A 64129-nucleotide genomic window follows, 5' to 3' on the forward strand; every position below is an offset into this window, starting at 1 on the left:
AATACCCCGGTTCCCTCGCCCCTTGGTGGGGAAAACTCCCAGGTGTGTGTTCTCCTCTCTCTCCTAGAGCTCCCCAGCAGGACTGAGCCTCTGTTGCCCACAGGCATGACCTGCTCATTAACAACCCTTCGGCCCTTCTCTGACTCCCTCCTCCTCTCCCCTTCCTGTGCTTCCTGGGGTCACCTCCAGAGCAACCACATCCTGAGTCTCCCAGTCCCCTTAGGTTTCAGGGACACCGGCTCTCAAAGAGGGTCACTTCTGTATGCGACACCCAAGGGGTGGGTTAAGGAAGCCTCTGCATCTCCCCCTGGAACAGAAGCACCAGGGGGTCTAGAATACAGCAACAGTGGGCAGCTCAGACCCATGTTTGAACTAAACTGTTGAGGCACTTCTATTTGGAGGGGAAGTAAACTGCACAGTGGTTTTGGGGAGCAGCTTTGCAGTATGTGTTAAAATGGAAAGTACACAAACACCCCACTGTCAACTCCCCTTCTGGGTGGCTGGCCGCAAAGAACCTCATGCATGGAGGTGAGAGCTAGAATGCTTTTGGCAGGACTGCTTGTGACTTCGCAAAGTAGGCAATAACCCAAATGTCCACCAGTAAACAATGGGTGGAATACTACGCAGCTGTGAAAAGGAGGCAGATGCCCAAGGGACCAATCCTAAATACGGTGTGACTCCTTCATGTGATACTAGTTAGCCTTTGTCATTCTCCCACCCCCATCCTTAGCCCCAATCTTTAGCCCGGCTACAGCTGTTTCTCTTCTCCCTTGATTTCTGCTGATATTTATTGCACAATTATAACAGGCTTGACACGCTGTAAGCATTATTTTATTTGATCTTTGCAACAGTCCCATGAAGTCCTTACTGTTGTCGCCCCATTTTACAGATGGGGAAACTGATATCCAGGTACATCAAGTCCCCGTTTCAACCTCAGGCAGCAGGTAAAGTGGCAGAGCTGGCTCCAGTGGCCATGCCTTTAACCCGCACCACGCTGCCTCTTGTGGACACAAAATTATTGTGGCCTCTGATTATTGATTTCCATTATGTCTGTACACAGCATACAGTTAACACACTCAGCTGCTAACTGAAGGGTTGGAGGTTCGAGTCCACTCAGAGTCGCCTCAGGAGAAAGTCCTAGTGATCATCTTCCAATTTCCACTGAAAATCCTGTGGCGCGCAGTTCTACTCTGACACACATGGGGTCACCGTGAGTCAAAGTTGATTCAACAGCAACTGATTTTTTTTTTAATGAGATGTGAAACACATGTTATCATTTATTTTTTCCAAACACCCTTCAAGGCAGAAATGACCCTCACGTTACAGAAGAGGAAACCAAGGCAGGAAGAGGTAAGCAACTTGCTCAAGGTCACTCAGTAGGTGCCAGCGCAAGGACATGAGCTTCATGCTGACCATGTAACCCTTTGGGGGCTTCAGCCTCCGTCTCCTGGCAGGGAGGGCCCCATAGCCTCCTTCAGCTCAAATGCTCTTCTGTAGCCACAGGAAGACACAGTGCCTGAGCTTGGGCCAGGGACAGGCCCTGGATGGTTAAGGCTGCCCAGGAGGTGCCACTATGGACACTGATCTTGGCTCATGCCCGGACCTACTAGCCCTTGCCCATCCTGGACCCAGCTGCCACACGTCAGGGACCCAAGTCAGCCTCCAGGTCCCTTAGAGCTCGGGGGATCCACCAGCACCACTCTCTGCCCACAGGGGATTATTAATTAATGCTAATTAATATCGGTGCTCACAGAGCCAGCCAGGCCCCAGGCCACACATCTAGGGAGGAAAGCGTGAGGGACTCGGCACCCTGCCAAGCATCATGGATTACTCAGATGCCGGAGGGCTAGCCTAGCCAAGGCCAGCCAGAAACAGTGCATGGTGACAAGATGTGGAACCTGAGGCAAAGATGAGGGCTAAGCCACCCTGGGCAGCCTCAAAAATGGCTGTCATTAGAAAGGAACAGGGAACAAGACGTGGAGACCCAGAGCCTCCGACTTCCACACAAGTGCTGGGTCCTCCCAGAGCCTCACCTTCCTCATCTGTATAACGGGAAAAAGAATTCCTTTCCTCATACATGTGTGTCTAGGAGATCCATCAAGCTTTTATGCACGTAAAGCGCCTCACATATATTGGTTTCCAGTCAGTATTAACTTTCTTCTCATAACTGCCGTTTGAAAGGCTTTCTTCAGACTTGTGCCTCAGCTTCCCTCTTCTGCACACAGGACGGGGAAGGCTTTGCCACTCCCTCTGAGGAATGTCAAGTCTGTGGCCCCAAAATGGCCACTCTGCACAGGTTCCAGGGCAGAGTGCCTCAGGCCTGACCTCAGGGAAGGCATGAAAAGATCCTTTACGACCTGCCTAATTAATAAAGCAGTTGCTAACGTGGCAATAAGCAAGTTCCCTGGCCCCTAATTAAAAACAGAAGTTTCCTCCACATTCGTGGAGAAGGGAAAACAAAGACGTGCTCACTCGTGCCAGATAAATACAGACGCAAACACATGCGCGGCAGATAAACACACACTGGCACACCAAATAGACACAGAGCTGGCGCCACGCCGTACCCAACATCCGGAGGGCTCTCATGGCCAGATTCAGACAGCCCAGCGACCCCCAGGAACAGCCACACTACAAGGCGGAGAAACCCCCAGGCAGATGCCTGGAACCACATGATTGCCCCGACACTCAGTGCGTACAGCAGGGAGCCAGAGGTGCAGGGATTAATGCCCCGGAACTGGAGCAGCCCTGGGTGGATCAATAACCCAGCTCCTTCTCCCAGCAGGTATGTGCTCCACACAGTCTCCCAGAGGACCCCAGCGGGATCGAGCCCCAGGTGCCCATGGAGGAAGCCTATTTGATAATAGCCCACTTCTCTGCCTCACTTCCCCAAGGCTGCCATAACAAAGCGGCACGAACCCGGCGTCCTAAAACAACAGAAATGTATTTTCTCACATTTCTGGAGGTTAGAAGTCCAAAATCAAGGCGTCAGCAGGCCACACTCCCCCACCCCAACCACCAAGGCTCTAGGGGAGGATTCTTCCTTGCCTCTTCCAGTTTCCGGTGGCTCCAGATGTTTGCGGGCCTGTGGTTCTATTAATCCTATTGTCACATTGCCATCTTCCCTCTGCATCTATCTCTGTGGTGCTTCTTATCTTTTTATAACCTCATGTTAACTACACCTGCAAAGACCCTATTTCTAAATAAGGTCACTCATGTGCACAGGTACTTAAACACAACTTTTTGGGGGACACAAATCAACCCATACTACCTCCCTTCTCCCCCCACGTAGGTTTCCTGTGATCATCCGCCAAATAATCCAAGTGTCAGAATCTGCTTCTGGGTCAGCCAAACCAAGCACTGCCACAGAAGCAGGTAGGAACAGGAGTACATGCTGACCCACAGGTGTACGCATGGGCCCACGGGTGTGCACACGGGCCCACGGGTGTGCACACGGACCCACGGGTGTGCACACGGACCCACGGGTGTACATATCAGAAGCATCTGCAGCAGCAGTTCCCAGCGAGCGAGATTGTGCCCCCAGGGAGCACTGGCAATGTCTAGAGACATTTTTAGGTGTCACACCTTGGGGTACTACTGGCATCTGGTAGGTCAAGGCCAGGGATGCTGCTTAACTTCCTACAATGCACAGATAGCCCTCAGACCACAAAGAATGATTTGGCCCCAAATGTCAATAATGCCGAGGTGAAGAAACTCTGGTCTACGGGGCCCGGGCTGCATACACCCACTGACCCCAAAGTGCTCACCACATACTTCAAACACAGACATGGCCACGAAGTGGGGTTACAGACAGCATCAGACCACAGATAGGTCCTGGGCACCAGGGCCATGTACTGGGAAATAGCAGGGAATGTGACAGCTTTCTCACTTCACCAGAGGGGTCCCATATGGACTGAGTGCTGCCTGTGATCCTGGCTCTGCTGGTGGATAATTCAGTCATTCAATCCTCACAGCCTCTCTAGAAGGTGAGTTAGTCATCATCCGGCCCATTTTAAAGATGAAGAAACTGAGGCTCAGAGAGGAGAAGTTCATGCCCAGTGACTCAGCAAGAAATCCAGAGACCCTGCAATATGTGTGTAAAGGCACAGAAATCAGGCTGGAAGGGCACCCCACCTCCATCTAGGGGCTGAGATGGGGAGGGCCAGGGGGAAGACTTTAGCTTCCCAAAAGGATTCCTGTATCATTTCAGGTAATTAAAAAATCCATTTTTAATGTTTTTAAAACCATCTGACTGAGAAATTGGATAGGCCTGAGGCCCAGTCTCAGCCTCACCAGTTTCTGGCTCTGTAAACTTGGGAGAGCCACAGTACCCCCTGAGCCTCAGTTTCCCCATCTGTAAAATGGGGATTGTCCCTTCACTATCCCACAAATGTTCACCGTGGGCCCACGAAGGGCAGGGCTCTGCGCAGCTCTGGTCTGTATAGGGTTAAGGTAGGACGTGCTCAGAGCAAGCGCTGAGGGGTGGTGGGAAAGGCATGCGTGGAGTGGAGGGGCAGAAGCCCTGAGCTCTCCCCACACCTCAGCCCACCATCCCCATCCCTTTCGGACGCCCGTTTGATCAAAAAGCCTCCCAACCAAGAGTTGGGGTCCAAGACAGGGTCCCAGGGCTTGGCGTCCAAATCCGGGGCCGGGGGCTTACCCCAGGACACACACAGGGAAGAGGGCTAAGCCGGAAGTGGCCTCCCCAACAGCACACTCGGTTTTTCTGCCTCTGCTTTCCGCTGCCGTAGCGCGAGGTGCGCGCGCCACCTGTCGGCCACCAGGGGATGTGCGTGCGACTCCCGGGAAAGTGGGTGGCATCCCCCTTTCTCCCCACCCAAAGCAGCTTTGGAAACCACCCTTCTCACCCTCCTATTAAATTCTCCTCTACGTCCCGGCCGCTTTCCCCAGACACTGTTTTCACAGTAGCCTTGTCCATTTATTCATCTAACAAACATTTATTGAATACCTACTTATTTGCTGGGCTCTGTTCTGGATTCTGAGGACACAGAAGGAACAGAACAGATGAAACTCCCTGCCCTCCTGGGGCTAACGGTCTACCTGGTCTACCTGCGGGGAGACCATTGAGGAACGGGGCAACAACCACCGGAGGCCACTGCTGGCTGTGATAAACATTCTGAAAGAGAAGTGAAAGCAAGAGTGTCAATCAGAGAGACTTGAGGGGAACATGCTCTACACACGGTGAGTGGGGCGGGCTGTGAGGTCTGACAAGGGTACGGCCTCAGCCACACCAAGACTGGGGAGAGGAGGTCCAAGTGGAGAGCAAAGCTTGTGCAAAGGCCCTGGGGCAGAAAGGAACTTGTGGCATTGGAGGACAAGAACAGAGACCTGGGTGGTTAGAGCTGAGAGATGGAGGGAGAGGTGGAATAGGATGATGACTTGGCCCCTTTTGGAGACAAATGTTAGCCCACACTCCCCAGGGGAGTCATCTCCTAAGGGGAGAAGGATGGGCCTAAAAGCCCCTCGTCCCTACCCAGCTCCGTGCAGACACCCTCCCGCCACAGCCTCCTTGCCCAGCACACAGGCCTGGTACCAGGTGTGGTGCCCCCAAGGGAGAATCTCCCATGTCCCCTCCTACCCCCTTTGCCTCTGAGGTTACTGACTCTAATAACACAGCCAAGTGGCATGTGCAGAGAAGAATGGGACATGGTAACAGGCACAGGGTTGAGGCAGGACCAGGAGGAAGCTGTAGAGGCTCCTTGGGGGATTCTGGGGGCTAGATCCATTGGGGAGGGGGCTACAGTGGGGGGGGGGTCTTCACAGATCTGCATGTCCTAGGGTGCCTTGCATGCCAGCTGCCCCACACCAGGCACCCCATGGGCACCCTGTGGTCAGGGGGTCAGCTCCGTCCACCAAAGCCCCCTCCATGCCCCTCCGCTACCTCCCTGGGAGACCCAGGAGAACCACACAGCCAGTGGGACACATGCCTGGCTCCAGCCCCTCAACACTAAGGGCCAGTAGAGGCCCTAGAGTCTCCTGGCCTGTCAGCCTGGGAGGCTGTGGTGAGAGCCCTCACCAGAGGGTGTTCCCTGCCTCTCTGAGTCTTCCGGGGATGGCTCCCATCCTCCATCTGTCCCTGGCATCCTCACCCCCATTGGGGGCTGGGCTCTGTACTTTAGCTCCCCTCAGCCTAAGAGAAAAGCCTTTAAGGGTTGTCCTCAGCCCTACACCCTAGACCCCACCCAGCCCACCCCCCCACCTTCATGCCACTGTGAGTCTGTTCTCAAGTACAAAGTCCCCACGTGTGGTCTGACAGCCCCAAAAGGGACTGTCCAGGGATAGCCTGGGAGGCTGTGGTCTTGCTCAGCCCCGGGAGGGAAGCAGGCCCCTGTCCCCAGTCCCAGTTGGTACAAAGGGGCACCCCCAGCGCCATGGCCTGGCCTCAGCTTCAGAGGCTGACTGGTTCTTGGGGCGGGGGTGGAGTCTCCTGGAGCTTCTAATTATGGTTTCAGAGGCACAGACTTAATTACTGCCTTGCGAAGGGTTAATTACCCCTAATCGGTTGGGAATCAGGCAATTCTCGTGCCTTGTGAGAACCAAAATATTTCCCCTCCCCAAAGCACCCCCCACCACTTGCTTTCACTCTTCCCAGTTTCCCTGCATGGAGGGAAGGGCGGGTGGACTGGAGGGGTGGGGAGGACCTGAGACCACCAGTCTGCCCCCCAGAGAACTCACCTTCCAAGTCTGCGAAGGCAAGAGCCAAATTCAGAGTAGAGAGTTCCCCAGCTGGAACAAGCTGAAAAGGCTTCCTGGAAGAGGTAGCTGAGGGCTGATCTCAAGGACCCCAAATCATCCCCTCAATGGGCCTAAAAAAAAATTCAAAACCAAACCTGTCTAGTCAATTCTGACTCATAGCGACCCCATAGGACAGAGTAGAACTGCCACATAGGGTTTCCAGGGATTGGCTGGTGGATTTGAACTAATGAGCTTTTGGTTAGCAGCCTAGCTCTTAAAAACTACTGTGCCACTCAACGGGCCTAAAACCCATTCCTGTTGCCATCAAGTCGATTCCAACTCATAGCGACCCTATAGGACAGAGTGGAACTGCTCCATAGAGTTTCCAGGGAGCGCCTGGTGGATTTGAACTGCTGACCTTTTGGTTAGCAGCTGTAGCTCTTAAGCACTATACCACTAGGATTTCCTCAGTGGCCCTGGGGCTCCTAAAATCCTGTCCCACCTGGGAGATGGCAGGGCCTGGGGAAGCTGGAGTTGATGGTTTGGGGCCTGGGGGCCCTCTCTGGGACCTTGGTTTTCTCATCTGTTAAATGGGGACCCTCGGGAGTGAGCCGGGAACACAGCACAACAAGCACCGCTGCACTTGTGGAGAGGAAACCCGGTGGGCTCTTAGGCTAAGGGCTCAGCTCAGCAGGAGCCTGCCCAGCTCCTCAGGCTGCCCTTGCTCCTCCAGGCACCCTCTGCCTGGGCTTTTAGCAGTTTGAGTATTGGGGCCTGCCTACCTCTCTGTCCTCATTTCCCTATTGTCCTGCTGACCCCATCACTGGGTCCTAAACACACGACGCTCATTCCCGCCTCAGGCCATTTGCCCTTGCCAATCTCCTTGCCTAGCTTGCCCTCACCCCCACTCCATGGTGCCTTGTCTGAGCCTCACCTACTTTGTCACCTCCTCAGGAGCTCTCCCTAAGCAACTGGTGTCTCCAGAAACCATCCCCTGCCTGGGGATTCTCCAGCCTATCATGCTCAGAGAAATTCCTTGTTTGTATCTGGGGTGACCCAGGCCTCAGTGTCCTTGTTTGTAAAATGGGGATGATGACAGCAGATATAGAGGCAGCCATACTGCCAGACTAGGGCAGTGCCAGGCCAGGGCGAATTGGGACCTTCTCTTGCAGGCCACAGGGTAGACTCGTGGGACTCTCAGCCAAGCCTGAGGACTATGAGCCAGAGAACTGGGGCAGGGTGGGCAAGAGGAAGGCTCAGGTGACTGGTCAGTTAACAGGTTAGAGAGGAGGCTGAGCTGGAACCATGCTTGGGGCTGTTATGGCAATGTTTTTATAGAAGAGGAAACTGATTCCCAGAGAGGTGAAGTCACTAGAGGGCACCCAGCCCCCTAGTGGGGGAGCGGGGATGAGGGAGGGGTCAGTGCACTGTGAGGAGCCCAGGAGGAGGCAGAGATAGGAAGAGGGTTGTTTAGGAGGGAAGGTGAAAGCACAGCTTTGACTTGGCTCCTTTGGAGGGGCCAGAATGTGGTGAGATTCAATTAGAGATAGAAGGATGGCAGGAAGGGAGGGAGATAGAAAGGAGGGAGGGAGGAAGTGAAGGAGGAGGAAAGGGAGAGGAAATCATATGTCTGATAAATGTTTAATATCCAGAATATATAAAGAACTCCTACAAATTAACAACAAACAGCCCAATCAAAAAACCGGCAAAGGAATTGAAAAGACATTTCACCAAAGAGGATGTACAAATGGCCAATAAGCCCATGAAAAGATGCTCAATGTCATCGTTGTTGTTAGTTGCCATAGAATTGGCTCTGACTCATAGCGACCACATCTACAACAAAACAAAATGTCGCCCAGCCCTGTGTCATCTTCATGATCATTGGTATGCTTGAGTCCATTGTGGTGGCCACGGTGTACTTTGAGTGTCTTCCAACAGAGGGGGCTCATCTTCTGTCACTATGTTGGACAACATTCTGTTATGATTCACAGGGTTTTCACTGGCTAATTTTTGGAAGTAGATGGCCAAGCCTTTCTTCCGTAGTCCATTTTACTCTGAAAACTGCACTGAAACCTGTCCACCATGGGTGACCCTGCTGGTATTTGCCATAGTTTCCAGCATCATAGCAACATGCAAGCCACCAACAGTATGACACACTGACAGATGGTGGTGGCATTAGTCATTAGGAAGATATAAATCAAAACCACAATGAGATACCACCTACCTCACCCCCACTAGAACGGCTATGATAAAAAAAAAAAAAAAAGAAGAAGAAGAAGAAGGAAAAGAACAAATGTTGGCATGGATGTGGAAAAATCAGAACCCTCATCCATTGCTGGTCGGAATGCAAAATGGTACAGCTGCTGTAGCAAACGGTTTGATGTTTCCTCAAACGGTTAAACATAGAACTACTTTTATGACCCAGCAATCCCAATCCTAGGTTTATACCCAGAAGAATTGAAAACAGGTGTTCAAACAAAAACTTATGCATGAATGCTCATATTCCCAGTAGTCAAAGCATAGAAACAACCCAAATGTCCACCACTGGATGAACGGATAAACAAAATATGGTCTATCCACGCAAAGGAGTATTACTCAGTCATAAAAAGAAATGAAGGCCTAATACATGCTACAACGTGGGTGAACATTATGCTGAACAAAATAAGTCAGTTACAAAAGGACAAATCCTGTATTATACCATTTATATAAAATAGACAAATATCTAGAGACCAAAGCTTATTAGTGGTTATCAGGGCTGGGAGCTAGCAGGGGAAGGGGGAGTCAGTGCTTAGGGAGCACTGGGTTTCTGTAAATGGTGGTAGAATGATTTGGAAAAGCGTAGTGGTGATGGTTGCACAACATGATGAATGTAATAAGTGTCACTGAAATGTACGTGTCAAAATTGTTGGGCTGGCAAATGTTTTGTCATATACATTCTCACCACAATTAAAAAAAAAAACTGGCTGAAGAAAAAAAAATTTGTTGGTTCATGTAACTGAAAAGACCAAGGTATTGGCTTCAGGTACAGCTGGATCCAGGATCTCAAACAAAGTAATCACCCCAAGACAGGCAGATTGAGCTTTGACAGAGCTTTCCTCTGGGGAGCTTTGCTCTCAGACAGCCACTCCTCATGGGAATAAAATGGCCTCAGCAATCCCTGGTTTATATTTTATCAGCCCAGAAACTCCAGAGAAAAATAAGAGATCCTCTTTGCCAAAACCTGTAGTGAAAATCCCATGCTACTTCTCATTGGACGGTTTGAGTCGTGTCATTTAGCAGTTAATCACTGTGGCCATAAAGGACAAGATGTGCTCACTTGTCAAGCCTGAGTCACATTACCTGGGTCACATGAGATGGGGTTGGGGCCAGTTCCACCAGACTTAAGTGGACAAAGTGTGGAAAAGAAAGTGACAATTCATTCAACAAATGTTTACTGAGCACCTGCTGTGTGCCTGACCCTGTTCTAGGTGCTAGGGACACTGCAGTGGACAAGATAAAGACACTGCCTTTGTGGAACTGTGTGAATTATAGCGATATTAGATGGTGATATCTGCTACAGAGAAAAATAATGCAAGGAGAGGGGAAGGGGATTGCTGGAGGAAGGGGTGAGATTTTAAATAGAAGAGAGGTCAGGGAAGGCGTCACTGAGAAGGTGACATCTGAACAAAGACTTAAGTAGATGAAGACATGAGAATATCTGGCGTTGCAGGCAGAAGGAACTGGCAGTTCAGAGGCCCTGAGGCTGAACATGCTTGGTGTGTTTGGGAAACAGAGAGGACATCAGTGTGGCTGAAGCAGAGTGAGTGAGGAAGAGAGTGGAGAAGACGAGGGCAGGGAAGTGACAGGCAGGTTGTACAGGGTCTTGTGGGAAGCAAGGAGGACTTTGGCTTTTAAACCCTGACTGAGGTGAGAGCCACAATGGGTTCTGAGCAGAGGAAGGACATGACCTGACTCAACATAGTCAAACTAGCAAAGCGGAGATCATACATAGAGAGAGAGGTTTCATGTGTAAATGACTGGATGTGGCCTCATGGTGAGCTTGTTCTCCCCAACCTGGGCACTGTCCTGTCTCTCCATCCCCCATGGCCTCCACAGGCCTGCCTGCCACTGCCCCCTCCCCAATCTCCCTGCGGTTTAATTTGTTGTCTTTTCCCACAGCAGGTGGAGCGAGGGTCAGGGAGGACCGGTTCCCCAGGGTTCCCTCCCCCCGACAAGGACCCCACTTCAGCCAGGGTACACACTGGGGCAGGGCTGCGGGGAGTGTTTGCTTTTGCCCTCTCCAGACAGGTGGGAGTGGGTGTGGCTGGGGGCTCAGGGAGGCACCACCCAGCATGGGAAGAGGGGACACACAGAACAGGGTCACCAAAAGGATGGACCAGGGAAGACTGCAGAGCCAGGGGCACAAGGAGACAGGGGTTGTCTAGCCCTTGATGTCTCCTGACTCTGTTTTGTGGCCAAGGCCCCTACAGAAGCCCAAAGCTGAAGGAAAGGGCCGGGTGGGTATTGGCAGTGTTACCAGGCTTGGCCAGAGCTGTCGATGGAAGTGCCGATAAGGACCCTCGAGGCTTGGATCTCAGCCCTGAGAGGGCTGGGCAACATCCTGTTTGGGAAGGCACTTATGGTTTTTCTCTCCTCCAGCTCTGCCCTGCCCCAGGAGGGAGAATTACAGCAGAGGGGCGTAAGCCAAACGCTCACTGCACTAGAAGCAAAAATAATCCCCCTTTATGTTCTCCTAACAATAGGATATGAACATGCGAAAAGCCAACCAACCAAACAAGACCTTAAACCCTACCTCACACCATACACAAAAATTGACTCAAAATGGATCATAGACCTAAAAGTAAAACCTAAAACTACAAAATTTCTAGGAGAAAACATGAGAGAAAATCTTTGTGGCCTTGGGTTAGACAAAGATTTCTTAGGTATATCACCAAAAACACAATCCATAAAAGAAAAAAAAAGTTATGGCGAGTAGCATCTGGGGCCTTAAAAGCTTGTGAGCAGCCATCTAAGATACTCCACTGGTCCCAGTCTGTTTGGAGCAAGGGAGAATGAAGAAAACCAAAGACACATGGGAAAGATTAGTCCAAAGGACTAATGGACCATAACTACCACAGCCTTCACACCAGACCAAGTCCAGCACAATTTGTCGGTGCTACTACCAACTGCTCTGACCGGGATCACAATAGAGGGTCCTGGGCAGAGCTGGACAAAAATGTAGAAACAAAAAAAGAAAGAAAAATGATAATAATAAAAAGAAATGAAAAAACATTAATAAATTGAATTCCATCAAATTGAAAACTTTTGCTCTTCGAAAGACATAATTAGGAAAATAAAAAGACAAGCCACAGACTGAGAGAAAATATTTGCCAATCATATATCTGATAAAGGACTTGTATCCAGAATATGTAAAGAACTCTCGAAACTCAATACTAAGAAAACAAAAACCCAATTTAAAAATGGGCAAAAGTTTTGAACAGATGCCTCACCAAGAGGAAATATGGATGACAAATAAGTCCAAGAAAAGATGCTCAATATCACTAGTCATTAGAGAAATGTGAATTAAAACCACGACAAGATACCACTACACACACCTATTAGAATGACTATGGGTGGAACTTGAAGACATGATGCTGAGTGAAATAAGTCAGTCACAAAAGGACGTATATTGTATGACCTCATTTATATAAAAAGACAAGGAAAGGTAAATGCATAGTGACCAAAGTTTATTAGTGGTTACCAGGGGTGGGAAGTAAGGGGAAAAGGGGAGTTAACGGTGATGGAAAAATCACATTGATTAAGGGTAAGGTTGCACAGCTGATTATTGCAACTGATGTTAATAAGTTGTAAACCTATAAAAAAAAAAGTTGAATTGGCCAAAGCTGTGTGATACACTTCATAAGATTTGGTTCCTTGGTTTGGAGGTTTAGGGTCATGGCTTCATGGGACATCCCAGTTAATTGGCCTAGTAACGTATTCAGTGCTTCTGTTCTACCTCCTAGTTTGTTGCATAGTGCCTGGACTCTTGAAAGCTTACAAAAAGCTATCCAAGGCACAACAATTGCTCTCTGTTCTCTTGAACCAATAAAGGAAGAAAGGGAGTCAGGAAGAGGAGGAGGATATGGAATGTGTGGCTAACTGCCTCCATAAACAACTGCCTCCTTTGCCATGAGACCAGAAGAACTAGATGGTGCCCAGCTACCATTACTGAACGTTTTGATCAAAGATTCCATAGAAGAATCCTGATCAAAAGGGGCAAAATGCAGAACAGAATGTAAAATTTTCATGGACTCTAGACTTTCTGGAGCCACAGAGCATGGACGAACCCCTGAAGCTGTTGCCCTGAGATAAACCAAAAATATCCTCTGAAGTCATCTTAAAACCAAACAATGGTTTTAGTGAAAAAAGGTCTGCCTTGAGCATCATGCTCTTTTAAGAACTATCTATATGGGATCAGATTGATAACAGTAACTCAGAAGATTAGATGGGAACCTTAGGGGGTAGTGAGTTTATGTTGATGAGGGAGGAATAACTCGGTAAAGGAAGGTGAGAATGGTTGCACAACTTGAAGAATGTAATCAGTGTCACTAAATTGTACATGTAGAAATTGTTGAATTGGTGTATGTTTTGCTGTGTGTATTCTCAACAAGAACAAATGAAATAAAATTTAGGGGAAAAAACCAAGATACCACTACACACACCTGTTAGAAGGACCAAAATAAAAGACTGACGGTACAAAGTGTTGATGAGTATGGGGAGGAACTGGAACTTTCTCATACACTCTTGGTGGGATGTAAAATGGTACAACGACTTTGGAAGACAATTTGGCAGTTTCTTAAAACGTTAAACATAGACTTACCATATGACCCAGAACGGAAGACATATTTCCACACAAAGACTTGTCCATGAATGTTCAGAGCAGCTTTATTCATGAAAACAACCCAAATGTCCATCAAAAGGTGAATGGATAAACAATTGTGGTCCATCCATACAATGGAATAGTCCTCAGCACTAAAATGGAATAACTTATTGATAAACCCAGCAACATGGATGAACCTCAAAAACATGATATTTGGTGAAAGAAGCAAGACACAAAATACTTCATATTGTATGATTCCATTTATGTGAAATTTCCAGAAAAGGCAAAGCACCAGAGGCAGAGAGCAGAGCAATAATTGCCTGAGGCTGAGGTGGGAGGGGGTGGACTGCAAAGAGGAACAAAGGAACTTTTGGGGGAGACGGAAATGTTCTCAAACACTGAATTGTGGTGATGACATGACTGCACAACTCGGAAAATTGACTAAAACTCATCGAACTGCACACTTAACAATGAGTGAATTATATGCTATATAAATTACATATTAGTAAAAATGTTAAAAAAAAAAAAGTGCCTCAACAATTAATGGATTGAATCCACAAGTATTTAGGGTGTCAGAGCCTGTCCTGGGCACTTGGGACACCGCAGGGAACAAAACAGACAAAAGCCCCTGCCCTTGAGGACTGACAATCAAATAGGAAGCAAGATCAAGAAGTCAAATCTGTACAGTGTCGGATGGTAAAAAGTGGTAAGAAAAATAAAATTGGGGAGAGGAGAGTGCAATTTTGAATAGTGGGTCAGGGACGCCTCTCTGAGGAGGTGACATTTGAGTAAAGGCCTGGAGGAGGTAAGGAGGAAGCATGTGGAGCTCTGGGGGAGGAGAGCCAGGCAGAAGGAATAGCAGGTGCAAAGGCCCTGAGGTGGGAGTGTTCCAGGAGCCTGAGGAGGGGCAGGAGTGAGCAGAGTGAGCCAAGAGGAGAGTGGGGGGAGATGAGGTGACAGGGACAAAATATGCAGGGCCTGTGGGCCATGGGGAGGATTTTGTCTTTTACTCCAACTGCAGTGGGAGCCATGGAGGGTTCTGAGCAGAGGAGGGATGTGACTGACTCAGGTGTGAGGGCCATTGTGAAGAAACCAAGTGGGGGGAGGGGGAAGCAGGGGAGGAAGCTGAGAGACCAGAGAGGAGTGGACTGCACCAGTCCAGGTGAGCGGTGATGGGGTTGGGCCAGGTGGAAGCCTTGGAAGGGGGTGAGGAGTGGGTGGATCCTGGACAGATTTTGAAAGTAGAGTCCTCAGTATTTGATGATGTGGAAGAGAGATACACAGACAGAGACAGGCAGGGGCAGAGAGATAGAGACAGAAACAGAGAGACAGACAGAGAGAAATAAAGACAGAAACAAAGACGGAGACAAAAAAGACAGAGAGATAGAAACAGACAGAGATAGATAAAGACAGAGACAGAAACAGAAAGACAGAGACAGAGACAAAGAAGGCAGAAACAGAGAGACAGACACAGAGCGATAGAGACAGACTGACAGATGACTCCAGGGTTTTGATCTGGGCATCTGGGACAATACGGAAGCTCAGAGGGTTGGAGTGAGTGGCTCAGGTCACACCTGGATCCACAGTGGCTCTGATCCCCAGCAAGGCATGTTCCCCATTTGGGAGCTCTGGTGCTGTGGGTACCTGGAGGGGCAGAGGCTGCTCAAAGCAGACGTCATCTCCACCGCTCCCCAAATCCTGCATCCCAGTTTCCCCTCTGGCCTTGTTCTCTTCTGAGTTGTTTCCAGAACTTCTGTCCCTGGGGATCTGGTCCATGTGCTTTTGATTCCTTTGTCCTGAACTCATAAGGCACAAGGATCCTGAGGCCTTATGTGGAAGCATCTAGAGTCTGCAGGAGGGGGGTGCACATTCCTCGGGGGAGGGGTGGCGCAGGGCTGTGTCCAGAGTAACTGAGCAGCATGTCCAGGGCTCCCAGGGGCAGGGAGGCATCCTCTCAGGCCAGCCAGACCGACTGCCGCCCAACACTAGCTTTGGGGCCCGGCCACCCACCACCACCCGCAGCCCAGCCATGGCTCCAGCTGCCCATCTCAACCCAGACCTCCCACGCATTTCCTCCTGGCAGCCCAGACTGTAGGACTCGGCCTCCCCTGCCCTCTTCCTCCCTGCTGCTCCCACGGGCTCCTCCCTGACGTCCACAGCAGGCCCTGTTCCCCTTTGGGGCATGGGAACCCCAAATAGCCCTGCCAGGGCCTGTGTGTGGCTAGGCCGCGGGCGGGCCTCTGGTCCCCACTGGTACCTTCCATCCTCTGGTCCCTGTGTGCTGCCCTCTCTGCCATCTGGGAACATTGTGTCCTCTCCTGCCTCCCCACCACCAAGGTCCCCAGAGGAGTCTCGTTTATTCTCTTGCTTTTTACCAAGCACCTACTCTGCAGACCCTGTCCCAGCCACTGGGAGACAGAGTGACCAACATTTAAAAACCAACACTTGTAGAGACCTTACTCTGTGTTAGTAAACTAGCCCATTGTTTCCCTAATGGCCCTCTGAAGGAAGAACAAGTGTTCCCATTTTACAGATGGGAAGACTGGAACACAGGGGACATTGTTTGCCCCAGGCCACACCACCAGAAAGTGGTAGAGCAGGGACTTGACCTGGGACTGCCCTGATCTACTGCCTCTCGTGAGTGTGATAGACAAGGTCCTGGCTCTCACAGCCCTCGACCCAGAGGAGACAGAAAAGAAATCACAAATGAGTAAGAACATATCATTTGGTGACAGGGCGATGGAGAACATAAAAAAGGGTGACTGCGAGGGTGAGGGCTTGTGTCAGGTCTCAAGACCACTCTAAGTTTAGACGATTGACTGGAAGGGCTCACAGAACTGAGAAAAGCTGTTGTATTCATGGTTACAGTTTATTACAGTGCAAGGATACAGATTAAAATCAGCAAAGGAAAAAGGTGCATAGGGTGGAGTCCAGATGAAACCAGGAACAAGCTTCCAGGTGTCCTCTCCCCAGGGGATCATGTGGACAGCACTAAATTGTCCCAGCAATGATGTGTAACAGCATATACAACGTATTGCCAACCAGGGAAGTTCAACCATGCCCTGAGGTCCAAGGTTTTTATTCAGGGTCAGTTACATAGGCATGGAGTACTCACATGCTTCACTTGAGTCCCTCGGTCTCCAGAGGTTGAACTGTTACATCATGGCCCAGGGCCCCAGGTGAACAAAAACAGGTGTTCACCATAAATCACTGTTAGCATAGACTATCTAGCGTGGCCAGGTAAACAAAGACACTCTTATCAAGCAGGATAGTCCAAGGGCTTGGAGGTTATCTACCAGGAACCAGTCAAGGGCCAGCCTGATCTTTGAAATGTGCAGGTTTTGGACAACACAGGCCTGCCGAGTTAGCCCTTTACTGCACTGGGATAAATTTCATGGTAAGCAGGGAATGTATCTTTGAGGAGCTGATGTTAAAGCTGAGGCCAGAAGGAGATGAGGGAGGAGCCTGTGGATATCTGGGAAAAGATAATTCTAAGCAGAGGGAAAAGCAGGTGCAAAGGCCCTGAGGTAAGACTGAGCTTCCAAGAACAGAAGGAAGGCCAATATGGCTAACCCAATGTGAGGGAAGGAGGTAAGATTAGAGGGGCCAGCTGGAGTCAGATTAGAGGGTCACGTGGGTGGGAAGAGAGGACTCAAAGAAGGCTCTTAGGTGTGGGGCCTAAACAACTGAGTTGAGGGCCATACACTAAGAAGGGAAAATTGGGGGAGGACAGATGTATCAGACTCCAAGATATTTCTCATGATGCCTGCCGCCTGGTATCCATTTCCTGCATAATCCCCTCCTCTTGAGTGTGGGCTGGAGCTTGTTTCCAACAATAGAATGCAACAAAGGTAATGGGTGTCACTTCCAAGATTAGATTACAAAAGATTGTGACTTTTGCCTTGCTTGCAGTATCTTTTTCTTGTGCACGCTGATGAAGCTGGCTGCCATGTTATGAGCTGACCTATGGAGGGGCCCACATGGCAAGGAACTGAGGGTGGCTGCTGGTCAACAGCTAGCAAGGAACTGAATCCTGCCAACAACATGTGAGTGAGCTTGGAAGTGGATCCTTCCCCAGTTGAATCTTTTTTTTTTTTAAGATTATATCTTTTTTTTTGTAATTATATCTATCACACAATTTTTGCCAATTCACCTTTTTACAGGTATACAACTTATTGACAGCAATTACAATAATCGACTGTGCAACCCCACCCTTAATCAATGCGATTTTTCCATCACTGTTAACTACCCCCTTCTCCCCTGCCCTCCTGCCCCTGCTAACCACTAATAAATTTTGGTCTCTATACATTTGCCTTTTCTTATCTTTTTATATAAGTGAAGTCATACAGTATTTGTCTTTTTGTGATTGGCTAACTTCACTCAGCATAATGTCTTCGAGCTCCATCCATACTGTGGCATGTATCAAGACTTCATTTCTCCTACTGGCTGAGTAGTATTCCATTGTATGTATGTACCACATTTTGTTTATCCATTCATCTGTTGATGGGTATTTAGGTTGTTTCCACCTTTTGGTTATTGGGAACAGCGCTGCAATGAACATTGATGTACAAGTCTCTTTTTGAGTCTCTGCTTTCAAACCTTTTGGGAATATACCTAGGAGTGGAATTGCTGGGTCATATGGTAGTTGTAGTTTTAGTTTTTTGAGGAACTGCCACACTGTTTTCCACAATGGCTGTACCATTTTGCATTCCCACCAGCAATGGATAAGGGTTCCAGTTTCCCTACATCCTTGCCAACATTTGTTATTTTCTTTTTTTTTATCTTAGCCATCCTAGTGGGAGTGAAATAGTATGTCATCGTGGTTTTGATTTGCATCTCTCTGATGGGCTAATGACACTGAGCATCTTTTTATGTGTTTGGTGGCCATTTGAATGTCCTCTTGGGTGAAATGTCTATTGAAGTCCTTTGCCCATTTTATGATTAGGTTGTCTTTTTGTTGTTAAGTTGTCGAAGTTTTATACATATTTTGACTGCTAGATTCTTGTCGAAGTTTTATATATATTTTGGCTGTTAGATTCATGCCGGATACCCAGTTGAGTCTTCAGATGAGACTCGGCCCTGGCTGACACCTGGTTTGCAGCCTGTGAGACACCTCAGGTCAAAAAAAAAAAAAAGACCCTGCTAAACCCCACCTGTCTCCTGACCCATAGAAACTGTGAGATAATAAATATTGCTATTTTAAGCCACTAAGTTTGTGGTAATTTGTTATGCAGCAATAGATAGCTAACACGGCAGGTTTGGCCAGAGGCTAGAAGGGGAAGGTTAGAGCTATCAAGAGTTATGGTTTTCACCATGTTGAAAAAAAAAAAACTTAGTCTGGGTTCGCCTAATAGCAGACCCACCACCTGGCTGTGGAGGAGACACAGGAGTTGCCTGGCAATCCTGTCTCAACCTCCAGCCCTTCACTCAAATGATTACTTAGAAGGATGTTCAGGGCATGGTACCAGCCTCCTTGCCAATGCCGGGTTCACCTGGCCAAGTGGACTCAGGGCAGCCTGTGGGGTCCCCAGGGCCGGCGCCCCTACCAGGCAGAAGCTGGGGGCAAGAGATGGACGTGGTGGTGGCTTTTCCATGAGGGGATTGCTGCTAAACTTTGTCACTCAGCACTAATGCTCATGCCAAAGGCCATGGAAAACCCCAGTGACACCTTCGCCACCAGAGTGGGGCAGCGACAGGAAACTCTCATGGGAAGAGTCCCTCCTGGACAACTCAGAGAAAGCGGGGCTGTCTGCCCAGTGGGGCCCTCCCCGCTCCCCCCCGCCACCCCCACTCAAGGTAGTGTCATGGGGAGGACACTGTATGCTGAACAGTCATACCTGAGCCCAGAACCAGGCCCACAGGTCTGTACCACCTCCTGCAGCGACTAGCAGAGCCGATCAGAAGCTCAGGGAGTCATTCATTTCTCTCCATCTCCTCCTGTTGGGCATCTCAGGGTCCCACAGGTTTCTCCTTAAATTGACTTGCCTTTTCTTTTTTTATTTTTCTTCAATTAATTTATTTTGAAAGGAACCTTTATACTACGACCACAAAAGGAAACCATTTCCATAAGCAGAAAGCAAGAGCAAAAATACACTTGGAGGGGCTGATATTAAGTTCTCTTAATGTTGCTGTCTGCCAAAGGCTCAGAGCTAGGATTAGGGCAAGGCGGGTGAGGCGCTCAGGGTGCACAATTTAAGGAGCGCTCACTCTCAGGGCCAAGCCTGCGTTCCCACGACCCTGAGAGCCATGGCCTCACCCTCGTCCAGTCCCAAATCAAGGGAACTGCTCCTTTTGTTAAAAATAAGAATAAAAGGAAAGGAAAGAAAATTGTGGACAGAAGGGAAAAGAAAAAGACAAAAAAGGAAACTAAATGAGGGAAAACAGAAAGTAATGAGGGAGGTATTTAAAGGTGTCAAACCAAGGTGACCTTCACATTCATTCATTCAACCACAATTGTGCACCACCTGTGTGCCAGCCTGTTCTAGGCGGGGGAGGGGAGACACAGCTGTGACTGGGCCGACATGCTGGAGGGAGGCAAGTAGTGAACAATGGATACAGTAAGTGAGGAGGTCACAGGTGACTTAGAAGGAGGTAAGTGCTTTGGGAGGAGTTCCTGGGTAGTGCAAACAGTTATTACACTCGGCTGCGAACTGACAGGATGGAGGCTTAAGTCCATCCAGAGGTGCCTTGGAAGAAAGGCTTGGCAATCTATTTTGGAAAAATCAGCCACTGAAAACGCTATAGACGTCTTTGTGACTATATGCACATACATTCATATGCACATAGGGGCACAGTTACGAATACTGCTTAGACATAACCAGACACCTCGAAGGACTGGATTTCTGGGTTTGAAGGATTAGGACTATAGACTCATGGGACAACTTGGTCAATTGGCATAACATAGTTCATAAAGTTATATTCTACATCCTAGTTGGGTGAGTAGTGTCTGGGATCTTAAAACTTGAGAGCAGCCATCTAAGATACAACTGTTGGTCTCTATTCATCTGGAGCAAAAGAGAAAGAAGGAAACCAAAGAATCAAAGAAGAAACTAGCCTACAGGACTAATAGTCTACACAAACCACAATCTCTTCTACCCTGAGACCAGAAGAACTAGATGGTACATAGCTACCACTAGGAGCCATTCTAATCCGGGCCACAATAGCAATAGATAGTCCCTGATAGAATGGGAGAAAAATGTGGAACAGAACCTCAAATTCCTAAAAAACAAAACAAAACAGACCTATTGGACTGGTTGAGACCGGAGGACTCCCTGAGACTATTGCTCTGAGGTCACTCTTCAAACCTTGAACTGAAACTAACCCCTGATATCATCTTGTAGCTAAATAACAAATTGGCTCAAAAAAAATAATGAATATCACCTGTAAGTACTGTGCTCCTTTAAAAAATAACATATATGAGACCAAAGAGTCAACAATTACTTTAAAACAAAGATGAGAATATAAGGGGGCAGGGCAACTAGATTAATAGAAATGGAACAACCAGAGTGGGAATAACAAGAATGTTCATGCATTGTGAAGAATGTAACCAATGCCACTGAACAACTTGTGTAGAAATTGTTGTATGGGGACTGTGATGGTTAAGATTGTGTGTCAGCTTGGCTGGGCCATGATTCTCAGTGTTTATATGTGATCAACCCCATGATGGAATCTGCTGTGAGTAGCCAGTCAGTTGGAAAGGAGTTTCTTCGGGCGTGTGGCCTGCATCTGAATATAAGTGGACATTCTGGCTTTTGCCCTCCCTAGATCCTTCAGCTGCCTCCTCTTCCTCTGACCTCCAGTTCTTCGGACTTGAGCTAGCAGCTTGTCTGTCGATCTTGGGATTCGTAGATCTTCATAGCCTGTGAGCAAGAGCCCTGCTCTTCGACCTACTTATCTTGAGTTCACCAGTCCGTGCAGCTACATGAATCAAGAGAAGCCTCTCCCCTGATCCACGGACTTGGGACGTTCCAGCCTCTACAATCGCATGAGCTGTTTCCTTGGTAGAAATCTTTCTCTATATATATTTATACCCTTTACTGGTTTTGTTTCTCTAGAGAACCCAGCCTAAGACAGGGACTGAAACTGAAACTAAAAACACAATAAAATATTGTTAAAAAAGAAAACCCTGTAGAGCACAGCATGATTCTAATCTGACACATATAAGGTCACCATGAGTAGGAGCCGACTCGACTGCAATTGGTTTTTTAAAGTGCTCCAGAAAAAAGAAAAAGTAGAGCAGGATAAAGGGGATGAAAAGACAGTGGGGGAATGGGTGCAGTTTTGAAGGGGGGCAGAGAAGACCTAACGGAGGAAATGACATTTGCACCAAGACTTGAAGGAAGCAGTGTAGGGAATGTGCGGGTGTCTGCAGGAAGCCTGTTCCAGGCAGAGGAAACAGCAGGTGCAAAGGCCCTGAGGCTGGTCCATGCCTGGTGTGTTGGAGGAACAGCAAGGAGGCCTGTGTGGCCGGAGTGGAGTGAATGAGAGGGAGAGAGGTGGGAGACAAGGGAAGGGAGAGGACTGGACAGGTTGTATGGAGACTTGTGGGGCATGAGGAGGACTTGGATTTTGGTTCCAAGTGAGATGGGAGCGCTCGAGGTTTCTGAGTGGAGGAGGGATGTGCCTGAATCAGGTGCTTACAGGCATCCTCTAGACACTGTGGAGGAAACAGACTGTGGGGCAAGGGGGAAACCTAGAGACCAGGGCAGAGGCCACTGTGCTGGTCCAGGTGGGGGATGCTAGGTCAGGACTAGGGAAATCCCCCAGAGTCCATGCCCCCCCACCCCACTGTGGTAGAGAAAGTCAGGAGTCCCATCTTTGTGACCCGAGGTGGTCCGTCCCTCTGTCTCTAGCCTTAGTTCCTCCACCTGTAATCTGACACACAGGCCTTCCTCTGTGTGATTCTAACCATTTGACTCCAGACTCAGAGCTCCTGTCCCAGCTGAGTCCTTCTGAGCCCCGGAGACGGCCTTTCAGGCACAGTCCAGTGCAGGGTGGAGTAGGGGGACTGCCATGGAGGGTCCCTGTCCCCCTGGCACTCAGCAGGGGCCCACTGGGGATGTGAGGGGACAGAAGTTGCATCGGGTCTGAGCAGGAGCAGCAGTGGGGTCCCAGGGACACATGGACTCTTAACAGTGGCCAAACCCTACTTGGGGGCCAAAGAGCTGGTTTGAGTCCCCTCAGAAGCTGTGTACCCTTCGGCAGCTCTTTGACCTCGCTGCACCTCTGAGTCCTGCTGCTGGCCCAGGGACAGCTACCTGCTGAGAGCAGCTATTCTAGTCCATCAGCCTCCATGCCTCACTGGGTGTTAAATATTTTGAATATCACCGCTGACTAAACTGCCTGCGCACACAATCTTGCCCGTGATCTCTCCAGCCTTATCTCCTACTTCTCTCCTCTCACTCACTCGATTCCAGCCACACAGACCTCCCTGCTCTTTCACGCCAGGTGTGCTCCAGCCTCAGGGCCTTTGCACATGCTGTTCCCCAAAAAGCCACATGGCTCCTCCCCCACCTCCTCAGGTCTTTGTTCAAATGTCACCTTCTCATCGAGGGCTTCCCCGACAGCCTATTTAGTTGGGCAACTCCTCTCCCCTTCTCCTTGATTATCCTGTTTCATTTTTCTATTTCCAACATCCTTCACAACATCCTTGTTTATCATACTTATGCCTGCCCCACCCCTCACTGGAGTGTGAGCCCCACAGAGCGAGGCTTTGGTCCGGCTTGTTCACGCTGCACCCCAGGCACCCAGAACAGAGCCCGGCACACAGCAGGCGCTCAGTGAGTGTTTGTTGAGTGAATGCACTATTGTCAAACCTGTAAAATGAGGAAAACAAGCCACACTCCTCTCTGCGTGGAAAGATGAAAGGAGAAGCACTTGTGTGCCTCGGAGGAGAGGTAACAGGGCAAGATGCCCAGGGTAGGGCTGGGGGCACCACACGACCATTCAGGTTCCATTGATGCCGGATCCTGGGGACCCACTAGACCCCCTCTTTCTTTTCTTCAAAGCCCCTGATGTCAAGTCTCCTCTCTCTTTCTTCACAGCAGCCAGCAGGACAAGTGGGTCGTGAGGAAGGGGTCAGCAGAGACCACTTCTACCTGGATCCAGCTGACCAAGGGAAACCCCACTGGATGGGCAGAGCTGTGGGGGCCAGGTTTATTTATACCAAAGTCCCCAGAACAGATTGCTTCTTTCTGAGGACAGCTGTGACTGTCAGCACTCTCCATGGCCCCGTTTTTTCAGGATCCTGGGAACCAGTAACAGAGAGGATCTGGGCAGGGAAACTGAGGCACAGGGTTGGGACCTCGATACCCAGCCTAACCGTCTTCCTCTTCTGCCCTGCCCCTGAAAAGGGCAGGATTCCTGGGCCCCATTGCAGTCCCAAGCCCAGGCCTCACGATTGCAGGGGGGATGCCCCCAGCCTGTGGTTGCCAGAAGCCCTTGCAGAATGGGGAAGAGGCAGATAACGATGAGAAAGTGCCGGAAATGCTACCAAACATTGAAGAGTGTTCCCAGCTCAGGCCTGCAGAGCTTCCTGTTGGCCATTGCCAAGTCCCCCCCACCCCCGCCAGGACTCTCCCAGCCTCTCCCCTTCCCTGATGGCTGGCCCCCACCTCTGGCCACCATCCAGCGCCCCTCTGCATCTCTCGTTCCCTTTGCTTCCTCTAACCCCTTCTCATCAAAGTCCTTAAACATTTTTAAATTAAAAAATAATTTAAAAGCCCTCAGGTTCATAAAAAAAAAAAAAAACTGATTATATAAACCTCGTGATCATTAGTTTATTCATGACCCGTTGTGTTTTACTTTATTTATCTATCATTTATATACACACATATATATATGTATTTTTTTATATATATATACATAGTCACCATGGGTGGCACAAACGGTTAAGCACTTGACCACTAACCAAAAGTTCGCAAGTTCGCATTCACCCGGAGGCACCTTGGAAGAAAGGCAGGTCATCTGCTTCTGAAGGGTCACAGCCTTGAAAACCCTATGGGGCAGTTCTAGTCTGCACGCTTAAGGTTATTGTGAGTCAGAATCAACTCGATGGCAACTAACAACAACAACTATATATATATAAATGCCCTGGTGGTGCAGTGGTTAAAGTTTTCGGTTGCTAATGAAAAGGTCAGTGGTTCGAACCCACCAGTGGCTCCTCGGGAGGGAAGACCTGGCCATCTGCTCCTGTAAGGGTTTACGGTCTAGGAAACCCCATGGGGCAGTTCTGTTGTTGTTAGGTGCTGTTGAGTCAGTTCTGACTTATAGCAACTCTATGTACTACAGAACAAAACACTGCCCAGTCCTGCGCCGTCCTCACAACTGTTACATTTGAGCCCATTGTTGTAGCTAGCCACTGTGTCAATCCATCTCATCAAGGGTCTTTCTCTTTTTCGCTGACCCTCTACTTTAGCAAGCATGATGTCCTTCTCCAGGGTCTGATTCCTCCTGATAGCATGTCCAAAGTACATGAGACGAAGTTTTGCCTTCCTTGCTTCCAAGGAGCACTCTGGCTATATTTCTTCCAAGGCAGATTTGTTCGTTCTTCTGGAAGTCCATGGTATATCCAGTATTCTTTGCCAACACCGTAATTCAAAGGCATCAATTCTTCTTTGGTCATCCTTATTCATTGTCCAGCTTTCACATGCATATGACGCATTGAAAATATCATGCCTTGGTCAGGCGCACCTTAGTCCTCAAAGTGACATCTTTGCTTTTTAACACTTAAAAGAGGTCTTTTGCAGCAGATTTGCCCAATGCAAATACATCGTTTGATTTCCTCACTGCTGCTGCCATGAGCCTTGATTGCAGATCCAAGTAAAATGAAATCCTTGACAATGTCAATCTTTTCTCCATTTATCATGATGTTGCTTATTGGTCCAGTTGTGAGGATTTTTGTTGTCTTTATGTTGAGGTATAATCCATACTGAAGGCTGTGGTCTTTGATCTTCATCAGTAAGTGCTTCAAGTCCTCTTCACTTTCAGCAAGCAAGGTTGTGTAATCTGCATAATGCAGGTTGTTAAGAAGTCTTCCTTCAATCCTGATGCCTCGTTCTTCTCCATATAGTCCAGTTTCTCAGATTATATGCTCAGCATACAGATTGAGTCAGTATGGTAAAAGGACACAACCCTGACGCACACCTTTCCTGACTTTAAAACACGCAGTATCCCCTTGTTCTGTTCTGATGACTGCCTCTTGATCTATGTACAGGTTCCTCATGAGTACAATTAAGTGTTCCCATTCTTTGCAATGTTATCCATAATTTGTTATGATTCACACAGTCGAATGCCTTTGCATAGTCACTAGATCACAAATATCTTCCTGGTACTCTCTGCTTTTACCCAAGATCCACCTGACATCAGCAGTGATATCCCTTGTTGCACATCCTCTTATGAATCCTACTTGAATTTCTGGCAGTTCCCTGTCAAGGTACTACTCTGTCCTATAGGGTCACTATGAATCAGAATCAACTCAACAGCAAACAACAACTATACACACATACATATATACTATATACCTATGACCCTCCCAAGAACTGGGACATGACTGTGCCCCCACCCCACAGGTAACCACCACCCTGAGTTCTGTGTTCCTCGCTCCCTTGCTTATTTACTTTATAAGTGTTATTGCATATGTTTGTATGCTGAAACCATATTTCGCTTTGTTATCTTTGTGTCTGAACTCTATGGTGAGTGGTTTTGGGGACATGTTTTCTTTTTTTGTGCAAGATTGTACTATGAAATCTACTGAGGTTTTTTGCACTGGGCTCCATTTTTTAAATTAAGGAAGGACCGTGTTGAGAAGACAACCATCCTGCTGTGTGCACCTGACCTGCTTTTTCAGGGTTGTAGAGTATCCCAGTCTCTTTATCCCCCAAATTCCTGCAAGTCCTAGTGGTGGTGGAGTTAACATGTGGCCTTAAGGAATCACTGATGTTCTCACTTTCAAACACTGGCCCCTCAGTTCCCCTTCCTTACTGCCCCAGATCTTGGTGATTGCTGGGAGGGACAGAGTCCAGCTGTCCGAGAGGAGTTGAGAGGAGTTCCCCCTCTGCAAGCCGAGTTCCCTCTGCTTCGCTGTCCCCTGCTTGGCTCCCTGGGCAGCTGCTTATAAACCGTCTATAAATAGTCCCGCCCCCACCCCCACCCCTCCTCAGCAGGCCCCCAGCTGGGGGAACCAGTGAGCTCAGCAGGGGTGAGAAAGGGGAAGTGGGTTGCTAGGTATTAGGGTTAGTTTGGAGTTTAGGGGTGTTCCTCAGCTTCCTTGCAAGGCTTCATTTCCTGGAAGCAGAGAACACTGAGGTAACAGCTCAACCCTTTTTCTCACCACAGTGTATTGTGGGGTGAAGGAGGCAGAGGCCCAGCGTGCCTCCTCCTCAGCCAAACCACAGGCCTGCCTACCTTGCTCACAACCTCCTGCTTCTCCCCTGTGGCGCTGGGCCTCTGCCTCCTCTCTCTGTGTGCCCCCATTCAAGTGTTCATACTGCCCTATGCCCCGCACCCGGCCTCAGGAGACAGAGGCCTAGGCTGGCTAAGAGCCTGTGGGGGCAGCCCAGGGAGGCCCACATGTGGTCAGCCCTGCCCTAGGGCTGAGGCCCCAAATAGCTCAGCTTCTATATTTAGGCCACTTGCTCAGCAGTGCCAGGGAACTATATGGCACAGCTCAGTGCCTGCCTCTGACTCCCCAAGGCAGGCTGGGATGGATGGGGGCTTGGGGATCAGAGGATCCAGCTGGAGCTGGGCGGGGTCTGCATTAGGGGCCCCTGGGGGTGGACTCTGGGGGTTCCAGACTGGGGGGAACCCAGGTGTTCAGCCTGCAGGAGGAGACAAAGGGCCCATTGTTGGCCTGCCCCAGGTCTGGGGTCAGGGCCGGCCAGCAGCCTCCCATCCTCTTCCCTCACTCTGTGGTGCTTCCTGGCATAGGGACAGCTGTCTAGACTCACAATAGTGGTGCCGCCCTCCTGGAGCCGCCAGCAGGCTCATGCGCGTGGGGGCTGAACCAGCCCCTTCCTCTGCCATTGTCTTCTAGCCAGGGGGCTTCCTGTTATACCCCTCCATTTGGAGACCCCAGTTGACCCCATCCTCAGCCCAGGCATGAGCTGGTAACACAAGAAGCTGGAGCAGGACATTGGGGTCCCCTCGCCACCACACCCCTCCCCCCCCAGAGAAGCGGCAGGGAGAAAGTTCCAGCCCTGGGGCCATCCTAACAGCTGTTGTTCATCGAGCGTCCACTCTGAGCCACATGCATGTACTACGTTCACTGCTTATGATGCTCAGAGGAGCCGTCTCAGGTCTGACCATTTCACAGATGAACGAACTGAGGCTCAGAGAGGCCACATCACCCTTATAAGGTCACACAGCCCAAAAGGAGAGGAGGTAGTTTTGCCCAGCCTCTCTCACGTAGGATGGGGGGTGCTCTGTGACCCCTGAGCCTCAGGGTCCCCATCTGCCAAATGGAAACCATTGTACCTGCCTCCTAGGGCTGTTGGGATGATTAGTGAGCCCCATCCCTGTGATGGGCTCAGAAGCAGCCCAGGCACACAGTGGGCACAATGTAAACACTGCCACCCACAATTGCCATTTCTTTTGGTTACAGCTGTAATGGTCGTAATGATTCTGACATCATATTGTTATATACTAATTTATTCTGATATTATATTATATATAATAATTTATCATATAATCATATAATACTATATATTAATATAGTACTATAATACTATATTACAATATATTATATATTGTATATGAGTTGGAATCGACTTGATGGCACTGGTTTTGGGTTTTATATAATAATGTATCCCCAAGCCCCGACTCGACGACAGTGGTAGTGGTTTAAATAATGTATCATATATATCATATAATAATCCAGACCCAGAAACTATGTCTTACATAAGGCACCTTGGTGGTTAAATTTGGAAACCCTGGTGGCGTAGTGGTTAAGTGCTACGGCTGTTAACCAAAGGGTCGGCAGTTCAAATCCTCCAGGTGCTCCTTGGAAACACTGTAGGGCAGTTCTACTCTGTCTATAGGGTCGCTATGAGTCGGAATCGACTCGACGGCACTGGGTTTGGTTTTTTGGTTTGGGTGGTTAAATTTAAGAGCTTGGCCCCTAACCAAAAAGGTCGGCATTTCAAATGCACCAGCTGCCTCTTGGAAACTCTATGGGGCAGTTGTACTCCTTTCTATAGGGTTACTATGAGTCAGAACCGACTCAACAGCAATGGGTTTGGGTTTTTTGGTGGTTAAATGGTTAGAGCGCTCTGCTGCTAACCCAAAGATCGGCAGTTCAAACCCACCAGAGGCTCGATGAGTGAAAAGACCTGGTGATTTACTCCTGTAAAGATTTCAGCCTAGGAAGCTCTGTGGGGCAGTTCTACTCTGTCCTATAGGCTTGCTGTGAGTTGGAATCGACTCCATCACACACGACAATATATTGTATTATTGTATAATAATACCTTATTTATTATTGTCTTTGTTGTTCTGATGATGATTATTATTGTTTGAATAATCTTGGCTCAGCCATTTCCTAGTTGAGCAGTCTCAGGTGAGTGTGCCAGCCTCTGGTCACCACTTTCCCATGTGATGATGGGGGCCTGAGTCCCTGCCTCACACCATTGTTGAGCAGAGGGCATGAGGTTGTCAAGGGCCTGCCACATAGGTCAGGGGGCCTGGAGCTTCAGGGGAGAGGGAAGGAAGAGGAAAAAAGGTCAGGACCCCACCGGGGGCCAGGACAAGGAGCCTGAAGGAGGCCAGGTGTGTGGAAGGTTTGTGGCGGAAGGGGTAGTGCGACAGCTTCAGATGTTTCTCTGACTGTTGTCAGAAGGATGGGGTAGGGAGGGAGGAAGAACAGGCGGGAGGAAGTGAGGAACCGTGGTAAGGTGAGGGAGAGTGGGGGCGGGGTGGAGGGTGGCATTACTAATTCAGATAATTACCTTTTACAGAGCCCTTCTGGGTGCAGACTCTGCACTCTGGGCTCTGATGGAATAGAAATGAACTAGGCAATCAGGGGTGATGGTTGTGGGGGTCCGGAAAATAAACAAGTAAGTAGGCAAGTTTTATGAACGGTGAGAAGTGCTACAGAGAATACATAAAGCAGAGAGAGGCAGGGTGTGGAGGTGGGGGGCGGTGGGAGGAATTTACATTTTATACATGAGGAGGTGCAAGTCAGAGGAAGTTTGAGCAAAAGCCTAACTGAGGCCAGGGGGAAACTGTGAAGTCATCTGGGGGAAGAGCCTACAGGCAGAGGGAACAGAATGTGCAAAGACCCTGGAGTGAGATGGTGCCTGGTGTTTTCTACCAGGAAACCTGAATCAGTGAGGAAGGGGAGAATGGGAATGGGTGAGGACAGGGAGGAGATGGACAGAGCCTGAAGGGCCTTGTGGGCTGCTGGGAGGACTCCGGCTTTTACTCTGAGGAAGGTGGGAGCCATGGAGAGTTCTGAGCAGGCTGTGGAGGGACACGACTTGACTCAGGTGCTCACAGGCTCCTTCTGGCCACTGCAGGAAGGACAGGCTTTGGCAGCCGAGGGCGGAACTGGGGGGCCAGGGCGGAGGAGACAGCACTGGTACGGGGGGCAATGACGGGAGTGGGACCAGGGTGAGGCTGAGAAGGAGGAGGAGTAGGCTGGACTCTGAGTATATTTTGAGGGCACAGCCGCAGGATTTGCTGTCAGCCAGATTATGGTGGTGGTGTGGGGTGTGAAGGCAGGGGTGTCCTTCTTCCTGCCTCCCTGAGACTGCAGCAAACACTTTGAAGGCTTTCACCTGATCTTACCAGTTTGTCCTCATCCTGCTCTGAGGGGTCAGAGGGCAGGCATTTTAACCCCCATTCAGCAAACAGGGAAGCTGAGTCCCAGGGATTCTAGACCTGCTCCCGCTGCTCCCATCTGCTCCCATCAAGAGGTGTGAGTACAGCTCTCTGGGCAGCGCCTCCCCTCTCCGCTAGCCTTGGACCCCCACCCCCAGCTTCTTTGGGCACCAGTGTCTGACCTACCTGTCTGTGGGGAGGAGATGTCGAACGCTGAGGTTTCCAACTCTCTGGGAAAAAAGTAAAAAATCCTCCTCCCTCCCCATATCTACTCCCCACCCTCAAGGAGAGCTTTTGCTCTCCCTGATCCCCCTAAAGGCCTAGGCAGGAGACAGGTCAAAGGGCAAAAAGGGGTTAATACTGAGTGTGTGTGTGTGTGTGTGTGTGTGTGTGGAGGGGTGCCAGCTATCCCAGGATAATGCTTTTCATTGGTGCGTTTTCCCAGGGCCACACTCCTCCCCCTTTGAACATTGTTGTTAGGTGCTTTTATTCTGACTGATAACAACTCCATGTGACAGAGTAAAACTGTCCCGTAAGGTTTCCTAGGCTGGAGATCTATTGATCTCCAGGTCTTTCTCCCTTGGAGCTGCTTGCTAGGTGAGTTCGAACTACCATCCTTTCAAGTGCTTAAACTTGGCACCACCAAGGCTCCTTCTTTGAACTATTTTTACTGAATATTTTAATATTCATCACATCTGCACCTTGAATCCATTCATTTCAAAAGGCAACTTTATACCAGCATCCTAATTGAAGACCCTTCTCATTGCCCCAAATAGTAGGTAAACTTTAAAAGAAATATTGATGCAATGAAAATCAAACCAGGTATCTGAATTCTTGCTGGGCGTCATCGCCCATGAAGCCTCAATGTCACCGAGGTGTTAAAGACACATTAGTACCTAACAGAGACTTTCTCCTTGGGCTTGTGGCAGGGACTCAGGAGCCCGGCCTCCTACCTATGGATCTGGGCAACTTATTAGTTGTACAAGTTGCCTGTGCCTCAGTTTCCTTACATATAAAATGGGGCTCCTAATCATACCTGCTTTATAGGGTTGTTTGGAGGAGAGAGTTAAAATAGGTAAAGTCTGTGCAGATTAAAGGCTTTATCAAAAATAGTGCTTTTGTTATTATTATTATTAGATGGTTTGAGAGACAAGCCAGTCATATACTTTATTCAAAAAGGAAACAACTATCATGTGATTCTCTGTTGATTACTGCAATACCCAACAGCCCCTGAAATACAGATTTCTCATGGGTGGGGGAAAAGCTGACCCAGAAAGGCCAGCTTAGGAACCAGTAGGGTCCTTGGTGCCTGCCTCAAACCAATGAAGAACCTTTCTCCCTTGCCCCACTCCTCAATTTGGATGTGGCTTCTTTGTGCCTCAGTTTTCTCATCTGGCAAACAAGGGGAGGAGGTGCTTTTAGTTCAGATGGCGACTCAGTCATGTCAAGGGTTTAAGCACAGGGCAGGGGGGCTGGGAGCTGTTTCTGATGTGGTCCCTGCCCAGCCTAAGCCCTCCAGTGCCCACCACACCAAGGAGAAGAGCCAAGTGGGCGTTGGGCTCAGAGAGTTTGCCAGGCACTCAAATGGCGGAACCGCAGGCAGAGGATTTGAAAGCAGGTTGCGCCTCTGTGCCAGGGCTAGGTTCCAGCCCATTGTGTGTGTGTGTGTGTGTGTGTGCGCGCGCGCGCGCACGCACCCTGGAGCTGTGTTTTTACTGCACTTTCCTGTCAGCTTCCAGCTGTCCCACCAGTTCCGGGGAGGGCCCTGGGCCACCTCCCCCTTCATAAAAACCCAGCCTCCCAGCAGGCAGCCACACAGCCGCCCAGCCTTCGGGACACAGGCCGGCCCTGCCCCAGCCGCTTCCCCGCAGACCATGGGAGGCCCACACCTCGGCGCCTTTCTGGGTGAGAACTCCAGGCCCCACCAGGAGGGGCGTGGGACCGGGAGGACCCCTTTGGCTGAGGAAGAACAAGAGGCACCCTGGCAGCTCCAGGGCTGCGGAGGAAGCCACATGCTCAGGCGGACCTGCGGGCACATGGGGAGCGGCCTGGCAGGAACCCCAGGGTGCTCCCAGGAGCCCGCTCCCCTTTTTAGAAGGGTCTTAGAGCTCTCACTGGGGCTCGTTTGGAGGCTAAGAGGGGAAACTGAGGCAAAGGGGAAGGGAAAGGGGGCAAAAAGTAAGTGCTGGGACTCTGCAGGCAGATGATTTTAATATAGGGGTGTGCCGGAAAGCTGGGGATGGGACACCTCCACTGTGGGGTACGCCCAGTCAGTCCCCCGCTGCCTCGGTGGCAGGGCAACTCCAGAGCTCCCCATTCCTGCTCCCCCAAATGTGGCCAGGACTCAGTGGAGGGCTGAGGGGATTTTTCTGCTGGCGCTTTGGACTGGACTTTTCTTGTGACTTCCCCAGCCTCCCTTCCCGCCCCACCCAGGGTGGCTGTAACGGTTATCAGGCAGCCTGTTGCCCGAGCAACCGGGCAACAAAGAAAGTGAAGAAATGGCATCTGGGGCACAGCAGCCCTGCGCTGGGCTGGGGCAGCAGCAGCGTGAGTTCAGTGCCCTGTTAGCTGCTCTGGGCAAGGACAGGAGTCCTGGGGCACACTTAGGGGAGGGAGCAGTAGCCAAGGACAGGTGCTGGGCGCAGGATGTTGCCAAAGCCTGGCCTCCAGGTGCTTCTGAGCTATGTTCAGACCCTGCCTGACTGTCACCGAGGCCAAGTCACTGACTCCCCTGAGCCTCACTTCCCTCATCTGTAAAATTGGCAAGACCAACCTCTACCGTATACACTTGTTTTAAGGTTTAAGTGAGTTAATATACAAGCTATTCCAGGCTCACTATAAGAATTAAGTAAACAGTTTGGTTTTGTTTTTTTTTCACTCTCTCTGGGTAAGACACTGGCAGGCCTGGGCTAGCCTAGGGGGGTCCTTAGCAGAAGGAGCAGAAGGGGGTACTTCTTCACTCCCACCCCACGGTCCCTAAGCAGGTATCTAATTGGGAAAACAGAGGGTGCCTTGCCCACCCCACTCAGGGCTCTGCTGGAAATGCAAAACCAGATGTGCCTGGGAAGGGACAAACTGGCAGCTCCTCTCCCTGCTTCTGTTTGGGCGACTTCCAAAGCCCCCAGAAGGTGAAGGCCTGGCCACAGCATTGGGATGAGGAGTGCAGCCAAGGGCAGGCCAAGGGAACAGGGTATCAAGGAGCCCTCTCCAGGGACTGGGGACCTCCATCCCTCAGTTTCCACCTGCCCCAGCCCCCTATGTTCACCTGATTCTTTCTGAGCCTTCTCTGGGATGCAACCTTCAGTTTCTCCATCTGTAAAATGGACACAAACACAACCCCTACCTCTTAGGTTGTTTCTGAGCATTAAAGGAGCTATCTAGGTCTTTGGGAGCTGGGGACATATCAGCCCAGGTCTCATCCTTCGAGGGAAGGTCATTTTGTGGTGTCCTGTAAAAAGGAAATGGTCCCAGCGGAGGGGGAACTAGCCAAGCCCTGTGGCCAGAGAGCGGAAGAGAGCCAAGCCCTGTGGCCAGAGAGCAGAAGAGAGGGGTCCTGATGGTGTAGGAGGCGCTGGGGGTTGTATGGAGCTGGGGTGTTCCGTGCCTCAGTCTACCCCCACTGGAAGGGGTCTGGATGGGGGTCTCAGCCTTCCACCGGCCAAAGGGGAACCTGAGCTTGGACATAGAGCCTGCCCACAGCCAAGCTCACCACGACCGACCGACCAGAGAATTCCCCAGAGACCACCCCCCCCCCCCCCGCCGCCAGGAGGTGAATTAGGGTGGCTAGCTTGTGAGTCAGCCCTTCCCCTCTGCCCAGGAAGTGACTCACACCCTCCTTCCCGGCCCACCTCGGGTCTCTATGCATTATTGGGGTCGCATGCCTCCAAGCGCTCACAGATTGGCCAAGATAAGATGTCCTCCCCAAGCCACCCCGCACACCCCTGCTGCTGAGGCGCCGGCCTCCTCTCTCTTTCCTTCCCTTCCCCTTCCCAGTTTTATCCACCCCCCTTTCTCTGATTCTTTCTGTCGCTTTCTGTCTGTCTCCCCCTCTCTCTCTGCGTCACTTTGGGTTTATCTATCTCTCGGTGTCTCACTGTCCCATCCGCCCTGTCTCTGTCTTTCTGTATGTAGGTTTCCTATTCCTCTGTCCCTCACTCTGTCTCTGTATCTTTTCCATCTCTCTCCATTGGTTTTCTACCTTCCTCTCTCCCTCCCTTCCTTCACCGCCCCCTTTATTCTCCCCCATCTCTATCCCCTTGTCTGTCTCTCTGATGAACCCTGAATGGCAGGGAGGTCCCACCTCCAAAGTCCCTGGTGGCCTGAGGAGGATTCTCTGAGGACATGCTCTGAGGAAGCAGCAGGGAGGGGCCCCTGTTCTGTGAGAGCCCAGAGAGTGTTTCTGTGGTGGGGGAGCTCGGTGAAATGCCACCAATGCCACCAACAGGTTCGGAGATGGGACATCAGGGCTGACAGATCAAGTGTGTGTGTTGTGGGTGTGATGTGCGTGCTCCTTCCTGTGTGTGCCTTTGAGGGAGGGAGTTTGTGGAACAACCTAGGAGGGGGATCCAAGGGAACACCTGGTCAACCCCTCCTTTATGATAATGGTAAACACTGAAATCACACCAGGCAGCATTCACGCAGCTGTTTCTTACAGTACTCTAGGAAGTGGGCCCCATCATCATCCCCGTTCTACAGAAGGGGAAACGGAGGCACAGAGAATTCAGGAAACCTACCTAAGGTCCAGGATTTGACCTAACTCCAGTCTGTGTTCTGAACCACTGCCCATGCAGCCCACAGGGCAGGGGAGCAGGCAGCTGCAGACTCAGGCCCCTCCACCATCCTGTACTTTCTGACACCCACCTGGAGCCCAAGGAGGGGCAACCCACTCTATCTCCTTGAGCAAGGACAGGGCCCCAGCCTGAAGGGCCAGCAGCCTCCTTCCCTCAAATGTGTCTCCTGAACCCCCTCCCTCTGTTCCAGCACTCTGCCTCTTGCTGATGCTATCAGGAGCCGGATCCCAGACAGGTGAGGGGGTGCACCCAGGGGTGAGTCTGCGGGAGCAATGCTGCCACAGTCCAAGCCTGGGGAGGGGCCCAGATCCCCACCCCACACCCTCAGCCTGGGAGGATAGGGCTCTGTGCTGTCCCCCATCCCCAGTACTCTCTCCTATGGAACCACCCTGTCCACCCAGCCCCCTGTTAGCCCTCACCTTCTGACCATGGTCTTTGTCCCCACAGCTTCTTGTGCCTCTTGGTGTCCCCCAAACTCCACATGTGACAGTGCCACCACCTGTCGCTGTAACCCAGGATTCAGTTCTCCACTTGGGGAGAGCATCATCAGCCCTGCGGAGTCCTGTGACGGTACTGAGGCTTGGGGTGGTGGAAGGGTGCACCCAAGATTGTGGGGCATCACCAGTGCCAGAGGCGGACATGGTGCTGGTTAGGCACCTCAGCTCTTAACCTCAGGACTGTCATCAAAAGCAGAGAAAAGAGACGGGAAAAGCTATTGAGTTGGAAAGATAAGAGGTGTATAAATATGGCTTCCTGGAGAGGAGCTGTACAATCAGGAGTACCACAGCTTGTCCTTCGAGGACTGGGAAGGGGGGTGCGGAGCTTCCTATCCACCCCCCACCTTGGCACTGCCCACCGTGTCCAAATCCAGGGTGCCAGCCAGAAGGCTGAGATGAGCCCGAGCCGATTAAGTGGCCTTTAGGAATGGCTCACTCAAGCCACAGCCGAGGCACAGCAATGCAGCCTGAGTCTTATTCTTCCCAAAAGACATTGATTAAGTGTCAGGCTGTGCTGGGGAGTCAAGTGGGGGTAGGGTGTCTGCCCTGAGGAAACTCACATCTATAGGAGGTGACTTTTCCCGGTTGTGTCCCAGACATCAACGAGTGTGGACCACCCGCGAAAGTGTCCTGTGGAAAATTAGCCGACTGCCAAAACGTGGAGGGGAGTTACTACTGCACATGCGTCCCAGGATACGAGCTTGCTTCTGGGGGGAAAACGTTCAGGAATGAGAGTGAGAACACGTGTCAAGGTAAGAACTCCCACCATCCTCCATTAGCCCCTCCTCCAGAGCTGTTCCTGCAGCCTCCAGGGACAGGAACCTGGCTACATGTGTGTTACTCAGGTGTGAGATGCGACAGGGGTACTATAGGCCTGCCCCACTAGCACAGAAGCAGCTGGTGTGACAGCCACAGGCACAGACCCTGGGACCAGGTGCCTGGGTCCAAATCCTGGCTTTGCCACCTGACAGCTGTGTGTGTGTGACAGTGGCCAGGATACTTACTCATAAAGCATGTTCACATTTGAGATGGGATAATATTGTTGTAATTTTCCGTTTAAAATTTTTTAAAGATAAAAACAAAAGCAGGTTTGCCTTTTGTTAACCGTGTGACCTTGAACAAGTTACTTTGCTTCTCTGTACCTCAGTTTACCCACCTGTAAAAGGGAGCAGACAAGGGTAGCATTGCTGGGAAGGTAAATGAAATCACAAAAGGGCTTCACAGCACCTGGCTCACAGAAAGTGCCTTATCAGTGATGGCTGAAAAAGCCGTCTCCAGGGTGTCTCACAGGAGGCCGAGGTTGAGGCTGCACCCATTTTCCAGGGGGAGCTGGCTAGGTGGGGGAAGGGGCTTCAGGCATCCGCAGGGCAGGTGGGAGTCAGCAGTGGGCAGACAGGAGTCACGACTCACCCAGAGAGAGGGAGTCAGTACAGAGTCCAGATAGCGTGGTGGGGAGCTGAGCGAAGCGGGGAGGGGATCCACATCCCCACTGAGGACTCTGAGGATGGTCCAGCAGACCCTCCCTGTGCAGACAAAGGAGCCCTTGGCCCTGGTCCCAGGCCCTCCCTTCCTCGCACTGTGAGTAGGTGCAGAGCCTCCCTGGTGAGAGAGACGAGGGGACAGGGCAGAGTCTGTGTGCTGGGAATGAGGACGCAGCACTGCTGATCCACATACTGAGCCCTGTGGGTGGACACTGCCCCATACGATGTAGCTGGGCCAGACAACAGAGCCTTCAAGAATTAGGAAAAGGCTCCTCTGCAAAAGGCGGACACAGACGTGTTTGGGGAATAGAGGGTGGGCTGGTTTTCAGCCCCCACTTGTCCCCTCTGCTGAGTACCCTATACAGTGAACAACCTGAGCAACTGCACACGATGGTCATGGACCCCTCTTCATGTGTCCGGGCTGGTGGGGCCTCCCACCCACTGCTTCAAGGCCCCCACATGCAGGGAAAGGGGGTGGTTATTGTTGCCGTGTTAGACAGAGGCTAGAGCTGAGAGGGGCTCAGGCAGAGACATGCATGGGCAGGGGAGAGGTCAGAGAGGGACTACCACGGACCTCAAGACAGGGTGACGGGGAGAGGATCCTGCTGGCTTGGAGCAGAGCCTGTGGACTGCAGACCCGAGCCCTCTCTGTGCTCCACCAGAGCCTCACCCCTCAGGCAGGGGCAGATTAACCAGTAAGCAAGGTACACACCAGGTTACAGTAAGCAAGGTAAGCATGGGCTTAATTGTGCGGAAACCCTGGTGGTGTAGTGGTTAAGGGGTTAAGAGCTATGGCGGCTAACCAAAAGGTCAGCAGTTCAAATGCACCAGGCGCTCCTTGGGAACCTTATGGGGCAGGTCTACTCTGTCCTATAGGGTTGCTATGAGTCAGAATTGACTCAACAGCAATGGTTGCTAACCTGTAGTGCACAATTTCACATCAAAGATGTGGTGAAAAACAGGTGAAATTGTGTACAACAGATTCGTAAGTAAGCACAATTAAGCCTGTGCATACCTTGCTTACTGGGTAATCCAACCACACCCAAGGGCACGTCCACCGTGTCACAGCTCGTGGGGCCTGTGACAGGCATCAGAGCCAGGGCTGCACCCTCTCTCCCCAGACCTTCTCCCTGGCATCAGAGGGCCACTTCCAAACGTTCTAAACACCGCCCTGCCCATCTGACATCTTATTTGCATGAAACAAAAGGTGTAGCTTTCAAAATATTTAACAGCCTCTGCCATGTGGTGCGTTCCAGCGATATATCCATTCTCTTCACCATTGTCCTGACTGACGGGGCGGGACCACCACTCCCATCTGCCCACAGGAGCCTCCCTCTTGGGCATCCTGTGCTCAGCCAAGCCCAGCACACTCTCTGGCCCCCCGGGCTATGACAAACCCGGGGGCATCCTCTGAAAACACAGGAGGTGGGAGATTCAAGGGCAGATCCACTGTCCCCTGGCCAACAGGCCACGTTGGGAGAAGAGCCTGCTGGTACCCCGTTCCCTTTCATGCTCAGCCTATGCCCCATTTCTCTGACCAAGGCTCTGCCCTGACCCTCCCAAATAATTTTGGCTCAGGCACCTGAGTGGCAGCTCTGGAGGATACTGGGCGGGGGGAGTCAATGTGAAACTGACCCCCGCCCCCATCTGGAGAGCTGGGTGAAACAGAGGCTCTGTCAAGGCCAGACAGCAGAGAGGATGTCTTCAGCACCATTTCCCGGGCTGAGTCTCTCCCAGAATGTCAACCAGATGTGTGGGGGCCAGACCACTCGGGACAAAAGATGAGGCTGAGCCCCACTGATGGGAGGCGAGAGTGAGATGTGGATTCTCCACTCAGACGTGGCTTTCACCTACCCCCTTCCTGTCAAGTCCACAGGGTGCCTCTGTGGGAATCAGGAAGGGGCACCTTCTTGGCCCCAGGGCTGCCCACGCTGGCCTGGTGCCCTTGTGCGGGGGCAGTCTGCCTGCATCGTCTTGGCTCGGGTATGAGCCACGGTCTTTCTCCTGGGAGCTGCAGTTTCAGAGCTGGCGTGGATGAGAACATGCTGGCCAGCTAGGGTTGCCGGAATTGCAAAGAGAGCTCCGCCACAGAGCAGCTGCCCTGAGGAATCAGGCCAAAGGTCACCAAGGGAGCAAAGAGTCTGCTGGGGGAAACAGCATTTCCAGCCTCATTCCCAGGAAAGCCCACCCTGGCATTGCTTCATCTCCTCAGGCTAGGACACAGAAGGCCAGGATCCCCCTACCCCACTGGGGGCTAAAGCATCTGGGCCACCACACTTCCCACAGATGCCTCCGTGTGAATCAGAAAAGGCCCGCTTGTGGGGAGGAGACGGCCTTACAGATGCTTCTGCTCTGGGAAACACACCTGTCTGCAGCCCTGAAGGCTGCCCATGGCTGCAGGTCTCCCCCATCCTCTCCTTCCCCTTGCAGACGTGGACGAGTGTCGGCAGAACCGCAGACTCTGTAAAAGCCAAGGCATCTGCATCAACACACCGGGCAGCTACACCTGCCAGTGCCCTCTCGGCTTTGAGTTCAAACCAGGAGACCCGAAGCAGTGCACAGGTAGAGCCCCCGGAAGACGTGTGTGAGGCTGGACTGGAACCTGGGTGTCTTAGTTATCCAGTGATACTGTAACAGAAATATCACAAGCACGGCTTCAAACCCAGAAATTCAGAGCGCCAACTCTAGAAGAAGGCTTTCTCTCTCTGTCGGCTGTGGAGGAAGGTCCTTGTCTCTTCAGCTTCTTCTTCCTGGTCCTTGGAGATCTCCATGTGGGTTGGCATCTATCTTCCCCATCTCTCTTCTTTTGCTTGATTGTTTAATCTCCTTTATATGAAAACAGGAGGAGCCTTAGTGGTGCAGTAGGTAAAGCACTCGGCTGCTAACCACCAGCCGCTCTGTGGAAGAAAAATATAGCAGCTTGCTTTTGTAAAGATTTACAGCCTTGGAAACTACATGGGACAGTTCTCTTGAGATTTATAGGCCTTGCCCAAGGACTTACCTCAACAGAAGGTCCTAGCACAGGGCAGGGGCCTTCTGGAACTGGGGTTGCCCTGCAGAGCCCTCTGCCTCTAACAGTACCCCCAAACTTTCCTCACCTGTCTCATGCATACAAAGTAAAGTGCCACTACCGGTTCTGAGAAAGGTAACCTTGGCCGCAGGAGAGAGCTCTGAGTAAGGAAATCCAGCTCCCATGACTCAGTTTCACTCCTGGCTTTTTCAGTTTCACTGCTCATAAACTGGGTATGGGGTCCACGGTCCCTGCTGCAATCATCTTGTATGGAGGTTACCATAAGGTGCTTTGGGATTAAAGTTGAAGGTCACCAGGTGGCAGCACTTTCAATAATGGTGGGGTCCTGGGCTCTGAACTGTAGGAAGATGGGGAAGTAGGTGTGGTGAGTCAAGGGGAGGCCTGAGCCAGGCTGGGCAGGGCCTGATCTTCTGCCTTTGTCCCCAGACGTTAATGAATGTTCCTTGAAGCAAAACCCGTGCCACAACACCACCCACTGCCTCAACACCGTGGGTGGCTATAAATGCCGTTGCAGACCTGGCTGGAAGCCGATACCTGGGTCACCCGATGGCCCTAACAACACCATTTGTGAAGGTACGGAGCTAGATCCCTCATCCTGGAGACCCTCAGTCAAAACATCTGATCACAGATTCTAGGGCACCCACACCAACCAAGCAGAATGAGTGCTGGGGTTCCCTGCTGGGCCAGGCCTCAACCCCTTTGAGACTAGGTATGAAAAAATATGGAGGATGCCAGGGAAGGAGCTGGGTATCCAGGGGAGGTTCCCTGGGGACCCCAAGACAGCAGCTAATTATTGACTGTGATGAAGGTCTTTCAGTAGTGTCTCACATGTACCTTGTAAGGGCTCATTCACTTCGTGTCAGGCCTGTCCACGCTCCCATGATCCCCACCGCATCCACCACTCAGGGTTGTGCCATCACCAGGTGGCATCACCTCATGGGGGGATGAGTAGACTAATACGAGGAAGAAAGGGGTGAGGCACTCAGAAGAGAGAGGAACTGACCTGGGCTGGGACAGGGCCTGACCCTCTTCTTGTGTCCCCAGACATGAACAGGTGCAGCTCCGGACAGCATGGGTGCCACAGCTCCACCCGCTACATCTGCAGTCAGGAAATATAAGCGCCACTGCCACCGAGGCTTGACGCCTGTCTTAGTTATCTAGTGCTGCTATAACAGCAATACCACAGGGGTGGCTTTAACAAACAAAAGTTTATTTTCTCACAGTTCAGAAGGCAAGAAGTCCAAATTCAGAGCGCCGGCTCTAGAAGAAGGCTTTCTCTCTCTTTGGGCTCTGGAAGAATCTCCTTGTCTCTTCAGCTTGTGCTTCCCAGTTCCTTGGAGATCTCCACATGACTTGGCATCTCTCTTCCCCGTCTCTCCTTCTTTGCTTGCCTATTTAATCTCCTTTATATCTTAAAAGGAGGAGCCGTGGTGGTGCAGTGGTTAAAGAGCTTGGCTGATAACCAAAAGGTCGGTGGTTTAAACCCATCAGCCACTGTGTGGGAGAAAGATGTGGCAGCCTGCTCTCGTAAAGGTTTACAGCCTTAGAAACCCCATGGGGCAGTTCTACTCTGATCTATAGGGTCCCTTTGAGTTGGAATCAAGGCCACAGCAATATGTTATATCTGAAAAGAGACTGACTCCAGACACACCCTACACTACTACTGTCTCATTAACATAACAAAGATAAACATTCCTAAATGGGATTATCAGGGGCATAGATGTTAGGATTTACAACACAGATTTCGGGGAGACACAATTCAGTCCATAACTGGGTATGGATGGAGGCAGGTCGCACAGCCCAAGGAGGCAGGAGAAGATTCTCAGGTTCCTATAACATCAAGGTCCTGCCGGGGCCCTGCCCAAGGACTTGCCTCACCAGAAGGTCCCAGGACAGGACAGAGGCCTCTGGAACTGGGGTTGCCCTTCAGAGCCCCCTGCCCCTGAGAACACCCCCCAGACCTTCCTCATCTGTTTCATGCAAGCAAAGTAGAGAGAGGTGCCACTTCTGGTTCTCCCCAGTCAGAGCAGGGCTGGGGAGAGAACAGGAGAGAGTCCTTAGTCAGGAAGTCCAGCTCCCATGAATCAGTTTCCCACCTGGCTTTTTCAGTTTTACTACCCATAAACTGGGTCTGGGGACTGTGGTCCCTGCTATACTCATCTTGTGTGGAAGCCACAATAAGGTGCTTTGGGACTGAAGTTGAAGGTCACCAGGTGGCAGCACTTTCAATAATGGTGGGGTCCTGGGCTCTGAACTGTAGGAAGATGGGGAAGTAGGTGTGGTGAGTCAAGGGGAGGCCTGAGCCAGGCTGGGCAGGGCCTGATCTGCCTTTGTCCCCAGACGTGAATGAATGTTCCTTGAAGCAAAACCCGTGCCACGACACCACCCACTGCCTCAACACCGTGGGTGGCTATAAATGCCGTTGCAGACCTGGCTGGAAGCCGATACCTGGGTCACCCAATGGCCCTAACAACACCATTTGTGAAGGTACGGAGCTAGATCCCTCATCCTGGAGACCCTCAGTCAAAACATCTGATCACAGATTCTAGGGCACCCACACCAACCAAGCAGAATGAGTGCTGGGGTTCCCTGCTGGGCCAGGCCTCAACCCCTTTGAGACTAGGTATGAAAAAATATGGAGGATGCCTGGGAAGGAGCTGGGTATCCAGGGGAGGTTCCCTGGGGACCCCAAGACAGCAGCTAATTATTGACTGTGATGAAGGTCTTTCAGTAGTGTCTCACATGTACCTTGTAAGGGCTCATTCACTTCGTGTCAGGCCTGTCCACGCTCCCATGATCCCCACCGCATCCACCACTCAGGGTTGTGCCATCACCAGGTGGCATCACCTCATGGGGGGATGAGTAGACTAATACGAGGAAGAAAGGGGTGAGGCACTCAGAAGAGAGAGGAACTGACCTGGGCTGGGACAGGGCCTGACCCTCTTCTTGTGTCCCCAGACATGAACAGGTGCAGCTCCGGACAGCATGGGTGCCACAGCTCCACCCGCTACATCTGCAGTCAGGAAATATAAGCGCCACTGCCACCGAGGCTTGACGCCTGTCTTAGTTATCTAGTGCTGCTATAACAGCAATACCACAGGGGTGGCTTTAACAAACAGAAATTTATTTCCTCACAGTTTAGGAGGGTAGAAGTCTGAATTCAGGGTGCTGGCTCTAGGGGAAGGCTTTCTCTCTCTGTCAGCTCTGGAGGAAGGTCCTTGTCTCTTCACTTTCTGCTTTCTAGTTCCTTGGAGATCTCCGTGTGTCTTGGCCATGGCGGTGTCAAACCAGTTAGTTCTGGTTCAAACCTCTGCTGAGAATCTGAATTTCTAACAAGTTCCCTGCGGAGAATTTGCATTTCTAACTAGTGCACAGGAAGTTATACATAAGAATCACCTGGGGATCTTGTTTCAATGTAGATTCTGATTCAGTATATCTGGAGTACAAATGCAAATTCTACATTTTAACAAGATCCCCAGGTGATTCTTATGTATAACTTCCTGTGCACTAGTTAGAAATGCAAGTTCTCAGCAGGGAACTTGTTAGAAATGGTTCAAACTAGACCCAGCAAATTTGAAGCCCTGGTCTTAGCATCTACCTTACCCCATCTGTCCTCTGCTGACTTGTTTTAATCTCTTTTTTATCTCAAAAAAGATTAACTCAAGACGTACCCTATACAAATCCTGCTTCATTAACATAACAAAGACAATCCATTCTCAAATGCGATTGTAACCAAGGGCAGGGATAGGTGTTAGGATTTACAACACCTATTTTGGGGAACACAGTTCAATCCATAACAACGCCCAAACCTGGGTTCCAGGATAACCAAATGACCACCAAGTGTAAAGGTACCTGGCCTGACCTGATCCCAGACCCCCCCAACACACACACACACACACACACACACACACACACACACACACACACATACTCTCCCACCCAGTGAATTGTGTTTTGTCCCCACAGAGATGCACTTCCCCTCCTGGACCCGGCCCTCTGAAGTCAACAGCAGCCAGGTAAGTGGCTGGAGCCGGGCCCAGGAAGCAGAAAATCCCTCCGCACAACTTCTGCCCCTTTGCCCTTCCTCCCCGCCCCTCCACTGGGCTCTCTGACCCCCTTGGCTTCCTCTCCCCAGAGCCTCTCCCGCTTCTTTGACAAAGTTCAGGATCTGGACAGAGACTTCAAGCCAGACTTGGCCAAGAGGACTATCCAAGTAAGGGCGAGAACTGGGGGGACCCCAGGACAGTCTGGGGGTGGCTGGGGGATGCTTCAGTGTGGGTGGAGACCGCCCTCAGCCCAAGCAGGGGTCTTTGATCAAAGACAAATGTGTCTATATGCACAATATACACACAGCACATATATCCCCATTACACAAACACAGACATGCATACCCACCTGGACATGCGTGTGCATGCATGCGCATGCACACATACACACACGAGTAGCATAATGGAAACAGAGCAGAGTAGTTAAGAACACCATCTCTGGGGTTCGGCTGCAAGGGTTCAAATCCCGGTGCTGCCACTTCATGCTGTGTGACCTTAGGCAAATGATTCCCCCTCTCTGGGCCTCAGTTCCTCATCTGTAACACAGACATGAAAATGGTGCATAGCGTGGGTGTAAAGGTTTTAGTGAACCAACAGGAGAATAGGACAGAAGAACAGACCCTGGCACGAAGCAAGCTTTATATATATGTATTAGCATAGGTACTAAGCCCAGTGATGTCCAATAGAAATAAGTGAGCCACTTATGTAAATTTAATTTTCTAGTGGTCATGTTTTAAAAAGTAAAAATAAACAAGAAAAATTAATTTTAAGACCTCATTTAACCCAATATATCCTAAATATGAACATTTCAACATGTAACCAATATAAAAAAAAATTATTGTGATATTTTACATTCTTCATTTTGGATTAAGTCTTTGAAATCTGATGTGTATTTTACAATTGGAGCCCATCTCCATTTGGACCAGCCACATTTCAAGTGCTTAAAAGCCACAGGGAGCAACCATACTGGACAGCACCTGGCGTGCAGCTTATAAAGGTTACTTTCTGTTGCATGTACGGGCACACAGGCCTGATCCCCTTACTTGTTTTCTGGTTACTGCAATGTCTCGATGATTCCCCTGTGTTGGAAACCTGGGGATTTTCCAATCTGTCCCCTGGTGGGGAGTGAGATCAGGGTCCTTTGGGACCAGTGACTCAGGGTCCAGTGACCCAGCAGCTCTGTAACCCATCACCCCCCAGAAACTCATTATGTACTTGGATGAGCTGCTGGAGGCTCCCGGCGACCTGGAGGACCTGAACCCTTCTACTCAGCACCACATCGCCACAAACCTGCTCTTGGGCCTCGAACAAGTCCTGAGAACCCTGGCCCAGGCCTTGCCTGAACCCTCCTTCACCTACCGTTCCCCTTCAAAAACAGGTGAGGCCTCGTCCTCCCCTGGCTTAGCCCCAGGCCCCATCCTGCTCTCAGTGCCTTAGTCACAGCCCTTCTCCCCTCAGAGCTCTCCCTGATGATCCAGAAGCAGGAGAAGGACGGGAACAGGAGCGTTATTGTGGGCCAGAGCCATGCTCGGATGCAGCTCAAATGGGCTGTGGCAGCTCAAGACAAGGACTCCGGTGATGGCCATGGTAAGGAGAGGTAGCCATGGGACAGGGAAGGGGGCCTCTGGGGAGAAGGCCAGGGTGAGACCCAGAATATGTACTAACTGGGCACTGACCCATTTCATGGGACTCCAGGCATCAGAGTAGGGCTGGCTGAGCCTGGATTCTACCCATTAGGACAGAGGAGGGTGTGTGGGGAGTAGGGAGGGCAGGAGGAGGCAGTGAGTCTGTCTGTTCCCCAGGCCACACTGTGGTGGGCATCCTCTCTAGCCCGAACATGAAGAGATTGCTGGCCAACGCCTCCTTGGATATGGAGCCCTCGAAGAAAGCTAAGCTGGAAGAGACCCATGAAAACCCGGTCCACGGGGCCCAGCTCAAAGTCCTCTCAGCTGTCAACTCCGTGTTTCTGAGCAACACAAACACAGAGAAGCTCGACTCTCCTGTCACCTTTGCCTTCTCCCATCTCGTGAGTCCTCGGGCTGGGAGCAGGGTCAACCCTCCTGCTCACCCCATAGCCAAGGCCCCAGTGGCCCCTCTGCAGCCTTCATTTCCCCACTTCCTCCCAGACTGCCCCTCGCCCACTCTACTCCTTCCTCAAACATACCTCAGGGCCTTTGCACCTGCTATTCCATCTGCCTGGGACACTCTTCTTCCGCTACATGTCTCCGTCCCTTATCTGTTTCCAGTCCTTGTTCAAATGTCGCCTTCACATCGAGACCTTCCCTGGCCTCCTTATTTAAAATGACAACCTGTAATCACTTGCTACACTTCCCCTACACCTTCACTTTTCATAGCACTTTTCCTCTCCTTTTACCACAGGTTCTAGTTTCTTTCTTTTTCATCCATCTCCTCCCCAGGATGTCAGCCCCTAGAGGGCAGAGATTTTTGTCTATTCCGTTCACTCCTGTGCCCCAGGGCGGGCCAACAGTAGGTATTACGTAAATACTTGTCAAGGAAAAGCAGCCCTCCCAAGCCCAGTCTCCCAGCTCAGGACCCACGGGTGGGCGCTGGCCAACCTCTCTGACTGCCCCACCCACCCACAGCCGGAGACGCCTGGGCCACGGCAGGAGCTGATCTGTGCCTTCTGGAAGGGTGACAACGACAGGGGTGGGCACTGGGCCACCACAGGCTGCTGGAAGCTAGGCAGCGAGAATGGCAGCACCACCTGCCAGTGCAGCCACCTCAGCAGCTTTGCCATCCTCATGGCCCACTACAATGTGGAGGTGAGCAGCCCAGGCACCGCCTTTAGAGAGTGACAGAGAAGGTGAGAAGGTCGGTGCAGGGGAGACAGCCATCTGGTTCTCAGTGGGCTCATGCAACTGCTTGTTCAAATATGTCTGTATGGTTGGACAGTTCAGGTGGCCCCATGCCTCATTCCCCTCCCTGGGGCTCCCTTGTTATTCTGTGTTGTTGAGTTGATTCTGATTCATGGTCACCCTATAGAACACAGTAGAACTGCTCCATAGGGTTTTCTAAGCTGCAGTCTTTACCAGAGAAGATTGCCAGGTCTTTTCTCCCTTGCCGAAGTCCATTGTGCTAACAGGGCTTCCTAGGACCCAACGCCTAAACTGAGCAGCCTGGCACTGCAGGGTCCAGCTCTGGCAGGGCCCCTCTGATGTCCCCCACACACCAGCTGTTACGTATGTGGTCTCAGCGGGACCCACCATATGCCCGGCCAGGGTGGATAACTGGGTCTGGCCAGGCAGAGTAGAGGAAGCTGGTGGTCCAGGCCAAAGGCCCAGCAAGTGCAGAGGTGCGGAGCTTGTGAGCTGATAGTTGTGGCCAGGTGTAGGATGGGCAGGAGATGAGGTCAGGGAGTGGGCCTGTCTGAGTTTCAGAAAAGAGGGAAGCAGTAGTGGAGGCTGCCCTGGGGACCTTTGCCAGAGCAGTCAGGTGGACAGTAGGCGGGAGGCCGGCCACAGTAGTGGGGGCAGGAAACCTTCCAAAGAGAACTAGGAATCCCTGCCATTCCCGTGGGAGGGTTTATTTCGGAAGAGAGAGGCAGGCTTGTTTAGATGTTGAAGGCGAGCTGGTTGATCAGAGTCCCGCAGGATGGGTTCCAGGCGGGTCTGGGTGGTGGATCCGTGAGGGCAGAAAGGCCTCATGGCCCGGATTGAATCCTGCCCACCATGTCCTGCCTCTAGGACCCGAAGCTGGCCTTGATCACCAAGGTGGGGCTGGCTTTGTCGCTGGTCTGCCTGCTGTTGTGCATCCTCACCTTCCTGCTGGTGCGGCCCATCCAGAGCTCGCGCACCACGGTGCACCTGCATCTCTGCATATGCCTCTTCGTGGGCTCCGCTATCTTCCTGGCCGGCGTTGAGAACGAGGGCGGCCAGGTAAGGCTCCGCCCCCTGGGGGCCCGGCCTTCATCTGAGCGCTTGGGCAGCGAAGCCCCGGAGGCTGTAGCCCGGCCGGGCCCCGAGACTCAGTCCCGGAGACCGGCCCTAAGGTCTGCGGCCCCGCCCCTCCCCGAGGTCCGGCCCCGCCGACTCTAGCTTTATGGGCGCAAAACTTTGTCCCGGATACTCTCACGTCCAAGGCGCAGGGTGGCGGGGCTGTCCAAGAGCTTGGACCCGCCCACCCGAGCTCGGGCCCCGCCTACCCACCTGGCCGCGGCCCCCTCCACTCGCGTCTTGGCCCCGCCTGCCCGTGTGATCTGTCGGGAGGGGATCTAGTAGAGCGTGGCCCCGCCTCCACCCTCCGGGTCCCGCCCACCCAGAAGACTCTAGCGGAGACTGGCTCTGGCAGCGCGTAGCCCCGCCCACATCCGGCCCCGCCCCGCGCTGACGTCCCCCACTCCACCCCGCAGGTGGGGCTGCGCTGCCGCCTGGTGGCAGGACTGCTGCACTACTTCTTCCTGGCCGTCTTCTGCTGGATGAGCCTCGAGGGCGTGGAGCTCTACTTTCTCGTGGTGCGCGTGTTCCAGGGCCAGGGTCTGAGCACGCGCTGGCTCTGCCTCATCGGCTATGGCACGCCTGGCGTCATCGTCGGCGTCTCGGCGGCTGTCTCGGCGGCGGCTCTCAACAGCCAGGGCTACGGCCGTATCTCCTAGTAAGTGTGGCAGGCCTGGGGCATGGGTGGCCCACACCCCTCCGGATGGCTCCAGCCTGGCGTTCCGGAGGCGTTGATCGGGCCCCTCTCCTCTCACACAGCTGCTGGTTGGACCTGGCCCATGGCTTCCTCTGGAGCTTCCTGGGACCAGTGACCTTCATCGTTCTGGTAACTACCCTCCCCACACACCCACTCAAAGCCCGAGAGAGCCGGCCCCTCACTGTACCCTTGCTGGACCAACCCCGCCTCCCTGTGATTTCCTGGGGCGTGCCCTAATCGGAGTTCCATGCATCCTCCCCAGTGCAATGCTGTCATCTTCGTGATTACTGTCTGGAAGCTCACTCAGAAGTTTTCTGAAATCAACCCAGACATGAAGAAATTAAAGAAGGCGAGGTGAGAGAAGGAGCTGTAGCAGAGGGAGAGCTGGAGGGGAGGGGGGGCTAGGGTGAGAGGGGGAGGCAGGAGGCCTGGCCTCGCCCACTGCAGCTGGCCCACCCTGCCCTCCCCTCCCCAGGGTGCTGACCATCACCGCAGTGGCCCAGCTCTTTGTGTTGGGCTGCACCTGGGTCTTCGGCCTGTTCCTCTTCAGCCCACGTAGCTGGGTCCTGTCCTACATCTTCTCCATCCTCAACTGCCTGCAGGGTTTCTTCCTCTTCCTCCTGCACTGCCTGCTCCACAAGAAGGTGTGGCGCCCTGGGCCAGGCTGGGGTGGAGGGCAAAGGGTGAGGCCTGGGCCACTCCTCCCCTAACCTGACACCTGGGCCACACAGGTGAGGGAGGAGTACTGGAAGTGGGCCTGCCTGGTCACTAGGAACAAGTACTCGGAGTTCACTTCATCCACGTCTGCCACCAGCCACCAAACTCGGGTAGGGGCTGTGCCTGGGCAGGGGTGTGGGAATTGGGGATGCCCAGTTGCCAGCTGAGGCCTCACTGGCTCCCTCCCCTCCAGGCCTTCAGGCCATCGGAATCCGGCATGTGAAGGCAGGTTCTGGACAGGCCAGCAGCAGCCACGGCAGCTTTCGCACATGCTGAAGACCCACCCCTCCTCTCTGCCCCCTCGGCCCTCCCACCTCTGCTGCAGTGCACCAAGGAGAGGGGCAACAGCTGTGGTCTGACACTAAATCCCAGAACACCAGCCAGGACAGGTGGACCCGCTTCCAGCTGCTTCTCTCTGCTCCAGCCTGGTGGCCCCAGCTGCATCCCAGAGTGGGGACATGAGCTGGCCCAGAGCTCCAGCCTGAGTACAAGTCTTGGGGACAGACTCAGGATTGCTGCCCCCAACCTGCACTTTCCCCTCATCTATCTTTGCTACAGAGCAGAGAAGCCAGGTGCTGGGGTCCAACTTCCCTCACAAACTAAGACTGATGTTAGGGGCGGGAAAGGGCAGGCCCCAGGCCCCCAGCTCCGCCACCTGAAACTCACGGTACGGAGGCCCAACTGCCTGGGGCAGAAGGTTCTGTTTTGGAGGTTCTGTAATGTCTTTTTTATCTGTATAAATTTTTCAATGTTGATACTTAAAGGTCACCCTGATACAGAAGAATGACGCATTGCTCACCGGCCCCCAGGGCCAACAAAATGCTGGTAACGGCTGAGGAAACAGCAGGTGGGAGTCAGGCTTCCATAATAAAAATTTATTCTCACACAAATCTACAACTTTAACACAGTAAAAAGAGGCCCGTTGTCGCTGAGGGAGAAGAGACCAGAAGGCAACAGGTGGGAAGGCAGGGGCGGCTCATCCTGGTGGGCGCTGGGTTACCGGCTCTGTTCAACTGGAAGACACAGGGAAGACCCAGTGAGGACAAGGAGGGACCCGCCACTCCAGCCCCCTGCCCCCGGCCCACCCACTTACTGTATGTGGAAATATCAATTTCTTCTGGAAGCTCTGCCACATTCACTTCAAACCGGTCCTGGACGTCGTTGAGGATCTTGGCATCGTTCTCGTCAGACACAAAAGTGATGGCAAGGCCTTTGGTGCCAAAGCGACCTGCACGGGCCACCTGCAAGAGGACAGGAGGAGGGGTCAGTTCTCGGCCCTGGCTCGGTAGAAGGATCTAAGGGAGGTTGCTCCCTGCGGGCCGCTCACCCGGTGGAGGTAGGTGTCTGAGTCCTCTGGCATGTCGTAGTTGAAGACGATGTTGACTCGCTCAATGTCCATCCCTCGGCCGAACAGATTGGTGGCCACGAGGATGCGCCGCTGGAAATCCTTGAACTGCTGATATCGTGACAAGCTAGGGTGCAAGGGGACAAAGCGGAGGCGTCAGGGGCCAAGTCTCTGGGTAGGCTCCCTTCGAGGGCTGTCCCAGCCTGCACACTCACCGTTCCTCCTGGGCCATGCCCCGGTGGATGGCAATAGCTGGGAAGTTCTGCTCCACGAGGAGCTGGGCCAGGGCCATGCAGCGCTGCACCGACTTCACAAAGATCACCACCTGTGAGGGAGCGGCAGTCAGGCCAGAGTCCCACAGCCAGGTGGCAACACAGCCTCCTGAAGCCCCAGAGCCCCAGGATTCCATGGCAGTGTCACCTGGTTAAACTCCAGCACATCCAGGAGATCGAAGAGTTTGCGGTTCTTCTCGCTGTCCTTGAGCTTGACATAGTACTGCTGCAGTCCATGCAGCGTGAGCTTGGTCTCATCATCCACAAACACCTCCATGGGCTGTGGAGGGCAGAGGCAGGGAGGGTGAGTAGGGCTTACTTCTAGGCCTATTACCTGCCCAAGAAACCTTCCAAAGGATCTCCTGTATCCTGACCTCAGTAAAAATTTCTCTACCAAAAGCCTAATTTAAGCTCTGATTCAACTAAGGGGAGAGAAGGATGCCTCAACCTGGCCTCCCAGCATCCCATGTGCCTTGAGAGCAGTGGCACCCCAGGCCCCTGGGGAGGCCACAGTGGCCATGCTGAGCCTTGGCCCAGCGGGTAGGTGGGCTCTCGGCCTACTCACATCCTGCATGAACTTCCTGCAGACAGGCCGGATCTCCTTGTTCAGGGTAGCACTGAACATCATGCACTGCTTCTCATGGGGTGTCAGGCGGAAGATTTCCTGCACGTCCCGCCGCATGTCTGGGGGGAGGGGCAGGAAACAGATGGGCATCAGCGCCTGCCAGGCCACGGCTCCCACCCGAGACCAGGCCCAGACCCCTCCCAACCTGAGCCAGGGAGCTGCTGGCACCGTGATGAGGGCAGGTGGTGTGAGATGGGACCAAGTGGAGAGAGGGGTGAGTCCCGAGGTGCCTGAGGGGCTGGACTCGGGCCGAGCACAGGCGAGGGAGGAGCTGCGGTCCACTTACACGCGGCCAGCGCGGAGCAGCCGTGCCAGTGCGCCTCGTGCCACGCTTCAGGGAGGGGAGCCTGAGGCAGAGACAGCCACTGGGGTGAGAGCTGCAGCTGACCCCAACACGAGCCCTGTCTCCCAATGGCCCTGTCGGGACTCACTGAGGGCAGGGGGCCTAGAACAAATGCCACAGGCTGCTAGGTGACAGCACTCCTGGGGTCAACATGTACATGTGCCTGCGGTCCCGTTCAGCTTGGGGTCAGGAAGGAGCAAAACCAGATCTTTCCCTAAAATCGTCTGAGGGAGACCTGTGTGCTGGCCACCCACGACCCTACTTTGGCCTACTGTCAGGGCCCCAGGCAGCTGGCTCTGCACCCAGGGAGGGCTGCGGGCAGGGCACAACCACGGCGGGCACTCACCCAGCTGCTCCAGCATCTTGTCACACTCGTCCAGCACGAAGTGCTTCACATTCTTCAGGTTGAGGCTCCTGTTCCGCACAAGCGCCAGGATGCGGCCCGGGGTCCCCACCACAACATGTGGACAATTCTTCTTCAGCACTTCTTCATCCTTCTTGATGGAGAGGCCACCGAAGAACACTGACACCTGCGAGGACACGGAGAAGTTGCTTTTGCCCACCTGGCATAAAGGCTCGGCACCCCACCCTCTGTGCTGACACCCAGCCCATGGCCCTGCCAGCACAGGCCTGCAACCCCCAAGGATGCCCATCACCACCCCCATGCCTGAGAACAAGCCAGACCTGCAGGGACACAAGCCTGAGAGCCTGGCCAGCGCCCCTGAAAAGCAGCCCCAGGGCTGGGGCAGCAAAGGCCTTGGGGGCCATGCATAATTCATCAGGCTTTTAAGGAGCATAAACTACCGCAAACCTCAGAGGCAGCTGCTGCAGCCAAGCTTAGTAAACGCTGGCTGAGCCACAGCTGAGGCCAGCACACTGCAGAAGACCACTGGGCACTGGGCCCAGCCCAAGGGGCTCACCTTCACATTAGGCATGTACTTGGAGAAGCGCTCATATTCCTTGCTGATCTGGAAGGCCAGCTCCCGAGTATGGCACATGACCAGGACTGTCACCTGTCGGGTGGGAGAAGAGGGGTCCTTAAGCCAAGGTCCTAACCCTTCCCAGGGCCCAAAGCCCATGCCAGTGTGCTCTTCCCTTCCCAACTGACAATATTCAAGCCTAACCCCACGCTGGACCTCCCACTGTTCCCCACACCTAGGCCATTAGCATGCCCAGTCCCATGCTTCCACCTCCTCATGGCCCTTCACCCTCTCCTAGCTACTGAGGCCTATCTCCCGCCAAGAAGGCAGGGAGCTCCTGATGGGCACCCCTACCCACACATGCAATAAGGTCAATGAGGCCCAGCCTAGCCCAGGTGGCCTGCGCTAATGGAGCTCCACTCAGTACACACCCGCCTTTATGAAAACAATCTAAGAGTGCACACATCATTTAATATAAGTGATCTCCTTATGTAGAAAAACTATGGATACTTTTTTTGGTTTATTGATATTTTCTGATTTTATTACAATACTACATTTAATCTTATAAGCCCACAAAACTAATGCGGGACAACAGAATACCATGCAATGATAAAAGAACAACGATGAATCTGGAAAACATCTCATGACCTGGATGAATTTGGAAGGCATTATGCTAAGTGAAATTAGTTGCAAAAGAACAAATATTGCACGAGACCACTATTACGAGATCTCAAGAAAAAGTTTAAACGCAGAAGAAAATATTCTTTGATGGTTATGAGTAGGGAGGGGAACTCACCAACTAGACAGTAGACAAGAATTATCTTACACGAAGTGAAGGACAAGACATGATACAGGGGAAGTCAGCACAACTGGACTGAACCAAAAGCTAAGAAGTTTCCCGAACACAACCAAACACTTCAAGAGACAGTATAGCAAAGGTGGAGGTCTGGAGACCATGGCTTGAGGGGACACCTAGGTCAACTGGCATAACCAAGTTTACTAAGAAAATGTTCTGCATCCCACTTTGATGAGTGGTGTCTGGGGTCTTAAAAGCTAATGAGTGGCCATCTAAAATGCATCAATTGATCCCAACCCACCTGGAGCAAAGGAGAGTTAAGGACACCAAAGATACAAGGAAAATATTAGCCCAAGAGACAAAAAGGGCCACGTAAACCAGAGATTCCATCAGCCTGAGACCAGAAGAACTAGATGGTACTCAGCAACTACCAACGACCACCTTGACAGGGAACACATTAAAGAGTCCCTGATGGAGCACAAGAAAAGTGGGATGCAGAACTGAAATTCTAGCAAAAAGACCAGACTTAATGGTTTGACAGAGACTGGAGGAAGCCCAGAAGACATAGCCCCCAAACTCTCCGTTTAGCCCAGAAATAAAACCATTCTTGAAGCCAATTTTTCAGAGAAAGATTAGACTAGACTATGAGACATAATTTGATACTACTGAAGAGTGTGCTTCTTAGTTCAAGAGGATACACAAGACGAAATGGGCAGCTCCTGTCCAGAGGTGAGAGGAGAAGGAAGAAAGCAATAGGAGTTGGTTGAATGGACATGGGAAATCCAGAGTGAAAAGGAGGAATGTGTTGTCACATTACATGGACAGCAACTATGGTCACATATGAATGTGCATATGAGTTTTTGTATGAGAAACTAACTTGGCCTATAAAACTTTCATCAAAAGCACAATTAAAAAAAAGAATGTGAAGACAGAAATGTTTAAGAAGAGATGAAAAAGGAACAGGAAGCAGTGTGCTGCAGGGAAAGGGGGCCCTCTGCTCAGCGGATTGGGCTGGGAGGGGAGGTCACCCATACCTGTCCATTGACGGGCTCGATCTGCTGCAGGGTGGCCAGCACGAAAACCGCTGTCTTGCCCATTCCAGACTTGGCTTGGCACAGGACGTCCATCCCCAGGATGGCTTGGGGGATACACTCGTGCTGGACTGTGGGAGGAAAAGGATTTGAGCGGCCAGATGCTGGGTGCCCCCTCTGTGCAGGCTCCTCACGGGCTGGCCAAGAGGCCCTGGTGAGGGCAAGGAGAGGAGGCCAGGGCCTATCATGTCACAAACAACTGTGGGTCTGGGGTATCTGTCTGGTAAAGCAGAGTACCACGCTGCAAAGGGCAGCTACTGGACACCTCTGAGCCACAGACCCTGCCTAAGCACCACCAACCCCACCAGGAAGGCACATGTTCCCATCTACGGGCAGAGCTGGTCTTGGTGAGGGTCCTGGCAGGGCGAGAAGACAGGGAGGCATACCCTCAGATGGGTGCTCAAAGCCACAGTCCACAATGGCCCTCAGTAGCTCTGGCTTTAGCAGAAAGTCCCGGAAGCCAGAGCTGTGAATGGAAACGTAGGAACCCTTGACATCTTTCTTGGATGGAGCTGGAGTGCTCTCTGGAGGCGCCTGGGGCTCTTCATCTTCCTCGTAATCCAGAAGCTCGTTTTCCACATCCTGTTCTGCCATAGTGCTGAGAACAGAGCAGAGGAGGGCAGAGGGCAGTGACCCAGATGCTTGCAGGAAAACTTGCCGGGCAAGGTGGACAGGTCCCAAGGCGGTATGACACTGCTGGCCAGTCTTGAAAGCAAGCATGGAAGCCCACCCAGCCGAGACTACTCGATGCCATCCTGACTCTTTTCGTCACCTCCACATTGAATCATCGGCGGGTCCCGCAAGCTCCAACCATGAGCTGCCTCCAACTGCATCCCGTCTCCCCATCTGCACCCCCACCACCCTGGTCGAAGCCACCTCACCTTGCCTCGACCCCCTGCCCTTCCACCACACCTGCCCCTCGTAAAACACATACCATCAAGGTCCCTGGGTGGTACAAATGGTTTGTACTAGACTACCAACTGAAAGGCTGGCGGTTCAAACCCACTCAGGGGTGCCACAGAAGAAAGGCCTAGAAATCTGCTTCTATAAAGATGATACCCAAGAAAACCCTACGGAGCAGTTCTACTCTCTAACACATGGGGTCGCCATGAGTCAAAAGCCAGCCCAATGGCAGCTAAAACACACACCAGGTGGTCACACCCACATACACTTACAAAGACCCTCAAAGGCTTCCCAGTGCTCTCAGAGTGAGCCCCAATTTCCACCCCTCCTTGTGGGGCCCTGCCCCCCTCATCCAGCACCACTCCCCTCATACCAGGCCAGCTTTGTTTCTTAGGCTAGAGGAGCCCCAGGTCCTCGCAAGAATGCTCCATTTCAGCTCTAAAGTGCCCTCCTCAGACCCCCAGCCTAAAGCTGCCCTTGCCCACCACTCTCCATGTGCCCTGCTGGGCTGCGTAGTACAGGATCCCAGAGACCTAGAGATGGGGTCACGGCCCTAAGGAAAGCTGCTGCAATGCTGGAGGAGGGCGTTTGTTAGGGAGTGGTGTCTGCGCCGCTCAGCTTCTCCCGCTATTTGTGGTTGGCACAGGGGAATAATTAAGTGCTCTCAGGAAAAGGCCTCCCGTTGGGCCCAGGGCCAATAAAAATAAAGCCAAGGCAGTAAATGGAATTAATACGAAGCTCATTCACCTCCTCACTTTATTTAGTCCAACACGTACAGAGCACAGGGTGCAGCTGTGCCACCCGGGATCCAAACCTGAGGACAGCCTGAGGACAGTCTCCCTCCACCCTCCCGCCCCAGCCCAGCCTCCAGCCCAACGGGGGCAGAGGTGCAGAAGCAGTGCTTCTTCCCGAGCCTGAGTGCTGTGCCCTGGGCCCCATTTCTGGTCCTCCTCTCTCTCTCTCTCTCTGTGACTTCATCCAGTACCCCGCCCCCCTCCCCGCTTAAACATCTCTGTGCTGCCCCTCCCAAGCCTGTGTCTCTGGAGGCAACCTCTCCCCTGACCTCCAGACTCCTTTCCACAGCTGCCTTCTCCACATCTCCCCTTGAACTCAAAATGCCTAGAATGAAAACTGTTTCTCCCCACAGCCAGCTCTCCCCATCTCATAAGCGGCAATTCCATTCTCTCAGTGCCTGCCTCTTCTTGCTCATCCTCCATGTCCCATTCACCAGCAAACCCTGCCAGGTCGATCAGCCACCTCACCCTGCTACCACACTGGCCATCACCTCCTTTTTTAATTAGAACAGGATCACTGAGATAAAATCTACCTACCTTACCATTCACCCATTTAGAGTACACAATTCAGACATGTGCAATCATCCCCACAATCAATTTTAGAACATTTCATCACTTCAAAAAGAAACCCCATACATACCCTTAGCTACCAACCTCACCCTCCGATCTCCCAATCCCCTGGCAACTGCTAACCTCCTTCCTGTCTCCAGACATTCCATATCAATGGAATTCTACAATACGTGGTCTTTGTGTCTGGCTTCTTTCCCTTAGCACAATGTTTTCAAGATTCATCCACACGGTAGCATGAATGAGAACTTCATTCCTTTCCGTGGCTGAATAATACCCTATTGTACGGATGCACCATGTTTTGTTTCCCTGTTCATCCACAGCTGGACTCTTGGCTGGATTATGGCAGCAGCCTCCTCGGTGGTCCCCAGCTTCTGCCTCCCCCACGTTCACAGCAACCAGAGGGAACCAAGTCAGATCATATCACTTGTGTACACAACCTCCACTCATGGCTCCCATCTGCTAGGAATAGTCCTTACCATGGCCTATCACATCTGACTCGACCTGACCCCCCACTGCCCTCAGATCTCATCCCCTGAATGCCTCTAACTCCCCTCTGTGCCTCTGCACTCACTGTTCCTTCACTCAAATTATGTCGCTCCGGAAGGGTCTTTCCTGAGGGTCCCAACTACAACAGCATACCCTCCAGGCACAGGAGACCCTACCCAGCTTATTCTTCTTCCCACCTGACGTGTCATGTATTTGTCATTCTCACCTGACTGGCTGTTTTGTGGATTACTGTGTCCCCAGCACCTAGAACAGGGCCTGCCACACAGCAGGAAGGTACTCACCGAGCACTGATTGAATGAATGGAATTAGAATCCAGGGCTTTGAAATGGTTTGTTTTGGTTCGACCCCCTACTGAGAATTTGCTTTTATACCCAGACATTTTGAATACAAATATGCATTCTACCAAGATCCCCAGGATCCGTAAGAATCACTAGGGGATCTGGTTAAAATGTAGATTGATTCAGTATATCCAGAGTGGAAATACTAACTCTCAGCAGAGCGTGAAATTGAAACAAATCGATCCAAAGTCCTACTAGGATCAAGGCCTCAAGGCAGAGTTCTGGGGCTAAAGTAAGCATGTCTGTTACCTGATCCTTGAAAGCAGCAGCACCTGATAAGGTCCCTGAGGATTCTGAGTAGCAAAAACAGGCAGGAGGAAAAACGACATGAGGCAAGAACGGCCACTGGGAAAAGCACCAGACCCTTTTGGGGAATGGGAGTAGGACTTCGTGGCTGAAGTACAGGCAGAAGACCAGGGCATTTGTACTCAATTTACTATGCAACAGGAAATCACTGACGAGCTTCTGAATTGAGTGACTCAACCAGGATGAGGATGGAGTGCAGGAGGGACTAAAAATAAAAATCAAACCACTTGTGTGGAGTCTATTTTGACTCATAGCGACCCTATAGGACAGAACAGAACTGCACCATACAGTTTCCAAGGAGCACCTGGTGGATTCAAATTGTTGAACTTTTGGTTAGCAGCCATAGGTCTTAATCACTAGCCACCAAGGTTTCCGGAGGAGGGACCAGCAGCAGAGAAAACCAGGATGGGGGCATTCATCAAGTACAGAGAAGAGCGTAGAATAATCCAGACTCTGGATGACCCAAGAGCAAAGAGCCAGGGTCATCTACTCTGGGCTTCAAACCTGGGTGACCAAGAGGAGGTGGTGTATTTAAAATTATTGAGAAGGTCAAATGAAATTTTTGTGGTTTTTTTTGGATTGCTTTTGGTGGAAATCTGAAGTTCAGTTTGAGGCACAAAAATCTCCAGGAGGTGACTGGACAAGATATAATGCTCAAAGCAAATTAGATCAGAAGGAGATACGATGTGGCGGACCTCCTGGAGTGGGTGAACTTGGAAATTGACACTGAGATAGTGACAACCCAGACACGATACTCGCATCCATTCGCTCTTAAGTGCAGCTTTCCACCCCCGAGTTTGCTCCTTACTGGGGTCGTCTATTTCCGAAAGAAATCTTTTTTTTTCCCCTAAATCTCTGGAACCCCAAATCTCCCAAACACCGGGCAAGAACAGAGCCCGGTGAAGGGGATTTCTGGGACTCGGAGAGGCCCGCCCTGTCTCGAAGGTTCAGCTTCTCGCCCCCCGGGCCCTCCCCAAAGCGCCTTGGGCTGCCTCGGGCTCTGTTCGGACGACAGACAGACGAGCTCAGTCACAGGTCGGGCTCGAGGGGTCGGCGGCCATGACAACCCCTCCCGGAAGCGGCCCCGCACGCCAACGGCCAGCCCGCCCCTCGCGCATGCGCCCCCGCGCTCAACGGCCACCGGGCGCGCGGGGCGCCCCAACACCCGCTCCCACCCCTCAGGGCTCGCGCCCCATCCTCTACTCCCTCCACACCCGGCGTCTTCCCTCATCCGCTCGCCCGCAGGCCTGGGGGCACCTCACCACGGCTCTGCCACTTACCTGATTCTGGGTTCACCTCCGCGTGCTGCTACGAGAGCCAACCGACTCCACTTAGCAACCGCGCGCTCCAACACGGGCAGGCGCGCTTCCTGCCTCCAGCGGTCGCCTGCTGCTCCACTTACTGGACCACCACCTTGTTATTCAAGAGTGGCGGCGGCGGTGATTGGATAACACGGAGGCCTCGGTAGACTATTGGTGGAGATGGGGAAGGGGCGGTGCCTATGCCTCGGGTTGATTAGCCAATCTAAAACTAGGCTCGCCCAAGTGGGCTGACTGAGGCAGGCACCGCCCCCGCGCCGTCACATGACTGGGGATTTAGCCCTGCTGCCGCCGCCATGTTTAATACTGGCAACAGAAGCTAAAATGATTGGTCTGCGTCTGGTGCCCCACCCTTATGAAATGTGGTCTCTGCGCCGGGAGCCCAGGGCTTCTGGAGTGCGTATCAATACGCGTCTTCCTGGTCCTCCACGGTAGGGACTCTGAAAGGGCCATGAGGAACATTGGGAATTTGGGATGAGTCCAGCGTGGAGGGGACAATATTCTGCATCGGCAGTGGGGGAAGGGGCCCCTCAGAGCTGAGAGTAAGAGAACTGATCTTAAGCAACAGATCCCTTTGTTGAGAGTGACGATGCCCTGGATCGGACACAAAACCCAGCTGTTTACGTCATAAAACTTTCTTTTAATTTTTCCTCGTGTTAATTTTCCCCAACTTATTTATTTTTTTTAACTACTTTTTTAAAAAAAGCCGTTGCTGTCGAGTCCGACTCATAGTCTACATACGACGGGATAGAACTGCCCCATAGAGTTTCCAGGGAGCAACTGGTGGATCTGAACTACCAACCTTTTGGTTAGCAGCTGAACTCTTAATCACTAAGCCACCAGGGTTTCCTTAGGTACTTTACCCACTGGCAGTGGAGCCGATTTTGATTCAGAGCAACCCTGTAGGACAGAGTACAACTGACCCATAGAGTTTCCAAGGAGCGCCTAGTGGATTTGAACCACCTACCTTTTGGTTAGCAGCTGTAGCTCTTAACTGCTATGCCACCAGGGTCTCCAGAGTACTTTACTGAGGTGTAAAAAAAAACTAAACCCATTGCCATGGAGTCCATTCTGACTCATTACTGAGATATAACTTATGGTAAAAGGAACAGGTCGATGAGTTTTGCCACTTGTTCCTAGAGTGACACCCACCCAGCTGAAGATACATCCCAGAAAATTCCCTTGCACCCCTTTCAAGTCAACCACACAGTCCCAGACAACCACTGTTGAGGCAGTGAGACAGGACTAGGCTGGAGCAGGGCCGATTGGGCCCTTCCCCACTGCCCGCAGGTAGGCAAGGAAAAAGGCAAGCAGCACAGAGTAGAATGAACAACCTGATACAACCGTAACCCACCTCCTGGAGAGGAGAACAGAACACACAGGCCCTGTGGGGCAAACTATTCAGGCTGAGGGGTGGTACGAACTGAAATGTTCCAAGATGTTGCAAATAAACTGTTAATATAGTTCTTGCAGGACTCCACAGGTGCACAGAAGTAAGAAGTAAAAAGGACCACTGTTTGTCCTGCCTGTGCCCACCAAAGGGGGCAATGTGACAAAGAGAACCAGTACACCTGTGTTACATCCCATAATGAGTTACGTCAAGGGGAACCGAAGGACTTCCATCTTGAAGAAGTGCTGTGTGTGCACCTGGGTTTGCATAACCCGACCACTTCTCAGAAATCTCCGCCTTTCCCCCAGAACCTCATGAATAAACATCAAAACCCCTCCTCCCCTCATTGTTGAAACCCTTGAATATTTGGCTCCTAGGCCAATCACTGGCACAGTCTCTCTGAAGGTTCTAGCCCTTACTGTCTCCTTTTGCTAGCTGCTGGCAAAATAAATTTCCTTGTGTGACTCCAGGCTGTCTCTGTAGTCTTACTGGGTGGGACGAATCCGGTGGGGTTCAATGGAGGAAGGAGCCCTCTGTAACACTATGTAGATTTTTATCAACATAAATTTAGTTTTGTCTGTGTTGATTTCACATACAGTAGATGGAATCATATTGTAGGTTGCTTTTTGTGTCTGGCTTCATTTGCCCAGCTTAATGTTCTGGAGATTTTTCCATGTTGCTGAGTGTATCCTTTGTTCTTTTTTTTATCACTGCATGGTATTTTGTTGTGTAGCTATACTGCAGTAGAGTTTCTCCACCTGTTCAGAGCATTTGGGTATTTCCGGTGTTTAGCCATTACCAATAAAGTGCCTATAAACATCCTTGTACATAGTCTTTTTGTGAACATAAGTTATTTTTCTAGGGTAAATACCTAAAAGTGGAATGGTGGGCCATAGATATCTGTGTGTTCAGCTTTAGTAGTAGGTCCTGACAGTTTTCCAAAATGGTTGTTCCATTTTACACTCCCGCTAACACCCTGTAAGGGGCCCTGGTGGCATAATGGTTAAGCATTTACCTGGTAACCCAAAGATAAATGATTCGAACCCACTGTCTTAGTCATCCAGTGCTACTGTAACAGAAATACCACAAGTGGAGGGCTTTAACAAACAACTTTATTCTCTCACAGTCTAGTAGGCTAGAAGTCCAAATTCAGGGTGTCAGCTCCAGGGAAAGTCTTTCACTGTCAGCTCTGGAGGAAGGTCTTTGTCATCAATCTTCCACCTGGGCTAGGAGCATCTCTGCACATGAACCCTGGGTCCAAAGAATGTGCTCTGCTCCTGGCTCTGCTTTCTTGGGGGTACAAGGTCCCCATGTCTCTCTGTTTGCTTTTCTCTTTTATATCTCAAAAGAGACTGGTTTAAGACACTACCTAATCTTGTAGATCTCATCAATAAAACTGCCACTAGTCCATCCCATTAACATCATGTAGACAGGATTTATAACACGTAGAGAAATCACATCAGATGAGAAAATCATAGACAATTAGACAATACTGGGAATCATGAACTAGCCAAGTTGATATATTTTTGGGGGACACAATTCAATCCATGACACCTACCCAGTAGCTCTTCTGAAGAAAAGACCCAGCAATCTGCTCCCACAAAGATTACAGCCTAGGAAACCCTATGAGGCAGTTCTACCCTGTCACATTAGGTTGATATGAGTCGGAATCAACTTGGCATCTAACAAGAACAAAGCACCCTGTGAAAATTCCAGTTACTCTCAATCCTGCCCACACCCGATATTGTCAACCTTTACTTGGGTTTGCATTGATTTGTATGGAAAACAAAAATCCTCACAACTGGAACAATAAGTGACATCATGATAAACAGAGATGTAAAAATGTGTTGGGGGCAGCATCTGACTACCACTAACTTCACTAGGGGGAAGGAAAATCAAGATCAACAGCCCAAAGCTGATTCCTACAAGGCAAAGGTCAGACATGCCTCCTCTCTCCACCATCTTTACCAATTCTGGTACCAACCACCCCTCCCACTGCACTCTCTAGTTCTCTGCTGGGTTCGATAATTCATTGCAATGGCCACATATAGCTCACAGACGATACCATTATGAAGTTTATTAGGGAAGTAAAGAGTTACAATTCAGGTTCGGGAAGGCTCAGGATACAGTTCTTCCATCAGGACAGCCTCTTCTCAGCTGTGCCTGAAGGCCTCTCGACATTTGTCCTGCTCTGGCAAGCGTTACAAAGCTCTTTTTGTTCTGCCTGTAAGTGCTCAAAGGCACCCCACTCAACCAGTAAGCCTCAGCCCCAAGGCGCTCAGCTCTAGTCCATGGGTCAGCAAAGCTAGCTCCACTGAGCGCCCAGAGGCACCCTTCTCCTCCAGCAAGCCTCCTGCCCAAAGGCACTCAGCTTTCTCGCTCCTTGGACCAGGAAGTCCACTGCACTGTCTCCTGTCATTTCACCTGCTGTTGTGTCTCTGCCACTGCATCTCCCCATCTTCAGTGTTACAACTCTGTCTCCTGGTTCCAGGGGCTTCTTTTTTTTTTTTTTTTTAATAATTTTTATTGTGCTTTAAGTGAAAGTTTACAAATCAAGTCAGTCTCTCACACAAAAACCCATATACATCCCGCTACACACTCCCAATTACTCTCTCCCTGATGAGACAGCCCACTCTCTCCCACCACTCTCTCTCTCTTTGTGTCCATTTCACCAGCTTCTAACCCCCTCCACCCTCTCATCTCCCCTCCAGGCAGGAGATGCCGACATAGTCTCAAGTGTCCACCTCACCAGCATCCCTCTCCAGCCCATTGTCCAATCCAATCCATGTCTGAAGAGTTGGCTTTGGGAATTGTTCCTATCCTGGGCCAACAGAAGGTCTAGGGGCCATGACCACTGGGATCCTTCTAGTCTCAGTCAGACCGTTAAGTCTGGTCTTATAAGAATTTAGGGTCTGCATCCCACTGCTCTCCTGCTCCCTCAGGGGTTCTCTGTTGTGTTCCCTGTCAGTGCAGTCATCGGTTGTAGCTGGGCACCATCTAGTTCTTCTGGTCTCAGGATGATGTAGTCGCTGGT

The 64129-nt window shown here is 51.5% G+C and overlaps 2 protein-coding genes across 6 annotated transcripts; one reads left to right on the top strand and one right to left on the bottom strand.

The window, feature by feature from the left end:
* Positions 1-32161: 32161 nt before the first annotated feature.
* Positions 32162-50442, top strand: ADGRE5 (adhesion G protein-coupled receptor E5). Of its 5 annotated transcripts, XM_049877110.1 has the most exons (20): positions 32162-32269; positions 35345-35389; positions 35602-35724; positions 36248-36403; positions 39563-39694; positions 40590-40736; positions 42504-42650; positions 44130-44179; positions 44299-44376; positions 45410-45587; positions 45668-45796; positions 46012-46235; positions 46813-46992; positions 47914-48105; positions 48579-48820; positions 48922-48988; positions 49122-49213; positions 49335-49503; positions 49591-49686; positions 49770-50442. In XM_049877110.1, exons 1-20 carry the CDS (start codon positions 32239-32241, stop codon positions 49797-49799), a joined length of 2508 nt encoding a protein of 835 aa, XP_049733067.1. In that variant the 5' UTR covers positions 32162-32238; the 3' UTR covers positions 49800-50442. The 5 variants fall into 5 exon arrangements, with proteins under 5 accessions (XP_049733067.1, XP_049733069.1, XP_049733068.1 ...); XM_049877112.1 differs by lacking the exon at positions 42504-42650; XM_049877111.1 differs by lacking the exon at positions 39563-39694.
* A 56-nt stretch (positions 50443-50498) lies between these two features.
* DDX39A (DExD-box helicase 39A) lies at positions 50499-55562 on the bottom strand. The gene is made up of 10 exons (XM_049877141.1): positions 55355-55562; positions 54912-55039; positions 53082-53174; positions 52508-52691; positions 51759-51877; positions 51342-51473; positions 51137-51246; positions 50904-51048; positions 50670-50817; positions 50499-50589 (listed from the first exon to the last, which is right to left on the bottom strand). Exons 1-10 carry the CDS (start codon positions 55560-55562, stop codon positions 50573-50575), a joined length of 1284 nt encoding a protein of 427 aa, XP_049733098.1. The 3' UTR covers positions 50499-50572.
* Between the last annotated feature and the right edge of the window lie 8567 nt (positions 55563-64129).

The sequence above is a fragment of the Elephas maximus genome, chromosome 3, assembly GCF_024166365.1.
Source record: "Elephas maximus indicus isolate mEleMax1 chromosome 3, mEleMax1 primary haplotype, whole genome shotgun sequence".
Taxonomy (NCBI): domain Eukaryota; kingdom Metazoa; phylum Chordata; class Mammalia; order Proboscidea; family Elephantidae; genus Elephas; species Elephas maximus.

Bases quoted from the DNA above. Each gene is read 5' to 3' on its own strand.
- ADGRE5 (XM_049877110.1), top strand. From the start codon at position 32,239: ATGGGAGGCCCACACCTCGGCGCCTTTCTGG. The intron at 45,588-45,667 runs GTGAGGCCTCGT...TTCTCCCCTCAG, and splicing joins CCGTTCCCCTTCAAAAACAG to AGCTCTCCCTGATGATCCAG. The intron at 45,797-46,011 runs GTAAGGAGAGGT...TCTGTTCCCCAG, and splicing joins GGACTCCGGTGATGGCCATG to GCCACACTGTGGTGGGCATC.
- DDX39A (XM_049877141.1), bottom strand. From the start codon at position 55,562: ATGGCAGAACAGGATGTGGAAAACGAGCTTCTGGATTACGAGGAAGAT. The intron at 52,692-53,081 runs GTGAGCCCCTTG...GTGTCCTCGCAG, and splicing joins AGTACATGCCTAATGTGAAG to GTGTCAGTGTTCTTCGGTGG. The intron at 51,474-51,758 runs GTGAGTAGGCCG...TGCCCTCCACAG, and splicing joins GCAGGAAGTTCATGCAGGAT to CCCATGGAGGTGTTTGTGGA.